Here is a 72,089-nt window from a genome sequence, read left to right on the forward strand (position 1 = left end):
TTCTGCGTTGAAAAACTAAAAGAGTGCTCCTTCCCTTCCGAGCTCTCCCGTGCACCCAAACAGGGATTTAACCCAACATGTGGGATATCAGCGTACTCAGGACAAATTGGAAAACAGTTTTTGTGGTCCAATTTCTTTTGTTACCCTTGGGAAAATAAAAATTTGGGGGGCTAAAAAACCATTTTTGTGGAAAAAATGATTTTTTATTTTCACGGCTCTGCGTTATTAACTGTAGTGAAACACTTGGGGGTTCAAAGTTCTCACAACACATCAAGATAAGTTCCCTGGGGGGTCTAGTTTCCAATATAGGGTCACTTGTGGGGGGTTTCTACTGTTTAGTTACATCAGGGGCTCTGCAAATGCAATGTGACGCCTGCAGACCAATCCATCTAAGTCTGCATTCCAAATGGCGCTCCTTCCCTTCCGAGCTTTGCTATGCGCCTAAACTGTGGTTCCCCCCACATAAAGGGTATCAGCGTACTCAGGACAAATTGGACAACAACTTTTGGGGTACAATTTCTCCTGTTACCCTTGGGAAAATACAAAACTGGGGGCTAAAAAATAATTTTTGTGTAAAAAAAATGATTTTTTATTTTCACGACTCTGCATTATAAACTGTAGTGAAACACTTGGGGGTTCACAGTTCTCACAACACATCTAGATAAGTTCCTTCGGGGGACTAGTTTCCAAAATGGCGTCACTTGTGCGGGTTACTACTGTTTAGGTACATCAGTGGCTCTCCAAACCCAACATGGTGTCCCATCTCAATTCCAGTCAATTTTGCATTGAAAAGTCAAATGGCACTCCTTCCTTTCCGAGCTCTGCCATGCACCCAAACAGTGGTTTACCCCCACATTTGGGGTATCAGCGTACTCACAACAAATTGCACAACAACTTTTGGAGTCCAATTTCCTCTCTTACCCTTGGGAAAATAAAAAATTGGGTACAAAAAATCATTTTTGTGAAAAAATATGATTTTTTATTTTTAGGGCTCTGCATTATAAACTTCTGTGAAGCACTTGGTGGGTCAAAGTGCTCACCACACATCTAGATAAGTTCCTTAGGGGGTCTACTTTCCAAAATAGTGTCACTTGTGGGGTGTTTCAATGTTTAGACACATCAGTGACTCTCCAAACGCAACATGGTGTCCCATCTTAATTCCTGACAATTTTGCATTGAAAAGTCAAATAGCGCTCTTTCCCTTCCGAGCTCTGCCATGCACCTAAACAGTGGTTTACCCCCACATATGGGGTATCGGCGTACTCAGGACAAATTGTACAACAACATTTGGGGTCCATTTTCTCCTGTTACCCTTGGTAAAATAAAACAAATTGGAGCTGAAATAAATTTTGTGAGAAAAAAAGTTAAATGTTCATTTTTATTTAAACATTCCAAAAATTCCTGTGAAATACCTGAAGGGTTAATAAACTTCTTGAATGTGATTTTGAGCACCTTGAGGGGTGCAGTTTTTATAATGGTGTCAAACTTGGCTATTTTCTATCATATAGACTCCTCAAAATGACTTCAAATGAGATGTAGTCCCTAAAAAAATGGTGGTGTAAAAATGAGAAATTGCTGGTCAAATTTTAACCCTTATAACTCCCTAACAAAAAAAAATTTGGTTCCAAAATTGTGCTGATGTAAAGTAGATGTGTGGTAAATGTTACTTATTAAATAGCTGCCCTGCCATTAACGTGTAAACCACCCTTGGGGCTTAAGGAGTTAAACTGTTAACTGGCATAGCCAAAGACCTCTGTATCTTTGCAAGTCGATAACCAGAGGGGCGCAAACAGCGGAAGTGAGCACACAAATTCCTTGCTCTCGGCAACAGCTCACCCAGTCCATGATAGTGGCAAAGAAAACGCTGTACCACCAGGTTGAGAATGTGAGCCATGCAAGGTATGTGTGTGCACTCACCGTTGTTTCGCCACCAGATTCGTACCTTTATTAGACATGGGCTTCCCTGGATGCATTTTCAGTGGAGACAGCAATTGTTCGAACTCAGCCTGGAGAGTAGGGTTGAGCGAAATGGATCGGACAAATTAAAAAATCGCCGACTTTCGGCAAAGTTGGGTTTCATGAAACCCGACCCGATCCTAGTGTGGGATCGGCCATGAGGTCGCCAATCTGCGTGCAAAAGACGCATTTCATATGATGCTTTCAGAGCCATTTTTCAGCCAATGAAGGAGGACGCAGAGTGTGGGCAGCGTGATGACATAGGTCTCGGTCCCCACCATCTTAGAGAAGGGCATGACAGTGATTGGCTTGCTTTCTGCGGCATCACAGGGGCTATAAAGGGTCATGCACGCCGACCGCCATCTTACTTCTGCTGATCTTAGCATAGGGAGAGGTTGCTGCAGCTTCATCAGAAGAAGGGATATAGTTAGGGAGGGAAGATTAACCCCCAAACTGCTTGTGCTGTAGCGATTTCCACTGTCCAAAACCACCTTTTTTTTGCAGAGACAGTGGAGGCTATATCTTTATGCTTCAGCTCTGTAGCTTATTAGGCTGCCTTATAAGGCTCCCTGATAGCTGCATTGCTGTTTGCACACTGCTGTGCAAACCAACTGCTTTTTTAAAAGCAAAATTCCTGTTGCTCCTTTCTTCACAGTTATCTTGTTTATTTGTCCACACTTTTGTGTGCAGCAGTCCTTTTTTTTATTGCTGCCATACTTGTCCTGAGATCATTGTAGGGAGATTAAAATTGTACTACAGTCCTTGTATTTTTTCATATATCTTCCGTACACTTTCTGCCACTTACATTGTGTTGTTTTATACACTGGGCCTGAGTTTTGGTTCAGTCTCCAAAAAAAAAAATGTGAGATTCAAATTCTCACAAAGTGGATATACTTCAGTCCTGTTAGTTTGTCGCATGTCAGCCAGCCACTTTCTGCCACTTAGATTGCGTTGTTATATACACTGGGCCTGAGTTTTGGTTCAGTCTCCCAAAAAAAAAGTGAGACTCAAATTCTCACAAAGTGGATATACTTCAGTCCTGTTAGTTTGTCGTATATCAGCCAGCCACTTTCTGCCACTTACATTGTGTTGTTTTATGCACAGGGCCTGAGTTTTGTTTCAGTCTCCCAAAAAAAAGGGAGATTTAAATTCTCAACAAGTTTATATACACCTTCTACCTTGTTTTACAGTGTCATATAATGGTTGTTATTTTGGTTAGATTTTCCAAAAAATGAGGAAGTCTGGTGGAAGAGCCCGTGGGCGGTGGCTGCCAGCTGGTACTGATGGTGGTGGTGCACAACCAATGTCAGACACACCGTTGTAATATGAGGGGCCCTGTGCCAGTACCGCCGCCCACGAGAGAGTGTTCCCCCCCAGCTCGAACAGTGCTCTACCACTTGAAATTCTTACCTCCCCCTGCTTCAACACTGTGTAGTCTGTGCTGTTAAATCCTTCAATAGCACTGCCAATACAAATTTGTTGAAATGATAGATGATAATTAAAATATACAGGGACCCCGGCCTCCATTTAGACTAGTTAATACTTTGCGCCTACTACCACTGTCTGCTATTCAGCAGAGGAGCCCACCCCTGTACCTAGCTATGCCACCTGTTTATTTATGAACAATTTTTGGCAGACATTTAGCCCACTTTATTATTTGGGCCTACTAACTTAGTCTGCTACTCATTACAGTTTTCCTCCACTGAACAAAGCAATGCCGCCTGTTTAGTCTTGTTCCCACATTTGAACTGCATTTAGCCTACTTTATTATTTGGGCCTACTAACTGTGTCTGCCACTCATTACAGTTTTCCTCCACTGAACAAAGCAATGCCGCCTGTTTAGTCCTGTTACCAATTTTGAACTGCATTTAGCCCACTTTATTATTTGGGCCTACTAACTGTGTTTCCTCCTCATCCTGCCCATTGCCCAGCCACTGCTAGATGAGTCTGCTGGTACATTGACCCAGACCACTACATTCCCCTTGCACTCTACACAGCCAGAATCTGAGCCTGCTGAAAGTCAGGTTCCCCTTCCCGCATACTATACCACCTTACACGGGGACAAAGAGGAAGATGCAGATGAAAGTGCAGGTTCCTTCATCAGGTGGAGGGGCATACTCGTTGGCGACGTCACTGGCACAGGGTCCCTCATAGTACGCAAAAGTGTCTCTGCCAGTGGGAGGCGCCACCCGCCGTCAAACACACCACCGTACTATGAGGGGCCCTGCGCCAGTGCCAACGAGTGCCCCCCCCGCTTGCTCAGGATCACAGCACTTGCAAAGTTGAAATACTTACCTCTCCCTGCTCCACCGCCGTGATGTATTCTGCGTTTCCTGGGCGCACGAAAATCTTAAGCCAGCCCTACCCCCCACAACTTTAGCCAAATGACCCCCAGTTTAATGCCTAACTATTATTATAAAGTAAATTAAGATTGACAAGCTTAAGTAATAAGAATTGATGTCTTTGGCATTAAAATGGGCACTGTAGGTGTTTTCCTGTCCTCCACTCACTGCCGACTTTGATTCTCCACTGACTTGCATTGGGTTTCGTGTTTCAGTCGGCCCTCGACTTTTCACAATAATCGGCCGATTTCACCCGACCCAACTTTTGACAAAGTCGGGTTTCGCAAAACCCGACTCGATCCAAAAAAAGTAAAAGTCGCTCAACTCTACTGGAGAGCTGTCCACACCTTTTTAGCTGTATGACTGCAATCTCCAAGGCATATAAATTTTAACACTGCCTGATTGAGGTGAGCCCTGGCTGTGCAGTACAGAGGTGGTCGGGATTCGCTCTGCACTGCTGGAACTCATGTCTCATTAAGGCAAAGGTTGATGATACATGTGGAGGCCCTAGAAGAGATAGAGGAGGAGACAAGCAGTGGAGGAAGTGTACAATATATAGGTTTGTCCTGCAAACCTTGGGGATTCCACAACTTATGGAGCAGCACCCTCCCCACTTGCCCCCCACAGCCACCAGAGTCAACCAGTGCCCAGTCAGCGAGATGTAATGCACTTGTCCTTGCTTACTCGTCCAAGTGTCTATGGTGAAATGCACCCTGGCAGACATATATTTAGTCAAGGAATGGGTGATGTCTGCAACGTGCTGACATAGCGCAGACACTGCTTTCTTAGAAAACTAATGGCGACTGGGAAACTGATACTGGGGGACTGCGATGGCCATCAGCTTTTGGAAACCGTCTTTATCTATCAGGCAGAAAGGCAGCATTTCCATGGCCAACAGATTGGAGATGGTGGAGTTCAGCCTCTTAGCTTTGCCATGTGTAGGAGGAAACAATCTTTCACATGTCCACAACTTCGGGACCATGGGCTGGCTGCAGTGCTGAAAGAAGGCGGAGTACAGTGAACCAGACAAACTGCTGGACCATGAGGGTGTGCAGGCTGTAATGTTATGGTGGATTGAGAAAGCTGTGGTGTGCTTGTTCTCTCAGTTCGTTCACAAATGGCAGGCATGTCATCTTCCACTACAGCTGATGGGCAATTACTCAGCCTGACTGGAGCATATAAATAACTTGAGGCTCTGTGGTCGGAGACCTGTGTCACAATAATTGGCACGGGAACAGAGGAGGAAGAAGCTGCAGATGTGATTGACAGGGCAGCTGATGGTTGTTGAGGTTCGCATTTTAGCACAGTGGGATTCCCAGAGTAATGCATGTTGATTGCGCATGTGAAGGTTCATGCATGTAGTAATCAAATTATTGCACTTTTTCCCTCTACTCAGTTTTTTTTTCAAAGTTGGCTCATACATTGCGGTGTCAAAAAAGTACAGGCTAGGCAACCCTTGCCTTCCTTGCAAGCTGCAGACCCGCGAATGCTGATTTCCACAGCCACTGTTGTGTCTAAGATGCATTGCTCATCAAGGCTGCATCAGTACGTGTCTGCGCTGTACTGCACAATATAACCTCATTTTCCTCCTCCTTCTCCATCACCTCAGATGACCTACTCAGCTGTGTGCCTCTGTGTTTGCACCAACTGGGATCTACCACTTCATCATCATCTTCTGTGTTATCACATTCTTCACCCTGAGAGTCACCCTCATCTTCTTCCTGCCCTGATAGCACAGTACAGTAAGTGTGAGCCTCAGATATGTGAGTCTCACCGGGATCACCTCCCACCCTCGAGGTTAACGTTTGGTGATGAATGTCAGGATGCTATTCGGACCAAATTTCATCCTGCCCTGGATCCAAGATAAATTTTGGGCATCGCTGCAGATATTTTCCTGCTGTTGACTTTATGAAGGTTTTGAGTACACTTCTGATGCCCATATGTCATGGGTATGTCAGAAGCTGCAGACAGTCACACTGCATCTAGCTACAGAAGGTTTCTGTGTTTGGCTTTGCAGATACTTCCTTTACCCTTCTAACTCTTTGACCCAGCAGCAACCTTTCTCTGGCTCTAATTGACACACCTGGACTGAGGTGTTTATAGACTCCCAGCCTGTTGCTGGGAGTTGCCAGTGATATTTCCCTTTCCCCTGTTGAGGCTTGGAGGTCTAGCAAGCTTTTTCCCTCTTTGGTGTTGCTGGAGGACATCTGTGTTACATCTCTGAGCCTTCTTAAGATACATGTTTCCCTTGTTTGTCTACCCCAGCTGTGATTAGTGGTAGTAGAGATTGACTAGTGCTTATCCCGTCCTTCCATAAGCAGAGCTTATCACCAGGGTAAGGCAGGGATTAGGTTCCTGATTGGCAATCAGGGCAGAACCTATTTAGGGACATTAAGGGCAGACAGCGTGACTTTAGATCTGCCTAGTGGCCTCCACTCCCCCATTCCCTAGTGTTGGGCTCCCTTTCCCTCATCCCTTCGTGTTGCACTTAGTCTTTCCTATACTGTGTGAGACACCATGGCAAAGAATGTGTGAACAGCTCTTAAGACTCACTCATCTGTGGTTCCCTACAGTCTGTTGGGCAGTTGGAGAGTTGTGACATGGGTGGAAGCAAGGGTAATTGGGGTGACACATCTGTGGACTGTTCTTGGTGTAATGTTGAGGTGGAAGTAGAGGAGGTGAGGCCACTTGAAGCTGCACTTACCATCCACTTAGCCACCTACCCCACGTCCTCCTTGAACACCAAGCCTTCCACATGACCTCACTTTTTTCCCAGTCTTGTTGCTCAGGTATTGTGGCAGGAGTACTGTATTAGCAACCAAAAATTAGATTTTTTGCTCTGCATCAGCTCTGCCAACAGCTTAATTTCAGCAGCACTAAATGACATATAGAATGCTGAATTGTGTTAGTCACACAACAAAGAAATGTTTGAATGTGCATGACAAAGAAAATATGATGGCTCCAAACAATATCAAAATGAAATCTCCCTTACTGTATGATGTTAGTAACAGAGAAATATTTTTGGGCCTGTGGATGAGGCCTCTATAACATTGGCTAGATGCTTCAAACAATTTCAAAGTGAGATGTCCCCTACTGTATGACATTAGTAACAGAAGAAATATTTTTTGGGAGTGTGGATGAGCACTGTATAACATAGACTAGATGCTCCAAACAATTTCAAAGTGAGATCTCCCCTCCTGTATGACATTAGTAACAGAAGAAATATTTTTGGGCCTGTGGATGAGGCCTCTATAACATTGACTAGATGCTCCAAACAATTTCAAAGTGAGATGTCCCCTACTGTATGACGTAATAACAGAAGAAATATTTTTTGGGCCCGTGGATGAGCACTGTATAACACAGACTGGATGCTCCAAAAATTGCTCCAAAAGTGAGATCTCCCCTACTATATGACGTTCATAAATGAAGACATATTTTTGGAATAAAATAGACTAGATGCGGCAAACAATTTCAAAGTGAAATCTTGCCTACTGTATGACATTAGTAACAGAATAAATATTTTTGGACCTGTGGTTGAGGCTTGTATATCATAAACAAGATGCTACTAACAATTTCAGAATATGGCGGCAAAAAATAGTTTTTATAAAAAAGCATTTTTACTGGGTGATAACTGCAAAACTTAGAAAAAACATATTTTGTAAATCTGGTATTGCTGTAATCGTACAGACCCAAAGAATACATTTGTCTTATCACTTATACTACACAGTTATTGCGCAAAAATAAAAATTATTCTTGTACTGCTGCCTATTTGTCCATTCTACCTCCCAAAAATCTGAATAAGGCTCTGCTCACATTCATCCTGCACATCGAACTTGCGTCAGAGTTTCCGTGTAAATTCCCCAAAACTATGTTTCAGACAAAACCCAGGATGGAACCACTCCCTTATGAGGTTGATGGAGTCACTTTGGATTCTTAAATCAAAAGAGAAAAGTTGAATGGCACTAAGAAACAGTCTACTTACTGGTGGAGTAGGTGGACTCTGAGTCAGCGACACCTTACTGGGTGAGATCACGGTGATGAAGGTGCTTGCTTGATAAAACACACATGTAGTAATCCAAGAATGAAGAAAAAAGCAGAAACACTTTTTGGGGCAAAAAGTATATTTTTTGTGGGTAAATTGTGATTTTTTATTCTCACAGCTCTACGTTATAACCTTCTGTGAAGCACCTGGGGGTTCAAGGTGCTCAACACATCTAGATCCATTCCTTGTGGGGTTTAGTTTCCAAAGTGGGGTCACTTTAGGGAGGTTTCCACTGTTTAGGCATATCAAAGGCTCTCCAAAAGTGACATGGCTTTCACTCTCGATTGCAGCCATTTTTTAGTTCAAAAAGTCAAATAGCGGTCTTCCCCCATATATGATGTCAGAGTGCAGCTCATCAGTTAGGCTGTACTGCCTATGTCTACTTTGCATACAATATGCTCATTATTCCATTGGCATGTTATGGCTATCTAAGGCTGGTTTCACACTTGCGTTTTGATCTGCAGCGTTTTAGTGCTAAAAAAGTATGCGTTTTTTTTCTATACTTAACAAAACGCATGCGTTTTTTAGCATGCGTTTTGACGCGTTTTCGGCAATGCATGCGCTTTTTGACGCGTGCGTTTAGTTGCAGAAATGCAACATGTAGTAATTTCTAGCGGCGTTTTTTTGCTGCAAAAAAACGCATGCGTTTATTTGCGGCAAAAAAATTTATTGCTGTCTATGTAAACGCATGCGTTTTTAAGCACATGCGTTTGCTTGCGTTAAAAACGCATGCGTTTTTATAGAAAAACACAAGAAAACACAAAAAAAAAACAAGAAAACCCTAACCCTAACCCTACCCCTTGGGTTACTAGGGATCCTAACCCTAACCCTAACCCTAACGTTAGGATCCCTAGTAACCCTATGGATCCTAACCCTAACCCTAGGGATCCTAACCCTAACCCTTAGGGTTAGGGTTAGGATCCTAAGGGTTAGGGTTAGGATCCCTAGGGTTATGGTTAGGGTTAGGGGTAGGGTTAGGGTTAGGGGTAGGGTTAGGGTTAGGATCACAAGGGTTATGGTTAGGGTTAGGGGTAGGGTTAGGGTTAGGGGTAGGGTTAGGGTTTGGATCCCTAGGGTTATGATTAGGGTTAGGGTTAGGGGTAGGGTTAGGGTTAGGGTTTTGATCCCTAGGGTTATGGTTAGGGTTATGGTTAGGGGTAGGGTTAGGGTTAGGGTTAGGGTTTGGATCCCTTTATCACCTTGATGGTGGGGGGTGGCTTATCAGTGACCTGGTGACCAGGACATTCTTCTAATAAAAAGCTACCCCTAACCCTAACCCTAGGGATCCTAACCCTAACCCTAACCCTAGCTAATTCTATTAATAGTGGGTTTTCTAGTTGATTTTGATGATTGGCAGCTGTCACACACTTCTCAGCAGGCGTTTCAAAAACGCAAACGCAGGAAAAAATGCATGTAAACGCGTCAAAACGCCGCGTTTTTTTTCTGCATGCAAAAACGCATGCATCTAAAAAACGCAGCGTTTGCATGCGTTTACATGCGTTTTTTCACCACCTGCGTTTTTTTTTAAAACGCTGCAGATCAAAACGCAAGTGTGAAACCAGCCAAAGTTTGTAAGATGTTACAGTATGCTGGAAAGTTCAGGATCGGAGCATTTAAAGTCAGCAGATGAGTGACTGGGACAGGTGACGCCCAGACATTGTGGCCTGTATTGCACAACCATTCCTAGTCGCGTTCTGCATTGTGATGCTGTACCATGTTTACAGCACCAAATGAAACAGGTTTTCTTATTTTATATTATTAAAGAAGTCCCATCTTATTAAATGTGTAAAATTGCAAAGTGCTGTAAAAACAAACAACTTTGCAAATTATTTATTAGAAATTCCATTTTTTTAGCTGGCTACTTGTTTACTGAATTTGCACAAAGCAAAAAAAAAATAAACGGATTTGGTAGTATCCATTCGTCCATTCCATTCTAAAGAAAGCTAAATTATGATTTTGGTCTAGTATTATTATTATACATTTTTATAGCGCCATTTATTCCATGGCGCTTTACATGTGAAAAGGGGGCAAATATAGACAAATACAATTAAACATGAGCAAAAAACAAGGCATACAGGTACATAAGGAGGGAGGACCCTGCCCGCGAGGGCTCAGAGTCTGCAGGGGATGGGCGAGGATACACTACGAGAGGGAAGAGCTGGTTGTGAAGCAGTTCAGTAGGTTGAGGATCACTGCAGGCTGTAGGCTTGTCGGAAGAGGTGAGTCTTCAGGTTCTTTTTGAAGGTTTCTATGGTAGGAGAGAGTCTGATGTGTTGTGGTAGAAAGTTCCAGACTGTGGGGGAACCACGGGAGAAGTCTTGGATGCAGTTGTGGGAAGAAGAGATGAGAGGGGAGCAGAGGAGGAGATCTTGAGAGGATTGGAGTTTGTGTGTAGGTAAGTACCGGGAGACCATGTCACAGATGTATGGAGGAGACAGGTTGTGGATGGCTTTGTATGTCATTGTAAGGGTTTGAACTGGAGTCTCTGGGTGATAGGAAGCCAGTAAAGGGCTTGGAATAGGGGAGAGGCTGGAGAATAGCGGGAAGACAGGTAGATTAGTCAGGCAGCAGAGTGTAGGATGGATTGGAGTGGTGCCAGAGTACTCGAGGGGAGGCCAGAGAGTAGGAGGTTGCAGTAGTCAAGGCAGGAGATGATTAGGGCATGCACTCGTGTTTTTGTGGTGTCGCGGTCAAGGAATGTGCAGATCCGGGAGATATTTTTAAGTTTGAGATGGCAGGAGGAGGCAAGGGCTTGGATATGTGGCTTGAAAGAGAGGGCAGATTCAAGGATCACCCTGAGGCACCGGGCGTGTGGGACTGTGGAAAGTGAGCAGCCATTGACATTGATAGACAGGTCTGGTGGAGGGGTAGAGTGAGATGGGGGAAAGATGATGAATCCATATTCAGTTTTAGAAAGCGAGCAGAAAAGAAGGCCGAGATAGCAGACAGACAGTGTGGGATTTTGGTGAGTAAGGAGGTGAGGTCAGGTCTGGATAGGCAGATCTGCGTGTCATCAGCGTAGAGATGATACTGCATACTGTGGGATTCTATGAGCTGTGCAAGGCCGAAGTGGTAGATGGAGAAGAGTAGGGTCCTAGAACAGAGCTTGAGGAACACCGACAGACAAGGGGCGGAGTGAGGAGGTGGTGTGGGGCAGGGAGACACTGAATGTACGGTCTGTCAGATATGATGAGATCCAGGATAGGGCCAAGTCTGTGATGCCGAGAGATGAGAGGATCTACAGCAGAAGGGAGTGGTCTACAGTGTCAAAGGCAGAAGACAGGTCCAGGAGAAGGAGGACCAAGTACTGTCACTTGCTTTTGGCAGTTAGTAGGTCATTGGTAACTTTACTTAGGGCAGTTTCAGTTGAGTGATGGGATCGGAAGCCAGATTGTAACCGGTCAAAGAAGGAGCAGGAGGAGAGGTGAGAGGACAGTTCAAGATGGACATGTTGTTCCAGTAATTTTGAGGCATAAAGGAGAAGAGATATCGGGTGATAGCTAGATACAGAGGATGGGTCAAGGGAGGGCTTTTTGAGCATGGGTATGATCTTGGCATGTTTGAAGGATGAGGGGAAGACATCTGTTGTGCGTGATAGATTGAAGATATGTGCTAGGGTTGGGATGAAGAGTGTGGTGAGGTTAGGGATGAGGTGGGACGGGAGTGGGTCAAGCGTGCAAGTGGTGAGGTGTGATCTTGACAGGAGGTATGTTATTGTTTAAATTTAGGTAGGGGTCTATTCTGAATCTGATGAATTTAGTGGCCTGTTTTGGGTTCTGTACAAATGTAATAGTGTGGTCTAAGGTCTAATTACCCTAATGAAGGGACTGATTTGGGGTTTGACTTTTTCGGGGGGAATTTAGTGATGGGCAAAAGGAGTTTAAATCAGTGATGTTTAGTGTTGAGCGATACCATCCGATACTTGAAAGTATCGGTATCGGATAGTATCGGCCGATACCCGAAAAGTATCGGATATCGCCGATACCGATACCCGATACCAATACAAGTCAATGGGACACCAAGTATTGGAAGGTATCCTGCTGGTTCCCAGGGTCTGAAGGAGAGGAAACTCTCCTTCAGGCCCTGGGATCCATATTACTGTGTAAAATAAAGAATTAAAATAAAAAATATTGATATACTCACCTCTCCGGAGGCCCCTGGACATCACCGCTGGTAACCAGCAGCCTTCTTTGCTTAAAATGAGCGCGTTTAGGGCCTTCCATGATGTCACGGCTTCTGATTGGCCGCGTTCCGCTCATGTGACCGCCACGCGACCAATCACAAGCCGCGACGTCATTCTCAGGTCCTAAATTCCTAGAATGAGGAGTTTAGGGCCTGAGAATGACGTCACGGCTTGTGATTGGTCGCGTGGCGGTCACATGAGCGGCACGTGACCAATCAGAAGCCGTGACGTCATGGAAGGCCCTAAACGCGCTCATTTTAAGCAAAGAAGGCTGCCGGTTACCAGCGGTGATGTCCAGGGGCCTCCAGAGAGGTGAGTATATCAATATTTTTTATTTTAATTCTTAATTTTACACAGTAATATGGATCCGATACCGATTCCCGATACCACAAAAGTATCGGAATTCCGATACCGCAAGTATCGGCCGATACCCGATACTCGCGGTATCGGAATGCTCAACACTAGTGATGTTCATTCAATGATTTTTACTTTTTAAGATATGTAATGGGTCTTTCTGTGACTTTTAAATGTTTTAGAAATTGTGAAAGAAATTCTTATTTGCATTAATACTACAATAATTTAATAAATATATAAAACATGACATGGTAATATAGTAACACATATTCTCAAAAGTCTTATGCAAGATTCTTATAACTAATGCTAGAATTTTAATAATGTTTTCAATGCTCTAAAATTGTCTAGTATATTCTACTAAGGAAAACAAAAAATGTTCAGCTGACATTTTTCTTTTCTTAATAAACCACATACTGGGACCCTTGGGACTTTATTTTTCTACCATCTTTAAGCCATGTTTTGTAATAAGGTTTGAAATATAGAAGGTTATATGAGGACAAACTGTATGGTTTGACATTGCATTTCAGTATCTTTATAGATAAGCTAAATCTCCCATGATTTAGCTATTTTTGAATTTTCTTGTGTTTTGTTTTTGCTACTCCTGTGCATTGAACAAAATGTATGCTGATTTACAGTTAAATGAACATCCTATTAAAATAACTTTTGTTAAATTAGTTTCAAAGGGGACAAATTTGCTACATTTCTGTTTTCTGTATGTTATTTGTCTAAACCAAACAATGATTATTAAAGCTTTTAGTATTATCAAAGACTCTTGAATTATAGTCCACATTTATTTATTTTTTTACTATGGTAGCATTTAAATTTTTACTTTCATTAGATTTAATTTAGACCCCATCAATCTTCGCTACTGACCAGTGGTGCTGGAGAAAAGTTGGCAGATATCCAGACTCACTTTCACAACTTATATTGTTCAGTTCCTCTGAAGGTCTAATAGCTTTTCAGGGAGATTATTAGCTCTCCAGGGTTTTTAACTGACCTTGGCGTGCAACCATCAGCATTATTTCTAATGGAGAATTACTGTGTCCTGAACACAGAGATCACAGGTCATCAGCTAATTCACTCCAGTCATTCTTTGAAATGCACAAATAAAGTAATCTCCAAGTTGGGGCATAGACAGGTCACATTCTAAATGTCTCTATACCTTTTATAACCTAAAAGAATACCCAAGAGTTTTCCTTTATTGATTTATATATTGCGTTAATAGGGAAGCTTCATACTTATGGCATACAACTTTAATATAAAATCAACTTATACTTATTGTGTCAGTTCAGCCATTTGGGAGGCATTTTACTGATACTATTTATCTAAAGTCTCAAAGGTTAGATGGAAAGCTGCAAGTATGATATATCTATTTAATGCAATGAAGAATAAATCCAGAGACTGACATTGATAAATAAGCCTCTAATTAAAAAATATTTTTTTTTTCTATTTTTTACATTTTGAATGTGATAAATTAATTGAACTAAAGTCCTCCTTATGTTTGATTCATGCCTTTAAAGAAGTCCTTCCACTAAGTTTTTTATTCATTAAATATGTTTGTATTGGCATGTAAGGCCAGTTTAACACGTCAGTGTCTCCGGTACGTGTGGTGACAATTTTTTCACGTACTGGAGACACTAACACACGTAGACCCATTCAAATGAATGGCTCTATGCACATATCAGTGTGTTTTCACGGACCGTGTGTCCGTGTGCAAAACACGCTGACATGTTCATTTTTGAGTGACAGCATGGATCACACAGACCCATACAAGTCTGTGGGTCCGTGTAAACACATACTGCACACAGATGGCATCCGTGTGCTGTCCGTGTGCCATCCGTGCATTTTTAAAGTCATAGGGTTAAAATTGAAACAAATTATTTCAACACACAGACACAGACATACGGACAGCACACGGACAGCACATGGATGCCACACGGATGGTACACACGGACACACAGATAACACACAGATGCCACATGGATGTGACAAACGGACACATGGACACGGATATCTACGGTACCGTTTTTTCCGGTACCAGAAATATCAGGACGTATGAAATGGGCCTTACAATGTAAGCTTATGGATCATCAGAACGAGACACCGTATGCTTTCATTGTAAAAGAAACTTCTGCCTCCCGCATAGAGTGAGCCGGCTAGTTTTAATTGCAGCAGTTGGACCAGTAGTGTTTATATTATATGTGGCATGATGGACTAGTTGCTGTGCAAGTTAATTCACTATAGCAGATATGCACCGCTTGAAAAGCCAGGTTCAGTCTTACTAGGTCTGTTATTTCTCAAGCAGACACCCTGAGCCAATATTTCATGGACTTAACCCCTTAACCCCAGAACTTTTTTCGGTTTTGTGTTTTCGTTTTTCTCTACCATCCTTCCCAAAGCGATAACTTTTTTATTTTTCTATCAATATGGCCATATGAGGGCTTGTTTTCGCGGGATGAGTTGTACTTTTGAACAACACTCTTGGTTTTACCATGTCGTGTACTATAAAAAGGGAAAAAATTCCAAGTGCGATGAAATTGCAAAAAAAAGTGCAATCCCACACTTGTTTTTTGTTTGGCCTTTTAGCTAGCTTCACTAAATGTTAGAACTGACCTGCTATTATGATTCTTCAGGACATTATGCCTTCATAGACACCAAACATGTTTAGGTTCTTTTTTATCTAAGTGGTGAAAAAAATTCCAAACTTTGCTAAAAAAAAAAATAAAATTGTGCAATTTTCCAATACCCATAGCCTCTGCATTTTTCGTGATCTCTGGTTGGGTGAGGGCTTATTTTTTGCATGCCGAGCTGATGTTTCTAATAATACCATTTTGGTGCATATATGTTCTTTTGATCGCCATTATTGCATGTTAGTGCAATGTTGCACCAAACACGCACTAAAAAAATTTGAATTTTTTTCTGTTGATGAATGTGGTACAGCCTGCTGTATCCCACATTGTCATGTTGTGGTGGTGATATGGACCTGTCTGCAGACCTAAAACGCATTAAAAAAATTATAATTTTTTTCTGTTGCTGAACGTGATACAGCTTACCGTATTTCACATTGTCATGTTGTGGCGGTGATATGAACCTGTCTGCCGACCTAACGCGCATTTTAAAAAAAATCATAATTTTTTCTATTGCTGAATGTGATACAGCCCGCAGCATCACACATTGTCATGTTGTGGTGGTGATGTGAAGCTGCCTGCAGACCTAACATGCATTAAAAAATATATAATTTTTTCTGTTGCTGAATGTGATACAGCCTGCCATATTCCACAATGTAATGCTGTGGCAGTGATGTGAACCTGTCTGCAGACCAAACACGCACTAAAAAAAATAGATTATTTTCTGTTGATGAATGTGGCACAGCCCGCTGTATCCCACATTGTCATGTTGTGGTTGTGATATGGACCTGTCTGCAGACCTAAAACACATTAAAAAAATTATATTTTTTTCTGTTGCTGAATGTGATACAGCCCACCGTATTTCACATTGTCATGTTGTGGCAGTCATGTGAACATGTCTGCAGACTTGTGGTGAGCGAATATACTCATTACTCGAGATTTCTCAAGCATGCTCGGGGGTCCTCGGGGGTCATTCAGCTTTGGCACTAAAAACTAAAACTCCGAGCACTAAAAAAATACTCGGAGGACCCCCGAGTATGCTCAAGAAATCTCGAGTAACGAGTATATTTGCTCATCACTACTGCAGACCTAATGTGCATTAAAAAAATTATAATTTTTTCTATTGCTGAATGTGATACAGTCCGCCATATTCCACATTATCATGTTGTGGTGATGGTGTGAACCTGTCTGCAGCCCTAATGCGCATTAAAATAATTTATAATTTTTTCTGTTGCTTAAAATGATACAGCTCACCATATCCCCATTGTCATGTTGTGGTGGCAATATGAATCAGTGTGCAGTCTTAGTGTGCATTAAAAAAATTATAATATTTTCTGTTGCTGAATGTGATACAGCCCGCCATATCCCACATTGTCATGTTGTGGTGGTGATATGAACTTGTCTGCAGACCTAAAAGGCTTTAAAAAAATCATATTTTTTTCTGTTGCTGAATATGTTACAACCCACTGTATCCCACGTTGTCATGCTGTGGTGGTGATATGTACTTGTGTGCAGACCTAACACGCAATAAGAAAAAAATATCATATTTTCTGTTGCTGAATGTGATAGAGCCCGCCGTATCCCACATTGTCATGTTGTGGCGATGATATGAACCTGTCTGCAGACCTAACGTGCATTTAAAAAATTATAATTTTCCTGTTGCTGAAAGTGATACAGCCTACCATTTCCCCTATTGTTATGTTGTGACAGGGATATGAATCTGTGTTCAGACCTAATTTGCATTAAAAAATTATAATATTTACTTTTGCTGAATGTGATATAGCCTGCCTTATCCCAAATTGTTATGCTATGGCCATGATATGAACCTGTCTGTAGACATAACATACATTTAAAAAATCTTATTTTTTTCTGTTGCTGAATGTAATACAGTTTGCCGTATCGCACATTGTCATGCTATGGCGGTGATATGAACCTGTCTGCAGACCTAATGTGCATTTAAAAATTCTTGATTTTTTTCTGTTGCAGAATGTGATACAGCCCAATGTATCCCACATTGTCATGTTGTGGTGGTGATATGGACCTGTCTGCAGACCTAAAATGCATTAAAAAAATTATAATTATTTCTGTTGCTGAATGTGTTACAGCCCACTGTATTCCACATTGTCATATTGTGGCAGCGATGTGAACCTGTCTGCAGACCTAACATGCATAAAAATTATATTTTTTTCTGTAGCTGAATGTGATACAGCCCTCTGTATCCCACATTGTCATGTTGTGGCTGTGATATGTACCAGTGTGCAGACCTAACACGCCACAATAAAAAAATTATAATATTTTCTTTTACTGAATGTGATACAGGCCGCTTGATCCCACATGTCATGTTGTGGTGGTGATATGGACCTGTCTGCAGACCTAAAACTCATTAAAAAATTATATTTTTTTCTGTTGCTGAATGTGATACAGCCCGTCGTATCCCACATTGTCATGTTACGGTGGTGATATGAACCTGTCTGAATACCTAACGTGCATTTAAAAATTCATATTTTTTTCTGTTGCTGAATGTGATGCAGCCCGCCATATCCCACATTGTCATGTTGCGGTAGTGATATGGACCTTTCTGCAGACCTAAAATGCATTAAAAAATTATCATTTTCTGTTGCCGAATGTGATACAGCCCACCGTATTCCAGATTGTCATGTTGTGGCTGTGATATGGACCTCTATTCAGACCTAACGTGCAATAAGAAAAAATATAATATTTTCTGTTGCTGAATGTGATACAGTCCACCGTATCCCACATTGTCATTTTGTGGCAGTGATGTGAACCTGTCTGCAGACCTAACATTCATTAAAAATTATGACTTTTTTCTGTAGCTGAATGTGATACAGCCCGCCGTATCCCACATTATCATGTTATTACAGTGATATGAACCTGTCTGCAGACCCAACATGCATTAAAAATTAAGAATTTTTTCTGTTGCTGAATGTGATTCAGCTCGCAGTGTCCCAGATTGTCATTTTGTGTTGGTGATATTGACCTTTCTGCAGACCTAAAATGCATTAAAAATATATTTTTTTTTCTGTTGCTGAATGTGATACAGCCCATCGTATTCCACATTGTCCTGTTGTGGTAGTGATGTGAACCTGTCTGCAGACCTAACACGCGTAAAAAAAATATGATTTTTTCTATAGCTGAATGTGATACCGCCCGTCGCATCTGACAAAGTCATGTTGTGGCTGTGATATGGACCTCTGTGCAGACCTAATGTGCAATAAGAAAAAAATATATTTTCTGTTGCTGAATGTGATACAGTCCGCCATATCCCACATTGTCATTTTGTGGCGGCGATATGAACCTGTCTGCAGACCAAATGCGCATTTAAAAAAAATTATAATTTTTTCTGTTACTGAAAGTGATACAGTCCGCCGTAACCCATATTGTCATGTTGTGGCTGTGATATGAATCTGTATGCAGGCCTAATGCCCATTAAAAACAATTATAATATTTTCTTTTGCTGAATGTGATACAGCCCACCTTATCCCAAATTGTCATGTTATGGCTGTGATATGAACCTGTCTACAGATGTAAAGTGCATTTAAAAAAATCATATTTTGTCTGTTGCTGAATTGGAAACAGCCTGCTGTATCCCTCATTGTCATGCTGTGGTGGTGATATGGACCTGTCTACAGACCAAAAACGCTTTAAAAAAATATGATTTTTCTCTGTTGCTGAATGTGAGACCGCTCATCATATTCCACATTGTCATGTTGTAACAGTTATGTGAACCTGTCTGCAGACTTAACATGCATTTAAAAATTCATATTTTTTTTCTGTTGCTGAATGTGATACAGCCCACCATATCCCACATTGTCATGCTCTGGCAGTGATATGAACCTGTTTTCAGACCTAACATGCATTAAAAAAACATTATTTTTTCTGTTGCTGAATGTGATACAGCCCGCTGTATTCCACATTATGATTTTGTGGTGGTGATGTGAACCTGTCTGCAGCCCAAACACGCATTACAAAAATAATTATGTTTCTGTTGCTGAATGTGATGCAGCCCGCCATATCCCACATTGTCATGTTGTGGTAGTGATGTGAACCTTTCTGCAGACCTAACACACATTAAAAACATTATCATTTTTCTGTTGATGAATATGACACAGCCTGTTGTATCCCACACCCTCATCTTGTGGCAGTGATATCTAACTGTCTGCAGACCTCAAGCACATTAAAATATAACTTTTTTTCTGTTGGTAAACATGATACAGCCTGCTGTATCAAAACTTTTCATTTAGTGGCATTGAAATTGTTCTGTGTGCATAGCTGTTGCACATTAAAATAAGTTTATTTTATTTTTTTACAAACGTGATACAGCAGCTGAGTTCTGAGTTTGAATTTGTTTGGTGCCTATCTTCTAGATTATGTGCATCTTTGGCATCCAATTTATCAGGGCTTCTTTTATACCTAGCTTGAGACACACATCTGTTACACCTATCTTTTGATGAGCATCAAGTGCTCTCTGGCAATTGGTGTTGGGTAAATGAGTAATTGTTGTAGGCTGGATCCTGGATCTCGTACTTCCCATAGCCGCCCTGTCATTGGTCTTTTTGTACGTTCCCATTCCCGCTGTCATTATGGCCCTTTTCCTGATCAGTTCACGTAACAACTAGTGTTGAGCGATACCTTCCAATTTTCAAAAATATTGGTATCGGAATGGATCGGCCGATATCCAAAAAATATCGGATATCGCCGATACCGATACCCGATACCAATGCAAGTCAATGGGACAAAAACATCAGAATTAAAATAAAGCAACTAACTACTAATGAAGGAAAGCAACTAAGAATAATGTAGGATGTATTGGGGGAGGTGAAGGAGACATTAAAGGCATAGAGGTTTAGCCCAATCAAATGGAATAGCAGGAATTATTTTTTTTTAAGACGTTCGGAGTTACAGCGATATTGACTATGTTAAGCTTTTTTATGTTTAGTCATATTTATGTTTTACTACTTCCATGCTGTTCACCTTCTTTTTTACTTCTCCCACACTTTCTTCTTCATCATCCTCAGCAGCAGCATCTTTTTCATCAACTTCTCCTTCACCTTATTCATCTTCTTCTTCTTCACCTTCTTCCTATTATTCTTTTTTTTCACATTCTTTATATTCTTTATATTCAACTATTATTTTTTCTTCATATTCTACTTCTTCATCTTCTTCATATTCTTCTTCTTCATCATATTCTTATTTGTAACAGGCATTCCTGTAGTTGTTATCTATAAAAGTTTCAAGATTACACCTTGCGTTCTGCCTGTCACAAAAGATTTACAACAGGATTTGTCTGCGTTCAGTTTGGCCTGCAACAGCAGGTTTTTTCCAGGGGCACCACGAGGAGGAACGGACTAGCCCCTATACACTGCTTAGTCTTTTTATGCTTACAATTTAGATACTATCTTTTGCTCTGATTTTTAGTCTTATGCTTAATGTTCTGCTTTTTGTTCTGCAGCTTCTTGTTCTTCTGCTTCTCGGTCTCCAGGGTCGTCATCTCCAGGGTCGTCGTCTCAGGGGTCGTTGTCTTCTCCGGGGTGGTCTTCAGGGTCGTCGTCTTTAGGGTCTTGAACTTGGAAATGTAGCAGAAGGTACAAGAAGGCTGAGGAACTGCCGAGAACCAGCTGACGTTACTGGAACCCTGATGGCTACCCGAAGGTACAAGAGCCAATGGAACTACCGAGGACCAGCTGACGGTACTGGAACCCAGTTAATAAGCGGTAGGTACCCATGCCAGAAAGCCCTAAAAAGGACCACCAGACGTTAGTGGAACTCGGATGCCCAGAAGGAGGCACTTAAGCTAAAGGCTCTGCCTGGAAACAGCTGATGGTACTGGAACTAGGATGGGGAGCAGAAGGTACAACAGCAAAAGACACTTCCGAAAACCAGCTGACAGTACTGGAACCCGGATGGGTAGCAGAAGGTACAAGAGCCAATGGAACTACCGAGGACCAGCTGACGGTACTGGAACCCAGTTACTAAGCAGGAGGTACCTGTGCCAGAAAGCACTACCAAGGACCACCAGACGTTGGTGGAACTCGGATGCCCAGAAGGAGGCACCTAAGCCAAAGGCTCTGCCTGGAACCAGCTGACGGTACAGAACAAGGATGGGGAGCAGAAGGTAAACGAGCCAATGGAACTTCCGAGGACCAGCTGACGGTACTGGAACCCGGTTACTAAGCAGGAGGTACCCGTGCCAGAAAGCACTACCAAGGACCACCAGACATTGGTGGAACTCAGATGCCCAGAAAAAGGCACCTAAGCAAAAGGCTCTGCCTGGAACCAGCTGATGGTACAGAACAAGGATGAGGAGCAGAAGGTAAACGAGCCAATGGAACTACCAAAGACCAGCTGACGGTACTGGAACCCGGTTAATAAGCAGGAGGTACCCGTGCCAGAAAGCACTACCAAGGACCACCAGATGTTGGTGGCACTCGGATACCCAGAAGCAGGCACCTAAGCCAAAGGCTCTGCCTGGAACCAGCTGACGGTGCTGGAACCAGGATGGGGAGCAGAAGGTACAAGAGCAAAAGACACTGCTGAGAACCAGCTGACGGTACTGGAACCCGGATGGGTAGCCGAAGGTACAAGAGCCAATGGAACTACTGAGGACCAGCTGATGTACTGGAACCCGGTTACTAAGCAGGAGGTACCCATGCCAGAAAGCACTACCAATGACCACCAGATGTTGGTGGATCTCCGATACCCAGAAGGAGGCACATAAGCCAAAGGCTCTGCCTGAAACCAGCTGACGGTACTGGAACCTCCAAAAGGTGAATGCACAAACTACAAAGTAACAAAAACTCAGAACTTAGCCTGTGCATGCCTCTGCAGACTCCACAACACAGATAGTACAGCAACTGAACTCCAAACACCAGACTTGGCTGACACCAGGGAGCTGCTACTGCAAGGTTGGTCTCCTGAAAGGACCTGTATAACCAACAATCAGCTGATGCACCAGCAGCAATGCAATAACACCAGCGGCCACCGGGGGAGGAACTGCATTAACCCCCGATGACCAAAAAGGAAAAATGGTTTAAATCAGAGGGAAACCACATCTGCCACAGATCCAACCATGGATCGTGACACATGCGCTGTGCATATCTTCACCTCTCACTCATCTCCTTCCGCCTTCTTCAGACTGTGCTGCATCAGCTGATCCCTAAACACCGTGGCATGCACTTAGGGAAGACACTGCGGGTGGGATCTCAGGAAGCGCGGCCGCACAGGCGCAGTCAGCCTGACATCAAATGATGTCAGAAGACAGGCAGCACTAACTGTGCATGCCCAAGGGATAACATAACAGCGCAGGCTCCGGGACAGATTCAAACAATGCTCAGGAGGGGGCGCAAGGCGCCAAGGGGGTATGAATGACAGCTGTGCCGCATCTGATTAGGAAGGAAAGTCCCGCCTCTGGGACTTTCAGGGTATGAGGGGACACATTTTATAAGTGTTTAGTTCAGCATGTGCAAGGAGCATAACTAAAAGAGCCACCTTTTCCTTGTGCAGCATTAGTGCTGCACAAGGTGGCTCTTTTAGTTACAAATGCCTGGGGGGGACAGGTTCCATTTCATTTCTGTAGTAGTGTTAGTGTGGAGGGAGCAGGAGAAATTGCTGCACACACAATAGGCGAGCAGCTGGCATTACTGAACCCCAATAACACGGGAGCAGGTGTTGACTGTGCAGACAGCTCTTCCGAGCAGCAACTTGTGGTGTTGGAGCCCAAGGTCAATGCTAGAAACTGAGTGGAGAAATTGCTGCACATACAGCAGAGGAGCAGCTGGCATTACTGAACCCCAATAACAGAGGAGCAACTGTTGACTGTTCAGACAGCACTTCCATGCAGCAACTGGCAGTGTTGGAGCCCAGGGTCAATCAGGGTGTAGGCCGAGGTCTAATTGGAGCAAGTTTAATATCTGCTGTAATGTGAATGTGGAGGGAGCAGGAGACATTGCCGGACACACAGCAGGGGATCAGCTGACATTACTGAACCCCAATAACATGGCAGCAAGTGTTGAATGTGCAGATGGCACTTCCGAGCAGCAACTGGTGGTGTTGGAGCCCAGGGAATGCAGGAGGAGTAGAGTGGAGGTATTGTCGGATACACAGCAGGGGAGCAGCTGACGTTACTGAACCCCAATAACAGAGGAGCAACTGTTGACTGTTCAGACAGCACTTCCGGGCAGCAACTGGCAGTGTTGGAGCCCAGGGTAAATCAGGGTGTAGGCCGAGGTCTAATTGGAGCAAGTTTAATATCTGATGTAATGTGAATGTGGAGGGAGCAGGAGACATTGCCGGACACACAGCAGGGGATCAGCTGACATTACTGAACCCCAATAACACGGCAGCAAGTGTTGACTGTGCAGATGGCACTTCTGAGCAGAAACTGGCGGTGTTGGAGCCCAGGGTCAATCAGGGTTTAGGTCGAGGCCTAATTGGAGCAAGTTTAATATCTGTTGTAGTGTGAGTGTGGAATGAGCAGGAGAAATTGCCGGATTCACAGCAGGGCATCAGCTAACGTTACTGAAACTCAATAACACTGGGTCATGTGTTGACTGTGCAGATGGCACTTCTGATCAGCAACTGGTGGTGTTGGAGCCCAGGGAATGCAGGAGGAGTAGAGTGGAGGTATTGCCGGATACACAGCAGGGGAGCAGCTGACGTTACTGAACCCCAATAACAGGAGCAACTGTTGACTGTGCAGACAGCACTTACGGGCTGCAACTGGCGGTGTTGGAGCCCAGGGAATGCAGGAGGAGCAGAGTGGAGGCATTGCCGGATACACAGCAGGGGATCAGCTGACGTTACTGAAACCCAATAACAGAGGAGCTAGTGTTTTTCTCTGTGCAGACTGTACTTCTGAGCAGCAACTGGCGGTGTTTGAGCCCAGGGTCAATCAGGGTTTAGGTCGAGGCCTAATTGGAGCAATTTTAATATCTGAAGTAGTGTGAGTGTGGAGGTAGCAGGAGGAATTGCAGGATACACAGCAGGGGAGCAGCTGACGTTGCTGAACCCCACTAACACAGGAGCTAGTGTTTTTCTCTGTGCAGACGGCACTTCTGAGCAGAAACTGGCAGTGTTGGAGCCCAGGGTCAATCAGGGTTTAGGTCGAGGCCTAATTGGAGCAAGTTTAATATCTGTTGTAGTGTGAGTGTGGACGGAGCAGGAGAAATTGCCGGATTCACAGCAGGGCATCAGCTAACGTTACTGAAACTCAATAACACTGGGTCATGTGTTGACTGTGCAGATGGCACTTCTGATCAGCAACTGGCGGTGTTGGAGCCCAGGGATTACAGTTCAGGTGGTAGAAACATGAACACAACAGGAGACCTGGATACTGTTGCCAACCAATTACTTAATCTGGAAGAGGAATGGCAAATTCCTGCGAGATCCAGGCCTTGTTCATTTTCAGAAAAGTAAGCCGGTCAAAGTTATCGGAGGATAGTCGTATGCGACGGTCTGTTAGTACACCACCTGCGGCACTAAAGAAGCATTCCAATAATACACTAGCAGCAGGGCAAGCCAGCACCTCCAATGCATACTGGCTAAGCTCTGGCCATGTATCCAGCTTAGAGACCCAAAACTTGAAGGAGGATGAGCCATCTGGGAGTACACTGAGAGGGCAAGACATGTAGTCTGTCACCATCTGACGGAAACATTGCGTCCTGCTGACTGGAGCCATCTGTGATGGTGTAGACATTTGAGGCGGGCACACAAAACTTTGCCACAGTTGGGCCACACAGGTCTTGCCTTGTGCTGAGGCACTGCTTCTGCTCCCTCTTTGTGCAGAGCTTCCTCCACTGCCTCGACGCACTGAGCTGCATTGTAAAGCACTAGCAGCACTGCTCTCGATTGGACTGGAGAAGATGATGGACTGCACCAGTGTGTCTTGTTACTTCTGCATTTTACGCTCCTGGTTCAATGATGTTATGAGGCTTTGTAAGTTGTCCCGGTTAGCGAGGATCTAGGAGGGTGTACACCCAATAATCAGCCGTGTTGAGAATGTGGGCGATGTGGCGGTCGTTTCTCAGGCACTGCAGCATGAAATCAACCATTTGCTGCAGACTGCCAACCGACCAAGAAACGCTGTCCCCTGCTTGAGGCGTGATCTCTGCCTGCTCTGCATCACCCCACCCTCACTTTACATACTGACTACTGGAGAATTGTGTAACTCCCTCCTCTGGACAGATGTCTTCCTCCTCCATTGACTTCTCCTCATCCTCCTCACAAAGTGTCCCCTGCCTAGGCCTTTGTGAGGAACCACGTTGTGCAGACTGTCGAGAAGCAGATGGCATTTGTGACTCCTCATCCTCTACCTCTTCCACAATCTCATCCCTTAGCGCTTGCAGTGTTTGTTGAAGCAGGCAGATAAGGGGGACAGTCATGCTGACTAGTGCATCATCTGCACTCGCCATCCACGTGGAATCATCGAAGGCACGCAAAACCTGGCAGATGTCCTTCATAGTGGCCCACTCAGTGGTTGTGAAGTCTGAACAGCGCACAGTGTGACTTCTTTGCTCCTGATGTAGCTGGTACTCCATTACTGCTAGCTGCTGCTCACACAACCGCTCCAACGTATGTAACGTTGAATTCCACCTGGTGGGTAGGTCACATATAATGCGATGTTCCGGAAGGCGGAATCGTCGCTGCAGTGCTGCAATGCGTGATCTTGCCATGCTGGAACGCCACAAGTGAGCACACTCTAGGCAGACCTTGTGCAGCAGTGCATCAAGATCCGGATAGTCCCTCAAAAAACTCTGCATGACCAAGTTGAGCACATGTGCCAGACATGGGATGTGAGTGAGGTTGCCTAGGCCCAGAGCTGCCACCAGATTTTGGCCATTGTCACACACTACCATTCCTGGCTGGAGATTCGCTGGCACAAACCACACGTCGCTCTCCTGCTGGATGGCATTCCAGAGCTCCTGCGCTGTGTGGCTTCAATTCCCCAAAGAAATTAATTTCTGTACGGCCTGTTGATGTTTGGCCATGGCTGTGCTCATATCGGTCGTAACAGGTAAGCGTTCACGGGTCCATGTGGAGGTGGACTGTGATGGCTCCAGCAGTGCTGATTCAGAGGAACTGGAGCATGAGGAGGAATCAATGTGTACAGACTAGATTCCTGCAATCCTTGGAGTTGGCAGAACACTCTCAAGATCTGTACCTGGCTCCACAACATTTACCCAATGGGCAGTGAGGGAAAGGTATCGTCCCTGTCCATGGTGACTGGTCCACGCATCGGTGGCGAGGTGGACCTTGCTACTGACGGCGTTTAGTAGCACATGTTTAATGTTTCCCTCCACATGCTTTTGCAGGGCAGGGACAGCTTGCTTGCTGAAATAAAAGCGACTGGGCATGTTGTATTGTGGGACTGCCAATGCCATCAAGTTACGGAAGGTGTCAGTCTCCCCCAGCCTGAATGATAGCATTTCAAGGGACAGTAGTTTTGCAATGCCAGCATTCAGAGCCTGTGCTCGGGGGTGGTTTGCCGAGAATGGCCGCCTTTTCTCCCATGCCTGTACTACCGATGGCTGTAGACTGGGCTGGGAGTGTGAGGATGACTGGGAATGTGGTGCTGTGGGTGGAATTACACTGGGTCTCTGGACAACTGTGCCAGAGGTTCTTCCATGGCGATCCTGTGAGGAAGCCGAACAAGCTGTGTGAGCTGGAGGAAGAGGCTACAACACGAGCTGAAAAGGTGGTAGGTGCCGCTGCAGGTTGGCCTAGGTCTTCAGTGTGTTTTTGTAACTCCACCGTGTTCTTGGTCCGCATATGTTTCCACATATTTGTGGTATTGAGGTTGCTGAGACTTTTCCCTCTTTTGACTTTCTGATGACACAGCTTGCATTTGACAAAGCAAATATCATCTGCAACTGTGTCAAAAAAGGACCAGGCACTGCAAGTCTTGGGAGTGCCCATTTTGGCTTTTGGAAGAGGCATGCTCCTCCTAATGGGTGCCGAAGTGGAGGCTACATGCAACCCAGTCTTCCCCCTCCCTCTCCCTCTTTGGGCCGTTCTGGGAATCTCTTCCTCAGAGCTGCTCCCACCACCTTCCTGTACCTCACGCCATGATGGGTCAAGGATCTCATCATCTACACTACCCTCTTTCTACAACTGCTTCTCCTGGGTAGTCTCGGCAGCACAGTACACACCAGAGACTGGCACCTGAATCTCATCATTATATGCTTACTGAGGTGTGCTGACCGGAGGCACTGGCCCACCCACCTCTTCAGATTCAGAGAGAGAGAAAGCTGTTGGGCATCACTGCATACTGCCTCTTCTTCCATTTCTCAAATGCTGCTTGGCTGGCCCCCTCTTTCCAAGCCAAGAGATTCAGAGAACAGAAGTAGAGATGGCTCCTGTCCTCGGCTCTCTGACTGCCTGGGCAATTTGGCAGGTGGTGAAGAGACAAATGGGTGCTCTTCAGTGCTCTGTGCCTGAGAGGATGTGGCACTAATTGAAGTCAATGTGTTAGCTGCCATCCATCCAACAATGGCTTTAATTTGTTTGTCCCGCAGCAGCGGGGTACAGCGAGCTCCTACAAAGCTGCGCATGAAGGACTGTTCCCTGCTAAAACTGGGGGATGATGAGTCACCAGTGCCCGCAGCAGGCACAGAATCCCCACATCCTCTCCCTGCTCCACCTCCATGCCCACGACCACGTGCCTTACTCCCTGCCTTCTTCATCTTGGTAGACTGATAAAGATAGGCAGAAAAGTACTAAGGGCTTAGTGTGCTTACTCCTGAACAGTTTTTTTTCACAGAACAGACTACAGAGTGAGCTGCACTCACACAGAGACCTTGCAGACAGTCGTGAACTGTGCCTAAAAAAGCTCCTCTATGTACTCCTCTATACAGTAATGTTTTTCCACAATCTAGCAGGATACGGATGGAAACCCACTAATAGGATAAATCAGAAAAAATGTGCAACAGGCAGCACTAATTCAAAAAAGGACAATGGAACGGTATGAGGCAGTGACGCACGCTGAGCTGACTACAACCAGCTGTGGCGGCAGAACAGGCTACAGCGTTAGCTGCACTCACACAGAGACCTTGCAGACAGCCGTGAATTGCGCTGCAAGGCCTAAAGAAGCTCCTCTATATAATCCTATATAGTGTTTTTCCACAATCTAGCAGGATACGGATGGAAACCCACTAATAGGATAAATCTGGACAAAATGTGCAGCAGGCAGCACTAATTGAAAAAAAGGACAATGGAACAGTATGAGGCAGTGACGCACACTGAGCTGTCTACAACCGGCTGTGGCTGCAGAACAGACTACAGAGTGAGCTGCACTCACAAACACAGAGACGTTGCAGACAGCAGTGAACACCGCTGCAAGGCAAAAACAAGGTTCTCACACAGCAGTTGCTAAATTAGCCTGGGTAAAGCACAATGAAGCAAATCGCTATCTCAAACTGGCCCTCTCAGTCAGAGCACAGCGCCCTGTCCCTAACTGAATTCACAGCAGAGTGAACCCAAAATGGCGGCGGCGACTTTTACAGTGCATCATGACATCATTTCAGCAGCCAATCAAAGCCATGCCAGTAGTCACATGCCTAACATGCAGAACAGGATGTGCCCACACTTCTAATGATTCCTCATTGGCTGAATTAAATGAAACTGGCTATTTGCATTATGGGAACTTCCGATTCCGGTATCCGATATGCTGAAAGTATCGGAACTCAGTATCGGAATTCCAATACCGTGAATATCGGCCGATACCCGATAGAGGTATCACTTCTTTGTACCTTCTTGGGTCGCAGTTTTCACCAGCTGCCACTTGTGTGAGTAGGGATTTGGTAGGCCACCTAGTTATGCCCCCTCCAGACTTTCAGAGGAATACAGAACAGTGATTCCACCACCTTGCCCATTACAGTCTCCATCTGCTGGGTTGGCTGTAGTGGAAGAAGTGTTGGTCCCCACAATACTCATTCTACTTTATTGCAATTGATGCCACTTTGTTGGTGTCTGCCACTAATTTTTGTAAATGTGTAAACTCCTGGTTGGGTCTCCTTCATTCGTGTTGTCTGTAGCAGTAGGACTCCAAGACCGTCAGGCCTCCACGTCCTTGACTCCATGTTACTATCCTTAGATTTTTCTGACAATAGTAGTCTAAGAAATGTATATGATAGTTTGCCACCTGAGTATGAAAGCAGGTTGAGCTGTTGCATGTGGTATCAGGGCTCCCAGCACAGGACACCTACATCAATCCCTCACTCTCCTCTTCTTACTGTGATGTTCAATTGAAAGCTGTAAATGCTGTCCCAGACCCCGATACGTTATGCCTGGCTGATTGCTGCAGTGCCATGCTACAATTAGTACTGTGGGTTAACTGAGGCCACATTCCTGATGTCTGCTTCTCAATTAATGTGTTTTAACAGCAATTGGGGCCATTGTAAGGTGTTGTGCATGCGTTTATTTTTGCCTCCCATTGATCTGAATGACCTTTAGTTATGTTCGGTGAATATTCGACAAATTAATTGGCGAAAATTGCAAATTCGGCAATCGTAATCTGAACCGAACAATTAAATATTCGCTCATCTCCAGTGGTCAGTACCTGGACCATCATAATCAGTGATTTCCAATGGAGCACAGTTTGCATGTTTGTATATGTATGGTAGAGTCATTTTCTACCTCCAGAATCACTGGGTAAGTCTCTCTTCTCTTTATTGCAATCACTTATAAGCACCGGGGTCTCCTCTACTGTGGCGTGAAAGCTTTTATGACCAACGGTGTCATCTCTCTCTTTCACCTGTAAAGTATACATTTTTATGATCAGTGAGGTCCTCTCTCATGTAGAGTGTAAGCTCTTATGGTCAATGGAGGTCATCACTATGTCTCGCCTGTACAGTGTAACCGCTTATGGTTAATGGGATTCTCCCTCTCCCTCCCTTTTGACTCTAAATTGTAGACTCTTATGGTTAGCGAGGTCATCTCTTTTTGCCTATAATGTGTAAGCTCTTATGGTAAGCAAGGTGCTCTCTCTCCTCTCCCCCAATGTATTTTCCAAGTAATTACAAGCTTTCTAGTATTGAAATTCCCACAAGTTCATTTGCCACAAATTAAATTTTGGAGGAAAATTAGGTGAAGTCAATGAATTTGAAATTCAAAAGATTGGCTCATTACTATTGTTGATGATATAAAAATAGAATAAGTTTGGCATGGAATGTTAAGAAAACATTGCCTCTTCACTTTAAAATCTGCAAACTTACTGATATAAAAAACACACTACCTATGGCCCCAAATTACTGCTCCCATTTGCTTCCAAACTCCTCGAACAGCATGTCCATGCTGAACTTTCCTCTCATATTATTATTATTATTATTATATTATTTATATAGCACCATTGATTCCATGGTACTGTACATGAGAAGGGGTTACATACAAATTACAGATATCACTTACAGTAAGCAAACTAACAATTACAAACTGATACAGAGGGGCGAGGACCCTGCCCTTGCGGGCTTACATTCTACAGGATGGTGGGGAAGGAGACAATAAGTTGAGGGTTTGAGGAGCTCTGGTGTTGATGAGGTGGTAGCTTTGGTAGTGGTGAGCAGGTAGCAGGGTCAGTGTTGGCTATAAGCTTTCCTGAAGAGGTGGGTTTTCAGGTTCCGTCTGAAGGATCCGAATGTGGTTGATAGTCGGACGTGTTGGGGCAAAGAATTCCAAAAGATGGGGTATATTCGGGAGAAGCTTTGGAGGCGGTTGGTTGAGGAGCAAATAAGTGTGGAGAAGAGAAGGAGGTCTTGGGAGGACCAGAAATTACGTGAGGGAAGATATCGGGAGATTAGTTCAGAGATATATGGAGGAGACAGGTTATGGATGGCTTTGTAGGTTAGTATAAGTAATTTGAACTGTATACTCATATCTCATTTAACTGACTCATTGACGACCTACAATCTAGCTTCCATCCGACCATTCCACGGAAACTGCCCTGACTAACATTACTAACGACTTCCTGACAAACCTAACAGACAATGCTCTATACTCTTCCTTCTAGACGTAGTCTAAAAGTAAAAAAACTGAAAATCAGATTATATGATTTTTAAATAACTAAATTACATTTTATTGCGTGAAATACGTTTTTGAAACAATAGAGAAACAGAGCTTAACATTTAGTAACATTATTTGAAATTACTGAAGTCAGACATTTTCTGTAGTTCTTGACCAGTTTGCACACACCGCAGCAGTTATTTTGGCCAACTCCTCCATACTGATCTTTTCCATATCTTTCAGGTTTCAGTAGTGTTGCTGAGTGTCAGCTCCCTCCAAAGATTTTCTATTGGATTCAGGTCTGGATACTGGTTGAGCTACTCCACAACCTGGAAATGCTTCTTACGGAGCCACTCCTTAGTTGCCCAGGCTGGGTAATTCGGGTCATTGTCATGCTGGAAGACCAAGCCAAGACCCATCTTCAATGCTCTTACTGAGGGAAGGAGGTTGTTGGGCAAAATCTCACGATACATAACCCCATCCAGCCTCCCTTCAGTACATGGCAGTTGTCCTGCCCCATTGCAGAAAAGTATCCCCAAAGTATGATGTCTTTCCCACCATGCTTCACAGTTGGGATGGTGTTCTTGGGGTGGTATTAATCCTTCTTCTTCTTCCAAACATGGTGAGTGGAGTTGAAGCCAAAAAGTTCTATTTTGGTCTCATCTGACCATATGACATTCTCTCATGTCTTCTCTTGAACATACAGATGATATTGGTGAACTTCAATTGGGCCCTGACATGTTCAGGCATGAGTAGGGGGACCTTGCATGCCCTGCAGGATTTTAATCCATGACTGTGTAGTGTGATACTAATGGTAATGTTTGAGACTGTGGTCCCAGGTCTCCTCAGGTCATTGACCAGGTCCTCTCATGTAATTCTGGACTGATTCCTTTGTCAGAATCATCCTTACCACACGAGGAGACTGACAGTCATCTTGTGTTTTTTTCCATTCTCTAATAATTTTTCCAACAGTTGTTGTTTTCTCACCAAGCTGCTTGCCTATAGTACTGTAGCCCATCCCACGCTTGTGCAGATCTACAATTTTGTCCCTGGTGTTGTTAGACAGCTTTTGGTCTTGGCCATGGTGGAGAGGTTGGAGTTTGATTGACTGAGTGTGTGGACGGGTGTAACAAGTTTAAATAGGTGCAATTAATACAGGCAATGAGTAAGAGGGCTTCTTAAAGAAAAACAAATAGGTCTATGAGAGCCAGAATTCTTGCTGGTTGGTAAGTTATGAAATACTTATTTCATGTAATAAAATACAGTGTAATTATTTTAAACTCAAGTGCCTTGCGAAAGTATTCGGCTCCCTGGAACTTTTCAACCTTCTCCCACATATCATGCTTCAAACATAAAGATACCAAATGTAAATTTTTGGTGAAGAATCAACAGCAAGTGGAACACAATTGTGAATTTGAACAAAATGTATTGGTTATTTTAAATTTTTGTGGAAATTCAAAAACTGAAAAGTGGGGAGTGCAATATTATTCGGCTCCTTTAACTTAATACTTTGTTACACCACCTTTTGCTGCGATTACAGCTGCAAGTCACTTGTGGTAAGTCTCCATCAGTTTTATACATCGAGAGACTGAAATTCTTGCCAATTCTTCCTGGAGATCGTTTGTGAACAGCAGTTTTCAGCTCTTTCCGCAGATTCTCGATTGGATTGAGGTCTGGACTTTGACTTGGCCGTTCTAACACCTGGATACATTTATTTGAGAACCAATCCATTGTAGATTTTGCTTTATGTTTGGGATCATTGTCTTGTTGGAAGACAAATCTCCATCCCAGTCTCAGGTGTTTTGCAGACTCCAACAGTAGGGTTGAGCGAAACGGATTGGACAAATTAAAAAATCGCCGACTTTCAGCAATGTCGGGTTTCACGAAACCCGACCCAATCCTTGTGTGGGATCGGCCATGAGGTCGGCGATCTGCGCGCAAAAGTCACGTTTCGTATGACGCTTTCAGCGCCATTTTTCAGCCAATGAAGGAGGACGCAGAGTGTGGGCAGCGTGATGACATAGGTCTTGGTCCCCACCATCTTAGAGAAGGGCATGACAGTGATTGACTTGCTTTCTGCGACGTCACAGGGGCTATAAAGGGGCGTGCACGCCGACCGCCATCTTACTTCTGCCGATCTTAGCATAGGGAGAGGTTGCTGCAGCTTCATCAGAAGAAGGGATATAGTTAGGGAGGGAAGATTAACCCCCCAAACTGCTTGTGCTGTAGCGATTTCCACTGTCCAACATCACCTTTTTTTTGCAGGGACAGTGGAGGCTATATTTTTGTGCATCAGCTCTGTAGCATATTAGGCTGCCTTATAAGGCTCCCTGATAGCTGCATTGCTGTTTGCACTCTGCTGTGCAAACCAACTGCTTTTTTAAAACCAAAAATCCTGTTGCTCCTTTCTGCACAGTTAGGGTAAGTTCACACAGGACTTTTTTGCTGCGTATTTTTGCTGCGTTTTTTTATGCTAATTTAGGTGCGTTTTTTTGGTGCGTATTTGGTGCGTTTTTTGGGTAAGTTCACACAGGACTTTTTTGCTGCGTATTTTTGTTGCGTATTTTTGCTGCGTTTTTTATGCCAATTTTCAGCTGCTTATAATAGATGCGTTTTTTGTGCGGTTTTGCTGCGTTTTTTTGTCTATTTGTGCATGATAATAAAGTTGAGTGACCCCAGTGGAGCTTAGCATCGCCTTCATCCCAGCGGGGGAACAATTTACGGCGAATTACAGGCCATGCATCGGCCTTTTTTTGACGATCACTGTAGTTTGGGCAAGCTACATCCCAAATTACAGGCATTGCTTCCACCTTGGAAAAATAAATGAAAAAGTAATTACCAAATGCAAGATGAAATGAAGCCAACATTCATGACAAGGAAGATACAAACATACACATGCAGTACACATGAACATGTACATAACAGCACATGAGCATCGCAAAGTGTACCATATCAGATAGATAGATATATCACAAATTAAAAAAAATATTACCTCCATGATTAATTGGGAAACATTAATGCTCATCCTCCTATACCAAGACATGGCTAACACCTCACTACCAGAAACTCCCTCACAATAGATCACAATCAGGACACCTCACAATGGCTCTTCACACCTCACAATGGCTCACAATGGCTCTTCACACCTCACTACCAGGAACTCCCTCACAATAGATCACAATCAGGACACCTCACAATGGCTCTTCACACCTTACAATGGCTCACAATGGCTCTTCACATCTCACTACCAGGAACTCCCTCACAATAGATCACAATCAGGACACCTCACAATGGCTCTTCACACCTCACAATGGCTCACAATGGCTCTTCACACCTCACTAACCACAAACCCTAAGCTCATGGCTGTGAGATCACTTCCTGCTGGCCATGATTTTTCTGCACAAAAAAGCAGCAAATAATGCTACATGCATTTTTGCTGCGTTTTTGCAGCGTTTTTTCCATCACCCATTCAAGTCAATGGGTGAAAAAACGCTGCAAAAACGCAGCAAAAACGCTGAAAGAAGTGACATGCCCTATGTTAAAAAAACGCAGCAAATCAGAAAATACTGATCAAACAAAAACCCAATGTGTGTGCATGAGATTTCTGAAATCTCATAGGCTTTGCTGGTACTGTAAAAAGCAGCTGAAAATTAGCATAAAAAAAGCAGCAAAAATACGCAGCAAAAAAGTCCTGTGTGAACGTACCCTTATCTTGTTTATTTGTCCACACTTTTGTGTGCAGCGGTCCTTTTTATTGCTGCCATACTTGTCCTGAGATCATTGTAGGGAGATTGAAATTGTACTACAGTCCTTGTATTTTTTCATATATCTTCCAGCCACTTTCTGCCACTTACATTGTGTTGTTTTATACACTGGGCCTGAGTTTTGGTTCAGTCTCCCCCAAAAAAAGTGAGATTCAAATTCTCACAAAGTGGATATACTTCAGTCCTGTTAGTTTGTCGTATATCAGCCAGCCACTTTCTGCCACTTACATTGTGCTGTTTTATGCACAGGGCCTGCGTTTTGGTTCAATCTCCCACAAAAAAAAGGGAGATTTAAATTCACAACAAGTTTATATACACCTTCTACCTTGTTTTACAGTACCATATAACGGTTGTTATTTTGGTTAGATTTTCCAAAAAATGAGGAAGTCTGGTGGAAGAGCCCGTGTCTTGCTTTTGGCCTCCTCTTGCTGAGGTCTCCAATTCCTCCATTTGCAGCTACTGAATGTCCACCATAGGCCATTTTTATACCTCCTTATATGGGGTGACTCCCCCAACAGGGCCGTGGTCACCACCTGGCGCAAGCACCCGTGCGAGTGCCGGTTGACTGGACAGGTGGGTGGGCCCACTCTTGGGCGACGGCACTGGCACAGGGTCCCTCATAGTACAATGAAGTGTCTCTGACGTGGTGGTGCATAACCAATGTCAGACACACCATCATAATATGAGGGGCCCTGTGCCAGTACCACCGCCCACGAGAGAGTGTTCCCCCCAGCTCAAACAGTGCTCTACCACTTGCAATATTTACCTCTCCCTGCTCCGCCACTGTGTAGTCTGTGCTGTTAAACCTTTCAATGGCACTGCCAATACAAATTTGTTGAAATGATAGATGATAGTTAAAATATACATGGGCCCTGGCCTCCATTTAGACCAGTTAATACTTTGCACCTACTACCACTGTCTGCTACTGAGCAGAGGTACTGAGCAGAGGAGCCCACCCCTGTACCTAGCTATGCCACCTGTTTATTTATGAACAATTTTTTGGCAAACATTTAGCCCACTTTATTATTTGGGCCTACTAACTGTGTCTGCCACTCATTACAGTTTTCCTCCACTGAACAAAGCAATGCCGCCTGTTTAGTCCTGTTACCACATTTGAACTGCATTTAGCCCACTTTATTATTTGGGCCTACTAACTGTGTCTGCCACTCATTACAGTTTTCCTCCACTGAACAAAGCAATGCCGCCTGTTTAGTCCTGTTACCACATTTGAACTGCATTTAGCCCACTTTATTATTTGGGCCTACTAACTGTGTTTCCTCCTCATCCTGCCAATTGCCCAGCCACTGCTAGATGAGTCTGCTGGTACATTGACCCAGACCACTACATTCCCCTTGCACTCTACACAGCCAGAATCTGACCCTGCTGAAAATCAGATTTCCCTTCCCGCATACTATACCACCTTACACGGGGACAAAGAGGAAGGTGCAGATGAAAGTGCAGGTTCCTTCATCAGGTGGGGGGCATACTCATTGGTGACGTCACTGGCACATGGCCCTTCATAGTACGCAAAAGTGTCTCTGCCACTGGGAGGCGCCACCCGCCGTCAAACACACCGCCGTACTATGAGGGGCCCTGTGCCAGTGACATCGCCAACGAGTATGCCCCCCACCTGATGAAGGAACCTTCACTTTTATCTGCACCTTCCTACGAATGAGTGGGCCCCCTCGGCTTGCTCAGGATCACAGCACTTGCAAAGTTGAAATACTTACCTCTCCCTGCTCCACCGCCGTGACGTATTCCACGTTTCCTGGGCCCACAAAAATCTTGAGCCAGCCCTACCCCCCACAACTTTAGCCAAAAGACCCCCAGTTTTCAGTGCCTAACTATTATTATAAAGTAAATTAAGATTGACAAGCTTAAGTAATACGAATTGATGTTTTTGGCTTTAAAATGGGCACTGTAGGTGTTTCCCTGTCCTCCACTCACTGCCGACTTTAATTCCCCATTGACTTGCATTGGGTTTTGTGTTTTAGTCGGCCCCCGACTTTTTGCAGTAATCGGCTGATTTCACCAGACCCGACTTTTGACAAAGTCAGATTTCGCGAAACCCGACTTGATCCGAAAAAGTAAAAGTCGCTAAACTCTGTCCAAAAGGTTTTCTTCAAAAATGGTCATGTATTCGGCTCCATCCATCTTCCCATCAATTTTAACCATCTTCTCTTCCCCTGCTGAAGAAAAGCAGGCCCAAACCATGATGCTGCCACCACCATGTTTCACAGTGGGGATGGTGTGTTCAGGGTGATGAGCGGTGTTGCCTTTACGCCAAACATATCGTTTTGCCAAAAAGTTCAATTTTGGATTCATCTGACCAGAGCACCTTCTTCCACTTGTTTGGTGTGTATCCCAGGCGGCTTGTTGCAAACTTTAAATTACACTTTTTATGGATATCTTTGAGAAATGGCTTTCTTCTTGCCACTCTTCCATAAAGGCCAGATTTGTGCAGTGTACGACTGATTGTTGTCCTATGGACAGACTGTCCCACCTCAGTTGTAGGTCTCTGCAGTTCATCCAGAGTGATCATGGGCCTCTTGGCTGCATCTCTGATCAGTCTTCTCCTTATTAGGATGAAAGTTTAGAGGGACGGCCGGGTCTTGGTAGATTTGCTGTGATATGATACTCTTTCCTTTTCAATATGATCACTTGCACAGTGCTCCTTGGGATATTTAAAGTTTTGAAAATCATTTTGTATCCAAATCCGGCTTTAAACTTCTCCACAACAGTATCACGGACCTGCCTGTTGTGTTCCTTGGTCTTCATGCTTCAAACAGAACTCTGAGACTATCATGGAGCAGGTGCATTTATACAGAGACTTGATTACACACAGATGGATTATATTTATCATCATTAGGCATTTAGGACAACATTAGATCATTCAGAGATCCACAATGAACTTCTGGAATGAGTTTACTGCACTGAAAGTAAAGAGGCCAAATAATATTGCAAGCCCCACTTTTCAGTTTTTGAATTTCCACAAAAATTTAAAATAACCAATAAATTTTGTTCAAATTCACAATTGTGTTCCACTTGTTGTTGATTCTTCACCAAAAATTTACATTTGGTATCTTTATGTTTGAAGCATGATATGTGGGAAAAGGTTGAAAAGTTCCAGGGAGCTGAATACTTTCACTAGGCACTGTACAATGTGATTTTCTGTTTTTAATTTTTAGAGTCTGCCTCTCACAGTTGAAGTGTACCTAGTACCTACGATAAAAATTACAGACCTCTCCATTCTTTGTAGGTGGGAAAACTTGCAAAATTGTCAGTGTATCAAATACTTATTTTACCCACTGTAGCTGCCACCTCACCACCAACAAAAGTGCTGCAAACCACTAGACTGTCATTGTTATTTTGCTCTCTGTAATTTATATTTGTATTTTGTATGTAACCCCTTCTCATGTACAGCGCCATGAAATCATTGATGCGCTATAAAAAATATAATTAATAATAGTACAGGAGAACACATTTGCTGATTCTGTATGAAATTTAGTTAGTTTGAATTAGACTAGATGAGCAAAATGTATAACAGTAGCTCATGGTGGATGCTAAAGATTGGCAAATCTTTAGACTGCATTGTCTAACTTTATACTACTTCTTCATTGGTTAATTTTCAGCAGCTTTTTTTGGTGCATTGATTTAAAGTAATATCTCTTACATCACACCATTTCTGCTAAGCCACAAACCTCAAAAAGCAGCTAAAACACTAAATAATTGTGAACCACAGAATGTGCAGCAGAATTCTGGCTCTATTTGCAACAGAATTCTGATGCATTTTGAATAATGTGTCTAGCCCAGAGGACATTTTTAGGTCAATGGCATTTCCATTTAGTTTTATGGTGTCTTTCTCATAGGTTTCTTTATAGGATTATACAAATTCCAAAAAATGCTTGTTATAAATGCAGCAAAATTAAAAAAAATCCATTAAAATTGCTTAGAAAAAAATGTTTTTAAATTTGCTTAAAATTGATTGTGTTTTTCCAAGTGTTTAATAACGCTGAAATGAAGTATGTGAGAGAGAGCCCAACATTTTTATTTTTTTCTTATGATTTCCTTTATCATATTACTATTAGAGTAATTTCTAACGTTGCAGAACACCATAATTTATTTTTGGTCTACAACTAAAATTGGTGCAAGAAACTCTAAGGTTGATGTCTTACTAAATTTATAAAAAGACAAATATGCCATGTGTGGCAGAGATTTATGAATACTTCAGCATTGCTGACCTTAAAGCTCCTGCTTAATTACAGCTGCAAAGAACACTCTCTGATCAAGTCTTGATCTTTTATACTGCTGATTTTACAAAACAGAAATCTCCCCCTTTTTCTTAATATGTGATTCAATTGCATAGTTTTATTTTCTGCAAAGAAATTTCACTAAGCAATAATTTACAGCTTGATAGTCTATTGACTTATAATATTGTTTCTGCTATTTGTTTATGCCAATAACAACCTAGTGTCATAAAAGATAGAATTTATATGACAAATACTATACAAAAGTGAGAATTAGCATTAAAAGGTTTCTATAATTAGAAAAAAACAAAAAAAAATGGAGAATAGCTAGCATCAATTTAAATAACTCATGTAATGAGAGATGTTTTCGTCAAGTTTAATACACAATAGATAGCCTCATAAATCACTAGGTATTGTTTATGTCTAGTATGATTTGGGCTTTATTTCACCAGAGCAAAATACATAAAGCAATGCAGTTTTACATAGTGTAATATATGAGCTTGAGTAAATAACTGAACAGGGAAATAAAATATGCTGTGTAAACAAGTAAAAAAAAATAGGCTTCTCTGAAGATGATGTGAAGACCCCAATAGGTTATATATAACACTTATAATTAGTGTTGAGCATTCCGATACTGCAAATATCGGGTATCGGCTGATATTCGCTGTATCGGAATTCCGATACCGAGTTCCGATATTTTTGTGATATCGGAAATCGGAATCGGAAGTTCCTATAAGTTCCCAGGCGTGTGCGGTGCGTATGGTTCCCAGGGTCTGGAGGAGAGGAGACTCTCCTTCAGGCCCTGGGATCCATATTTATGTAAAAAATAAAGAATAAAAATAAAAAATATGGATATACTCACCTCTCCGACAGACCCTGGACCTCAGCGGTGCAACCGGCAGCCTCCATTCCTAAGAATGCAGTGAGTGTAGGACCTGCGATGACGTCGTGGCTTGTGATTGGTCGCGTGAGCGGTCACATGAGCGGTCACGCGACCAATCACAAGCCGCGACGTCATCAAAGGTCCTTCACTCTGCATTCTTAGGAACGGAGGCTGCCGGTTGCAGCGGTGACAGCCAGGGCTCGTCCGAGGGTGAGTATATCCAGATTTTTTCTTTTTATTCTTTATTTTTTACATGAATATGGATCCCAGGGCCTGAAGGAGAGTTTCCTCTCCTTCAGACCCTGGGAACCATCCAGGATCACTTCCGATATTTGTGTCCCATTGACTTGTATTGGTATCGGGTATCGGTATCGGCGATATCTGATATTTTTTGGATATCGGCCGATCCAATCCGATACCGATACTTTCAAATATCGGAAGGTAACGCTCAACACTACTTATAATACTTATGGTATACATACAGCAAATGTATTAGGGTATGTGTCCACGTTCAGGATTGCATCAGGATTTGGTCAGGATTTTTCATCAGTATTTGTAAGCCAAAACCAGGAGTGGGTGATAAATGCAGAAGTGGTGCATATGTTTCTATTATACTTTTTCTCTAATTGTCCCACTCCTGGTTTTGGCTTACAAATACTGATGAAAAATCCTGACCAAATCCTGATGCAATCCTGAACGTGGACACATACCCTTAGACTATCTTTATTGGTTAAAGGGGTATTGTTATGCTATTAAATTACTTTACTTTGTCAGACAGCAAGAATATATGAATATTTGAAAGTGACTTGCTTTCTCCATCTGCTTTTCTAGTTGTGAGAGCTTTTATCTTGCATAATTTACATCTTGTTTCCAAGGAGATCACTCACAATATAAGTAAAAACATGAATTTACTGATGAGTACTGTCATTCAAGGAGGAAGGCCTGCCTACCCCACAGAAACAATGATTTGAGGAAGCTGTGAAACAGCATGCTGTTGAGCATAAGGGTATGTGCACATGTCCGGATTTCTTGCAGAAATTTCCTGAAGAAAACCGGAAATTTTCTGCAAGAAATCCGCATTTTTTTTGCGTTTTTTTTCCGTTTTTTTCGCGGTTTTTTTAGCATTCTGCAAGCGTAATTAGCTTGCAGAATGCTAAAGTTTTCCAAGCGATCTGTAGCATCGCTTGGAAAACTGACTGACAAGTTGGTCACACTTGTCAAACATACTGTTTGACAAGTGTGACCAAACTTGTTACTATAGATGCTGCTTATGCAGCATCTATAGTAAAAGATAGAATGTTTAAAAATAATTAAAAAAATAAAAAAATGGTTATACTCACCCAGACGATCTCCTCAGCGGCGTCCGTTCCTATAGATGCCGGTGTGGTTCAGGACCTGTGATGACGTCGCGGCTTGTGATTGGTTGCGTGAGTCACATGAGCGGTCACGCGACCAATCACAAGACAGCGACGTCATCACAGGTCCTGAACCACACCATCTATAGGAACCGAAGAGAGAGCATGCACCGGAGAGGCGGGAACACTTCGGCGGCCATCAGAGGGTGAGTATAGGACTATTTTTTATTTTAATTCTTTTTTTTTGACCAATTATATGGTGCCCAGTCCGTGGAGGAGAGTCTCCTCTCCTCCACCCTGGGTACCAACCGCACATAATCTGCTTACTTCCCGCATGGTGTGCACAGCCCCGTGCGGGAAGTAAGCAGATCAATGGACTCCTAGGTGTGCGGAATCCCCGCAATCTGCATTTTTTAATGAACATGTTGCTTTTTTTTCCATGATGCGATTTTTTTCGCGGAAAAAATCGCAACATTTGCACAAAAAATGCAGAATACCCTCTAAATAATAGGAGGCATATGTAAGCATTTTTTTCGTGTTTTTATCACGTTTTTATAGCGAAAAAACGCGAAAAAAACGCGAAAAATCCTGAACGTGTGCACATGGCCTAAAGCTTAGAATAACCTTTTAACGTAAAGTAGTATCTAGCGCTCATAGGATTCCTATCTGTTTTTTCTACATTGAAATCACAATTATATGTCATAATTTTTAATTGGTTGCTGTTCGAAGAATGAAAATTCTAGTGATCACTAAAACATAGAAAGGGGTACGGAGAGTGAAAATTATCAAGACTGACATTTTATACTTCCACCTTATAGGGAAGCTGTCACGATGAAAATGCTGTCCAATCTGCATGCACCATATTATAAAGCAGTGGGCGTTGAGCAGATTGATGTAAAGCTTTGTGAGAAAAGATTCAGTATTACCTGTGTTGTACTAATTTGAACCTCAACTTTTTCTGACAGCTTTCTTTTTATAAGTGAGCATAAATGGAAAGCTGTCACTCACTAATAGGATCGCTCATTCAACCGAAAAGCCCAGAAATGATTGAAACTTTTCTCAAAGATATATCAATGTCCTCGGCTCCCTCTGCTCTATAACATGTTGCCTTCAGATTGGATGGCACTTTCTTCTTGACTGGCTCCTTTTAATTGAAAATTGCATGTCTCTTTATACATTTTGCACAACTTTAGGCTGTCCTTGCACCAGAAAGTTAGATCTACATTATGGACTGCTGAAGAGTTGTGATATAACTTATTATAGCTTTTTTGCATACATTATATTAAATTTGTTATTAGTTCATTGGTCATGCATCTATTTGCTAAGCCCAAGCTGCTTTTTAGTAACATGCAAAGTTGGTGCAAAAGGTCAAGAAGTTGCAACATTATTGCTCAATTATGCCTTGCGCCAAATCTTGTAACTGTTCAACATTAGAATACTGGTGTAGAGCAGGGACTTCAAAAGCTTGAAATATCAATGGTTCTGTCCCTTAATTTTTTGCCCAAGGGGCCTAGATCTTATTGAACTGTTTAATTGTAAACATGATACCTACACATTTCAATTTCACAATATAGCATGGAGCCAAAAATCCTTTCTCTATCACTTTGAGTCTCAGAAGCCACAGACCAAAATAAACCTGCATCTTAAGAGACATCAGCGTACACATGTAGGATGGTGCAATGATGTCATTGCATTGCAAGCCCGAGGCTTTCATACTGCATATAAGGGAGGCTGTAAAGAACTCTCACACTACATATAATGGATGCTGTTGGGGCTCTCATACTGCGTAAAAAGAAGATTGTGGGTGTCTTTCATACTGAATATAAGGGAGGCTGCAGGTGTTTCTTTTACTGCATATAAGGGATGCTGGGGGCTTTCATACTGCTTATGAGGGAGACTGATGAGGGTTCTCAAACTGACTATAAAGGAGGCTTTAGGGGCCTTTCTTACTACATATAAGTGAAGCTAAGTGTCACAGGTGCTTAAGATGCAACAGACACTCACTCTGCATCTGGCTGCAGACGATCTCTGCATTTGGCATTGCAGATGCCTTCTTAATCCTTTTACTTTTGGACCCAGTGGCAACCTCCCTCTGGCTCTAAATGACACACTTGGATGTGGGTATTTATAGACTCTCAGCCTGCATCAGGAAGCCACTGGTGATATTCACATTTCCCTTGTGAAGGCTTGGAGCTATAGCTGATAGCTGATGGCTTACTTCCTTTCTGAAACTCTTGGAGGACAATTGATGTTACCTCTATGGAGTCTGCTCAAGTTAAAGGGAACCTGTCACCCCCAAAATCGAGGGTGAGGTAAGCCCACCGGCATCAGGGGCTTACTGTAATGCTGTAGATAAGCCCCGATGTATCCTAATAGATGAGAAAAAGAGGTTATATTATACTCACCCAGGGGCGTTCCCGCTGCTGGTCTGGTCCGGCACCTCCTATCTTCATCAGATGACGTCCTCTTCAGGTCTTCACACTGTGGCTCTGGCGCAGGTGTACTTTGTCTGCCCTGTTGAGGGCAGAACAAAATACTGCAGTGCACAGGCGCAGGACCTCTCTGACCTTTGCCGGCGCCTGCGCACTGCAATACTGTGCTCTGCCCTCAACAGTGCAGACAAAGTAGGCCTGTGCCGGAGCCGCAGTGTGAAGACCAGAAGAGGACATCATCATAAGAAGATGGGAGGCCCCGGACCGGACAGCAATGCCCATCGGATCGGACGGCCCACACAGGTGAGTATAATCTAACCTTTTTTCTCATCTTTTAGGATACATCGGGGGCTTATCTACAGCATAACAGAATGCTGTAGATAAGCCCCTGATGCTGGTGGGCTTACCTCACCATTGATTTTTGGGGCGACAGATTACATTTAAGTTTCTACCTCCTTGTTTGTCTCTCTTCTTGTACAGTGGGGACTGACCAGTGTTCATCCCTCTCCTCTTCCTTATTCAGGGCCTAGATCTAGGGATATACAGGGCTTAGGTTTCCTGCTCAACGATTGATGTGGAACCAATATAGGAATGGTAGGGTAGGCAGGGTGCTCTTAGATCAGCCTAGTGGTCTCCATTCCCTCTTTCCCTAGCATTTGGGCTTCCTTCCCCTCATCACTCTGTGTTGCACTTAGTCTTCCCACACTGTGCATTACACTGAGGGAACCATTAGACTACATAAAAAGGAGTCTGTGGGGAATTTCAAACTACATAAACAGTGGCATGTAAAAGTTTGGGCACACCTGGCCAAAATTACAGTTAAGCAAATTGAAGATGAAATGATCTCTAAAATGTCTAAATTAAAAGATTTCCTTTGCATTTTATGAAAAAATAATACAATATATTTTCATCTTTTAATTTTGAAAAATAGAAATAGGAAAATGGGCAAATGCAAAAGTTTGGATACCCTTAGGGTACCGTCACACAGTGCCATTTTTATCGCTACGACGGCACGATTCGTGACGTTGCAGCGTCGTATGATTATCGCTCCAGCGTCGTAGACTGCGGTCACACGTTGCAGTACACGGCGCTGGAGCAATAATTTCATGACGTATTTGCGATGTAGAAGCCATAGGTTACTGTGCGCACATCGTATACAACCTGTGTCACACGATGCAATCATGCCGCCACAGCGGGACACTAGACGACGAAAGAAAGTTTCAAACGATCTGCTACGACGTACGATTCTCAGCGGGGATCCGGATCGCAGTAGCGTGTCAGACACAACGATATCGTAACGATATCGCTAGAACGTCACGAATCGTGCCGTCGTAGCGATCAAAATTGCACTGTGTGACGGTACCCTTAGAGATTTGTGTGCTCAGATAACTTTGACCAAGGTTTCAGATCTTAATTAGCCTGTTAGTGATATGGCTTGTTCACTATCATCATTAGTAAAGTCCAGGTGCTGCAAATTTCAATGCTTTAAAAAAAACAACCTCCTCTAAGCTTGTACCAAAAAATAGCAGGCATGGGTGTTAGGTGTCGAGTTCCCACCTCTGCACAGGGGGAATCTCGAACCATCTCCGCTGCGGTCTCCGATTCTTCTCCAGCCGCAGTGAAGTCTGCTCAGCGGAGACGTCGGTCCCAGCATCTAGATCAGGCTGATACTGGACGACTGGTTACTACTGCCCTTCCAAGCTCTGTCCTTGTAGCCAGCAATGTTCAGCAGCAAGCAGGTCTTTCTGGGACTAAGTCCTGCTTTTCACATACTGAGCATGCCCACGGGACAACCTCCCATTGGAGGTCGGAGGTCACATGCTCAGGTCCTATTGCGGCTCCTATTGGTCCATCTGGAAGGTCTTGTTGTACTGCCGCTATAAAAGGTTCACATGGCCGCTCAGCCATGCACTAGTGTATACTTGAAAACGTGTGTGTGTTGATGTGTGAAAGTCGCTCATTAATAATCCCCTCCCTTGTGTATGACTGCTCGTGTAAGGTGGATGTTTGCTATCTAGCGCCCGACAGAGCCATCAGTACTAAACACACGTTACAGCGTCTATTGCTGTGACCGCCAGTGTGGCGCCGTGTGCTATTAGAGCACTTTCCTGACCCAAGGCTGGGTGATTAGTGGCGTCCGCCAGTGCAGCACTGCTCGCACTCTTGTGCTTAAAAATACTATTTTAGTTATACTCTGACACCCAGTAGCGGTGTCGAGCGCAAGTGGTCTAGTCGAACTCTGATCCCGAGTCTTGGGATTGAGTTCTGTGACTCCTTGCTTGCGCTCTTTGTCCGGTACCGCGGCCCTGTGATGCAACAGGGTTCGCTTCTTTCATACAAGGTGAAGCTAACCCATGTGTGTATCCTCTTTGTACCGCCATATAGTCCGTCATTACTAAGCAGTATGTTCCATCTCTGCACGGTGGACCCCGGGCTGCGAACGCACCTTATACCATCTCTCTAATTATTTTGTGTATTCCGCTAGCCCTAATATTGGGTAATTCTTTGCAGCTGTCTAGCACTCTGAAAATGAAATTGGCGGAAGCCTACAAAGCAGGAGAAGGCTATAAGAAGATAATGAAGCAGGAATAAAGGATTCAATGAAATTTCAATAAATTCATGATGCAAACATAACACCATATGTAAAAAAGATGAAGTTGAAAATAGGATGGTTCTACAAATGGATAATGATTAGTGTTGAGTGATACCTTCCGATATGCAAAAGTATCGGTATCGGATTGGATCGGCCGATATCCAAAAAATATTGGATATCGCCGATACCGATACCCGATACCAATGCATATCAATGGGACACAAAATATCGGAATGGTTCCCAGGGTCTGAAGGAGAGGAAACTCTCCTTCAGGCCCTGGGATCCATATTCATGTATAAGATAAAGAATAAAAATAAAAAATATTGATATACTCACCCCTCCGACGGCCCCGGTTCTCACCGGTCCAAGCGTCTGCCTCCGTTCCTAAGAATGCAGAGTGAAGGACCTTCGATGACGTCGTGGCTTGTGATTGGTCACGTGACCGCTCATGTGACCACTCACGCGACCAATCACAAGCCGCGATGTCATCGAAGGTCCTTCACTCCCTGCATTCTTAGGAACGGAGGCACCGCTAAGAGCCAGGGTCCGCCGGAGGGGTGAGTATATCAATATTTTTTATTTTTATTATTTATTTTTTACATGAATATGGATCCCAGGGCCTGAAGGAGAGTCTCCTCTCCTCCAGACCCTGGGAACCATACGCACCGCACACTTCCGATTCCGATTTCCGATATCGCAAAAATATCAGAACTCGGTATCGGAATTCCGATACAGCAAATATCGTCCGATACCCGATATTTGCAGTATCGGAATGCTCAACACTAATAATGATCCTAAACACACATCAAAATTCACAATCAACAACCTCAAAAGGCTAAAGCTGGAGGTTTTGCAATGACCCTCACAGTCCCCTGATCTGAACATCATTGAAAATCTGTGATTAGAACTCAAAAGAGCAGTGTATGCAAAACAACTCAGGAATGTCACAGAACTGTAAGAATTTTCCAAGGAAGAATGAATGAAAATCCCTCAAACAATAATTGAAAGACTTTTGGCTGGCTACAAAGAGCATTTACAAGCTGTGATACTTGCAAAATGAGGTGCTACTTGGTACAAACCATGCAGAGTGCCCAAACTTTTGCAACGACCCATTTTCTTTTTTCTCATTTTTAAAAAGTAAAAGATGAAAACATTTATTTTTTTTGGCCTAAAATACAAATGAAATGTGTTATCTTTAACTTTAGACTTTAGAGATTGTTTTATGTTCAACTTGCGTAACTATTCACAATAACTGTAATTTTGACCAGAAGTGCCCAAACGTTTACATGCTACTGTAAGAGAAACTATAGGGTACCTTATAATGGAGATACTAAACTACATATAAGGGAGCTTATGAGGACATTATACCAAATATTAAGGAGGCTGTGGAGACATTATACTTCATATAAGGGAGAATGTGTGGACATTATACTACATATTAGAGCGGCTGAGGAGACGTTATACTACATATAGGGATGCTGTAAAAACATCATACTATATATAGGGGACTATAGGGACCATTATATTGTATATAGGATTTCTGGGGGCCTCATTATATAGAGTATGGTGTACAGTACATACCATCATACTATATATTGGTAGCTGTTGGGGTGTCAAAATATATATTGGGAGCTGTTAGAACATCATATTGTATTTTAAGGGCTCTAGAGGACTCATAATGTGTATAAGGGACTGTGGGGGACCACCATACTGTGAATAGGGAGCTGTGAGGACATCATACTATATATGAGGTGCTGTGAGGCCTCAATAAGTGTGTACGAGTTGTAGGATCCATCATATTGTATATATAGGAAGCCATGGAGGCCATCATATTGTATAAAGGGAGCTATGTTATTTACTTTGCCCCCCACAGGGAGCTGATGAGAAACAAAAGCAGCATAGATTTAGCTGAGTGCTTCTGACAATTTGTTCTAGCAATCAAGCACCCCAACTTCCATAGATTAAAAAAAACTGGCATGTCACTAAAATCAGTCACTATACTTATTTATTTACCCATTTTTTTGTTTGAACCTTTCTCTCTTGAAACTATAACTAAAATAGACTAGATGAACAAAAAGTATTACAATTGCTTATGATGGATGCTAAACTTTGGCACATCTTTAGACAACTTTGTCTAACTGTATAACTCCTCTTGTTCCCCTTGATCAGCTTTTAGAACAAGAATTTTGCTTTATCGTCACCATCAATTCTTCAGCTATTCTGGTTTGCACCTTTTATTCTTGAGATATTTATTTACCTACCAGTACAAGCCCATCTTTTTTGCATGCCACATTTCCACATTTCCTGTAGAAGCAGTCTCTGGCTCTCTTTTTCTATACCCACCAAAAGGCCTAGCCAGGGCTGGGCTGGCCATCTGGAAATTCTGTCTGGTTGTGGGCCACCTTGTCTGCTATGTTGTTAACAGAATCAGTGTCCTCGAGACAGCCATACTGCTAATAGTTGTGATGGAGCACAAAGTTGCTGACTCTGTCACTTACCCCAGGAAGCTGGGGGTATCCCTTCTGACTGCGGCCTGTTGGATGCCAGCACAAAGCAGGGGACCTCGGCGGCGCAATGATGTCAGTGCATTGTGCCGCCAGCATCCACTGCGAGAATGCATAGAAGAGGAGACAGATGTTGCAGAGGATGAAGAGGCTGTATTAAGTGAGTATAAGGATTTTTTCTTTCATTTTTGGGGGCCGTGGGATAAATTATATAGGGCTCTGTGAGTTAGACCATCATAGTATGTAAGGTGCTGTGGAGTGTACTACCATAATATATAGTGTACTGTTGGGGGCCAGCATACTAAATAAGTGGCTGTTGTGAGGACAATCAGACTATATGGGGTGGACCGTCATATTATATAGGGGGATATGAGCTGAACCATCATACAATATCGGGAGTTGTAGTGGGTACTATCATACTATATAGGAACTGTGAGGTGTACCATCATAATACCTAAGGAGCTGTGTGGTGTACCATCATACTAAATGAGGGTGTTGGGGGAACCATAATACAATATATGGGGCTGTTGGAGGCACCATCACACTATATTGGGAGATGTTATGTGAAACATCATTCTATATAGGTGGCTGTGGGAGGAACGTCATACAGTATTGGGGTTATGGGGAACTTCATAGTGTATGGGGAATCTATGATACTGTGAGGGATGTCTGTGGAGGGATCATCTTACTGCTTAGGGTGGTTGTGTGAGGTGGCTGTGGTGGACATTATACTGTGTGGAGATCTATGGTATACATTATACTACAGGGAGGGCCATTTATTTGGATACACCTAAATAAAATGGGAATGGTTGGTGATATCAACTTCCTGTTTGTGGCACATTAGTATATGGGAGGGGGAAAACTGTTCAAGATGGGTGGGGACCATGGCAGCCATTTTGAAGTCGGTCATTTTGGATCCAACTTTACTTTCCAATGGGAAGAGGGTCATGTGACACATCAAACTTATTGAGAACTTCGCAAGAAAAACAAATGTGTGCTTGGCTTTAACATAACTTTATTCTTTCATGAGTTATTTACAAGTTTATGACCACTTATAAAATGTGTTCAAAGTGCTGCTCATTGTGTTGGATTGTCAATGTAACCCTCTTCTCCCACTCTTGACACACTGATAGCAACACCGCAGAAGAAATGCTAGCACAGGCTTCCAATATCTGTTGATTCAGATGCCGCCGATCACGTATCTTCACAGCATAAACAATTGCCTTCAGATGACCCCAGCGTATGAAGCCTGTGCTAGCATTTCTTCTGTGATGTTGCTGGACGGCCCGTTATGTGAGCTTATCCTCGAGTTGCTGGAGTTCGTTCTGACGCATAATTTTTTTACTTTTAAAGATTGTTTTTACCAACAAAAGCGCGGTGCAGCCATGGGAGCGGCCTGTGCGCCCGCTTATGCCAACCTCTTCTTGGGTTATTGGGAGAGGTTGGTGTTTGGAGGTGCAGGGGTGGGGGCCGCCGACCATGTGCTGTGCTGGTTACGCTACATAGATGATGTATTGTTTCTTTGGCGTGGAACGGAACAGCAGCTCGGGGATTTTATGCCTGTGCTCAATACAAATACATTTAACATCAAATTAACTTATAAATGTGATCCTCATAAAATTGATTTTTTGGATATATGTTTGAAGGTAGGAGTGAATCAATCTATAGAAACAGATGTATTCAGAAAAACTACGGCAGTTAATTCTTTGGTTCATGAAACCTCTGGGCACAGCCAAGCCACGATTAGGACCGTCCCGGTTGGACAGTTCCTCCGGGTTAGGCGGATCGGCTCGATGGACCAGATTTTTGAACAGCAGGCAGGTGATCTTAGGGAACATTTCGAACAGCGAGGATACAGTAAACGGTGTGTGAGATACGGGTATAATAGGGCCAAAAATATCCCACAGAATCAATTGTTGTATTCCAAAAAGGATAGAAAGAAGATGGATGAATCTATCCAATTCATATCCGAATTCAATCATGAATGGGACAACATCCCAGCCATCTTAAGTAAACATTGGCGGATTTTGAGTACCGAACCCTCCCTGAGTCCCTTTTTGTCCGACCGTCCCCTGATGACCCCAAGGAAGGCTAAAAATGTGAAAGATCTCCTGGTCAGAAGTCATTACACAGTGCCAACTGTTACCCTTTTTGGTTCAACACGCCCCATTACGGGTTGTTATACGTGCGGCCACTGTCTTGCCTGCGCCAATGTCCTGCACAGTACCTCTTTCTCCTCCGCAGATGGTAAAAGGGAGTTTCAAATAAGACACTATATTTCATGCAGTAGTAAAAATGTTATATACTATGCTACTTGCAGTTGCCATCTGATATATATAGGTGTAACATTGAGAGAACTAAGAGTGAGGGTAAGGGAACATGTGCGGGACATTGGTGCGGCCAGGACAGTGGAGGATGTTTCTCAACTAAAAACTATCCCAAAACACTTTAGAAAATACCATGATTGTGACCCAAGAGAGTTTATGGTGAGGGGGATAGATTTGATCCATATGGGCATACGAGGAGGTAACGTGAAACAACTCCTTGCCCAGCGTGAACTTAAATGGATCGTAACCTTGGGCACCATGAGACCAAGTGGCCTCAATGGGTCTCTGAACTTTGCCCCATTCCTGTAGAAAGAGTTGGTTTTGTTTTGTTACCAATTATATGTTTGGTTGTTTCCCCTCCATATGGTGTTTATTGTTGTGAATTCTGCTCTTGGGCTCCCTCCGGTGGTTATAAGTGGTAGTGCTGCTGTCTCTGGATCACAGCATTCATCAGGTGTGTCCACTTTTTGCAATCCTGACTGGGCTATTTAGTCTTGCTTGACCCTTTAGTCAGTGCCAGTTGTCCATTGTTCCTGGAGGATTCACATCCCTGCCTGGTCTCTCCTGCTTTTCTGTTCATTTCAACAAAGATAAGTTCTGGCCTTGATTTTTGCAGTCCACATGCTGTGGGCCTTATTGTTCAGTTCTTTTCCATGTTTTGTCTTGTCCAGCTTGGTCTGTATAAGGATTTGTTTAGCCAAGCTGGTATCTCTGGAGATGCAGATATACCCTCCATATCTTTAGTTAGATGTGGAGATTTTGTATTTTCTGTGGTGGATATTTTCTAGTGTTTTAATACTGACCGCATAGTACTCTGTCCTATCCTTTCTATTTAGCTAGAAGTGGCCTCCTTTGCTAAATTCTGATTTCAGTCTGCATATGTTATTTCCCTCTCCTCTCACAGTCAATATTTGTGGGGGGCTGTCTATCCTTTGGGGATTTTCTCTGAGGCAAGATAGTTTTCCCTTTTCTATCTCTAGGGGTAATTAGTCCTCCAGCTATGTCGAGATGTCCAGGGAGTGTTAGGTACATTCCACGGCTACTTCTAGTTGCGGTGTTAAGTTCAGGGTCTGCGGTCAGTACAGGTACCACCTTCTCCAGAGTACGTCCCATGCTGCTCCTAGTCCACCAGATCATAACAGTACAACTGGCCTACAATGAGTTAACCGCATCTCAGAAGAAGGGAAGGAAAGTGCTGAGCCATTTTTTTTTCTGTAGTCTGTTGTGTTTTTTTTCCCCTCTTTACCTCTGGGTGGCTCAGGAGTTTGGCACTGGCATGGATGTTCAGGGATTGGCTTCTCGTGTGGATCCACTTGCTGCTAGAGTACAGGGTATTTCCGATTATATCGTTCAGACTCCGGCCTTAGAGCCTAGAATTCCAACTCCTGATTTGTTTTTTGGGGACAGGTCCAAATTTTTGAGCTTTAAAAATAACTGTAAACTGTTTTTTGCTCTGAAAACCCGCTCCTCTGGTGATCTTATCCAGCAGATTAAAATTGTTATATCTCTGCTGCGTGGTGACCCCCAGGATTGGGCATTTGCCCTGGAACCTGGGAATCTGGCTTTGCTTAATGTAGACACCTTTTTCCAGGCGCTTGGGTTATTGTATGATGAATAGTGTTGAGCATTCCGATACCGCAAGTTTCGGATATCGGCCGATACTTGCGGGTATCGGAATTCCCATACCGAGATCCGATACTTTTGTGGTATCGGGAATCGGTATCGGGATTAATATCAATGTGTAAAAGAAAGAATTAAAATAAAAAATAGGGATATACTCACCTCTCCGACGCAGCCTCGACTTTACCGCCGTAACCGGGAGCCGTTGTACCTAAAAATGCGCGCTTGAAGGGCCTTAGATGACGTCACGGCGCTCTGATTGGTCCGTAGCGGTCGCGTGACCGCTACGCGACCAATCACAAAGCAGTGACGTCACCTAAAGTCTTTCAAGCGCTTGAAAGACCTTAGGTGACGTCACTGCTTTGTGATTGGTCGCGTAGCGGTCACGCGACCGCTACGCGACCAATCAGAAGCTGCGGACGTCTTCTAAGGTATTTCAAGCGCTTGAAAGACCTTAGGTGACGTCACTGCTTTGTGATTGGTCGCGTAGCGGTCACGCGACCGCTACGGACCAATCAGAGCGCTGTGACCTCATCTAAGGCCCTTCAAGCGCGCATTCTTAGGTACAACGGCTCCCGGTTACGGCGGTAAAGTCCAGGCTGCGTTGGAGGGTGAGTATATCCCTATTTTTTATTTTAATTCTTTCTTTTACACATTGATATGGATCCCAGGGCCTGAAGGAGAGTTTCCTCTCCTTCAGACCCTGGGAACCATACAGGATACCGTCCGATACTTGGTGTCCCATTGACTTGTATTGGTATCGGGTATCGGTATCGGATTAGATCCGATACTTTGCCGGTTTCGGCCGATACTTTCCGATACCGATACTTTCAAGTATCGGACGGTATCGCTCAACACTAATTATGAAACTAATTCAGTGGATCATGCTGAGAAGACCTTGTTGGCCCTGTGTCAGGGTCAAGAAGCGGCAGAATCATATTGCCAGAAATTTAGAAAATGGTCTGTGCTGACTAAATGGAATGAGGATGCCTTGGCGGCAATTTTCAGAAAGGGTCTTTCTGAATCCGTTAAAGATGTTATGGTGGGGTTCCCCACGCCTGCTGGTCTGAGTGATTCTATGTCTCTGGCCATTCAGATTGATCGGCGCTTGCGCGAGCGCAGAGTTGTGCACACTATGGCATTGTCTTCCGAGCGGAGTCCTGAGCCTATGCAGTGTGAAAAGGATTGTGTCTAGAGCTGAACGACAAGGATTCAGACGTCAGAATAGGTTGTGTTTTTACTGCGGCGATTCTGCTCATGTTATTTCTGATTGCCCTAAGCGTACCAAGAGAATCGCTAGTTCCGTTACCATCAGTACTGTACAACCTAAATTTCTGTTATCTGTGACCCTGATCTGCTCATTATCGTTATTTTCTGTCATGGCATTTGTGGATTCAGGCGCCGCTCTAAACTTAATGGACTTAGAATTTGCCAGACGTTGTGGTTTCCCCTTGCAGCCTTTGCAGAGTCCTATTCCTTTGGGGGGCATTGATGCTACACCGTTGGCTAAAAATAAACCCCAGTTTTGGACACAGGTGACCAAGTGCATGGCGCCAGCCCATCAGGAAGATTGTCGTTTTCTGGTGTTACATAATTTGCATGATGCTATTGTGCTGGGTTTCCAATGGTTACAGGTGCATAATCCGGTATTAGATTGGAAATCTATGTCTGTGACTAGTTGGGGTTGTCAGGGGGTTCATGGTGACGTTCCTTTGATGTCAATTGGCTCCTCCCCCTCTTCTGAAATTCCTGAGTTTTTGTCAGATTTCCAGGATGTATTCAATGAGCCCAAGTCCAGTTCCCTTCCACCGCATAGGGACTGTGATTGTGCTATTGACTTGATTCCAGGCTGTAAGTTCCCTAAGGGCCGACTTTTCAACCTGTCTGTGCCAGAACATACCGCCATGCGGAGCTATGTTAAGGAGTCTTTGGAGAAGGGGCATATTCAGCCATCTTCTTCACCATTGGGAGCAGGTTTTTTTTTGTTGCCAAGAAGGATGGCTCCTTGAGACCCTGTATTGATTATCGCCTCTTGAATAAGATCACGGTCAAATTCCAATACCCTTTGTTTTGGCTTTCTGATCTGTTTGCTAGGATTAAGGGGGCTAGTTGGTTTACTAAGATTGACCTTCGAGGGGCATATAATCTTGTTCGTATTAAGCAGGGTGACGAATGGAAAACTGTGTTTAATACGCCCGAAGGCCATTTTGAATATCTTGTGATGCCATTCGGACTCTCTAACGCTCCATCTGTGTTTCAGTCCTTCATGCATGATATATTTCGGAATTATCTGGACAAATTCATGATTGTATATTTGGATGATATTTTGATTTTTTCAGATGATTGGGAGTCTCATGTGAAACAAGTCAGGATGGTATTTCAGATCCTTCGTGATAATGCCTTGTTTGTGAAGGGGTCTAAGTGTCTCTTTGGAGTACAGAAGGTTTCTTTTTTGGGCTTCATTTTTTCTCCCTCATCTATAGAAATGGATCCGGTTAAGGTTCAGGCCATTCATGATTGGATCCAGCCCACATCCGTGAAGAGTAGGGTTGAGCGACTTTCATTTTTTTAAGATCGAGTCGGGTTTTGCGAAACCCGACTTTGTCCAGAGTCGAGTTGAGTGCAGTCGGCCGATTATCGCTAAAAGTCGGGGATCGACCGAAAAACGAAACCCAATGCAAGTCAATGGGGAAGCATAGTCGACAGTGAGTGGAGGCCAGGAAAACACCTACAGTGCCCATTATAATGCCAAAAACATCCATTCTTGTTTCTGAAGCTTGTCAATCTTAATTAACTTTATAATAATAGTTGGGCATTGGAAATTGGGGGTCATTTGGCAAAAGTTGTGGGGGGTAGGGCTGGTTCAAGGTTTTAGTGGGCCCAGGAAACGTGGACTACGTCACGGCGGTGGAGCAGTGAGAGGTAAGTATGTCAAGTTTGCAAGTGCTGTGATCCTAAGCAAGCAGGGGGGGCCCACTCGTTGGCATTGGCACTGGCACAGGGCCCCTCAAAGTACAGCGGTGTGTTTGCACGGCGGGGGCGCCTCCCACTAGCAGCGACACTTTTGCGTACTCTGAGGGGCCCTGTGCCAGTGACGTCGCCGAGTATGCCCCCCCACCTGATGAAGGAACCTGCACTTTCATCTGCACCTTCCTCTTTGTCCCTGTGTAAGGTGGTATAACATGCGGGAAGGGGAACCTTACTTTCAGCAGGCTCAGATTCTGGCTGTGTAGAGTGCAAGGGGAATGTAGTGGTCTTGGTCAATGTACCAGCAGACTCATCTAGCAGTGGCTGGGCAATGGGCAGGATGAGGAGGAAACACAGATATAGGGCCAAAGAATAAAGTAGGCTAAATGCAGTTCAAAATTGGTAACAGGACTAAACAGGCGGCATTGCTTTGTTCAGTGGAGTAGCAAACCCAGGAGCAGCAGACACTGTTTTAAGGGCCCAACCGCACTAGTAGGCCAAATGCAGTTTAATATCTGCTACTATAGGCCAAAAGTCTAAAGACTGAAGCTCAGCTTTATACAGTGGAGGACAACACCATGGAGCCGCAGACACCGTTAGTAGGCCCTAACCACCAATTTTTTGTTAAAAAAGCACTTAATGAGAGCCAGAAGGTTGAAGCTCAGACAAGGCAACCTGGAGGAGAACACCAAGGAGGAGGAGAACAATCAGGAGGAGGACAACACCAGGGAGCGGCAGACACCGTTAGTAGGCCCTAACCACCAATTTTTTAAAAAACAGCACTTAATGAGAGCCAGAAGGTTGAAGCTCAGCTTTATACAGTTGAGGACAAACACCAGGGAGCGGCAGACACCGTTAGTAGGCCCTAACCACCAATTTTTAGAAAAACAGCACTTAATGAGAGCCAGAAGGTTGAAGCTCAGCTTTATACGGTTGAGGACAAACACCAGAGAGCGGCAGACACCGTTAGTAGGCCCTAACCACCAATTTTTTAAAAAACAGCACTTAATGAGAGCCAGAAGGTTGAAGCTCAGCTTTATACAGTTGAGGACAAACACCAGGGAGCGGCAGACACCGTTAGTAGGCCCTAACCACCAATTTTTAGAAAAACAGCACTTAATGAGAGCCAGAAGGTTGAAGCTCAGCTTTATACGGTTGAGGACAAACACCAGAGAGCGGCAGACACCGTTAGTAGGCCCTAACCACCAATTTTTTAAAAAACAGCACTTAATGAGAGCCAGAAGGTTGAAGCTCAGCTTTATACAGTTGAGGACAAACACGAGGGAGCGGCAGACACCGTTAGTAGGCCCTAACCACCAATTTTAAAACCCCTTCCCGACCCATGACGTCATGGAATGATCGCATCCCTGCAGATCGGGTGAAAGGGTTAATTCCTATTTTACCCGATCTGCAGGGAGAGGGGGAGTTGTACTTCAGCCTAGGGGGGGTGGCTTTGCCCCCACGTGGCTACGATCGCTCTGATTGGCTGTTGAAAGTGCAACAGCCAATCAGAGCAATTTGCAATATTTCACCTATGAAAATGGTGAAATATTGCAATCCAGCCATGGCCGATGCTGCAATAGCATCTGCCATGGCTGGAAATCATGTTCTGGCCCCCCCACCGCCCCCGATCTCCTCCCCAGTCATCCGTTATGTGGCCCGGTCCTCTCCGTCCTCCTGTCCGCTTCCCCGTCCTCCTGCCCGCTCCCCCGTGCTCCTGTCCGCTCCCCCCGTCCTCCGATCCCCCCCCCTGTGCTCCGATCCACCCCCCCACCACCCCCTCATACTTACCGATCCTCCCGAAGTCGGTCCGTCTTCTCCCTGGGCGCCGCCATCTTCCAAGATGGCGGGCGCATGCTCAGTGCGCCCGCCGAATCTGCAGGCTGGCAGATTCGTTACAGGTACATTTTGATCGCTGTGGTAGGTTCTACCACAGCGATCAAAATAAAAAAATAATAAATAAACCCCCCCCTTTATCACCCCCATAGGTAGGGACAATAATAAAATAAAGAAAATATATATTTTTTTCTTTTTCCACTAGGGTTAGGGTTAGAACTAGGGTTAGAACTAGGGGTAGGGTTAGGGGTAGGGTTAGGGTTACGGGTAGGGTTAGGGTTAGGGGTAGGGTTATGGCATGTGCACACAGAGCGGATCGGCCGCGGATCCGCAGCGGATTGGCCGCGGATCTGCAGCGGATTGGCAGCGGATCGGCCGCGGATCCGCAGCGGATCGGCAGCGGATCCGCAGCGGATCGGCCGCGGATCGGCCGCGGATCCGCAGCGGAAAGGCAGCGGATCCGCAGCGGATCGGCCGCGGATCTGCAGCGGATCGGCAGCGGATGGGCCGCGGATCCGCAGCGGATCCGCAGCGGATCCGCAGCGGATTGGCCGCGGATCTGCAGCGGATCGGCAGCGGATCGGCCGCGGATCCGCAGCGGATCGGCAGCGGATCCGCAGCGGATTGGCCGCGGATCCGCAGCGGATTGGCAGCGGATTGGCCGCGGATCCGCAGCGGATTGGCAGCGGATTGGCCGCGGATCTGCAGCGGATTGGCCGCTGCGAATTCGAAGCAGTTTTCCATCAGGTTTACAGTACCATGTACACCTAAGGAAAACAAAATCCGCTGTGCCCATGGTGCGGAAAATTCCGTGCAGAAACGCTGCATTGTATTTTCCGCAGCATGTCAATTCTTTGTGCGGATTCCGCAGCGTTTTACACCTGTTCCTCAATAGGAATCCGCAGGTGAAATCCGCACAAAAAAACACTGGAAATCTGCTGTAAATCCGCAGGCAAAACGCAGTGCCTTTTACCTGCAGATTTTTCAAAAATCGTGCGGAAAAATCTCACACGAATCCGCAACGTGGGCACATAGCCTTAGGGTTAGGGTTGGAATTAGAGTTAGGGTTGGAATTAGGGCTAGGGTTTGAAATAGGGTTAAGATTAGGCTTGTGGTTAGGGTTACGGATAGGGTTAGGGGTGTGTTGGGGTTACAGTTGTGGTTAGGGTTGGGATTAGGGTTACGGTTGGGATTAGGTTTAGGATTAGGGTTGGAATTAGGGTTACGGTTGTGTTGCGGTTAGGGTTGTGGTTAGGGGTGTGTTGGGGTTAGGGTTGTGATTAGGGTTATGGCTACAGTTGGGATTAGGATTAGGGGTGTGTTGGGGTTAGTGTTGAAGTTAGAATTGAGGAGTTTCCACTGTTTAGGCACATCAGGGGTCTCCAAACGCAACATGGCGCCACCATTGATTCCAGCCAATCTTGCGTTCAAAAAGTCAAATGGTGCTCCCGCCCTTCCAAGCCCCGAAGTGCGCCCAAACAGTGGTTTACCCCCACATTTGGGGTACCAGCGTACTCAGGACAAACTGGGCAACAACTGTTGGGGTCCAATTTCTCCTGTTACCCTTGCAAAAATAAAAAATTACTTGCTAAAACATAATTTTTGAGGAAAGAACAATTATTTTTTATTTTCACGGCTCTGCGTTATAAACTTCTGTGAAGCACTTGGGGGTTGAAAGTGCTCACCACACATCTAGATAAGTTCCTTTGGGGGTCTAGTTTCCAAAATGGGGTCACTTGTGGGGTGTTTCTACTGTTTAGGCACATCAGGGGCTCTGCAAATGCAATGTGACGCCCGCAGACCATTCCATCAAAGTCTGCATTTCAAATGTCACTACTTCCCTTCCGAGCCCTGACGTGTGCCCAAACAGTGGTTTACCCCCACATATGGGGTATCAGCGTACTCACAACAAACTGGGCAACAAATATTGGGGTCCAAATTCTCCTGTTACCCTTGTGAAAATAAAAAATTGCTTGCTAAAACATCTTTTTTGAGGAAAGAAAAATGATTTTTTATTTTCACGGCTCTGCGTTGTAAACTTCTGTGAAGCACTTGGGGGTTGAAAGTGCTCACCACACATCTAGATAAGTTCCTTGGGGGGTCTAGTTTCCAAAATGGGGTCACTTGTGGGGTGTTTCTACTGTTTAGGCACATCAGGGGCTCTGCAAATGCAATGTGATGCCCGCAGACCATTCCATCAAAGTCTGCATTTCAAATGTCACTACTTCCCTTCCGAGCCCTGACGTGTGCCCAAACAGTGGTTTACCCCCACATATGGGGTATCAGCGTACTCACAACAAACTGGGCAACAAATATTGGGGTCCAAATTCTCCTGTTACCCTTGTGAAAATAAAAAATTGCTTGCTAAAACATCTTTTTTGAGGAAAGAAAAATGATTTTTTATTTTCACGGCTCTGCGTTGTAAACTTCTGTGAAGCACTTGGGGGTTGAACGTGCTCACCACACATCTAGATAAGTTCCTTGGGGGGTCTAGTTTCCAAAATGGGGTCACTTGTGGGGTGTTTCTACTGTTTAGGCACATCAGGGGCTCTGCAAATGCAATGTGATGCCCGCAGACCATTCCATCAAAGTCTGCATTTCAAATGTCACTACTTCCCTTCCGAGCCCTGACGTGTGCCCAAACAGTGGTTTACCCCCACATATGGGGTATCAGCGTACTCACAACAAACTGGGCAACAAATATTGGGGTCCAAATTCTCCTGTTACCCTTGTGAAAATAAAAAATTGCTTGCTAAAACATCTTTTTTGAGGAAAGAAAAATGATTTTTTATTTTCATGGCTCTGCGTTGTAAACTTCTGTGAAGCACTTGGGGGTTGAACGTGCTCACCACACATCTACATAAGTTCCTTGGGGGTCTAGTTTCCAAAATGGGGTCAGTTGTGGGGGGTTTCTACTGTTTAGGCATATCAGGGGCTCTGCAAACGTAACATGATGCCCGCAGACCATTCCATCAAAGTCTGCATTCCAAAACGTCACTACTTCCCTTCCGAGCCCCGGCATGTACCCAAACAGTGGTTTACCCCCACATATGGGGTATCCGCGTACTCAGGAGAAACTGGACAACAACTTTTGGGGTCCAATTTCTCCTGTTACTCTTGCAAAAATAAAAAATTCTGGGCTAAAAAAATATTTTTGAGGAAAGGAAACACATTTATTATTTTCACGGCTCTGCGTTATAAACTTCTGTGAAGCACTTGGGGGTTCAAAGTGCTCACCACACATCTAGATAAGTTCCCTTGGGGGTCTAGTTTCCAAAATGGAGTCACTTGTGGGGAGTTCCTACTGTTTAGGCACATCAGGGGCTCTGCAAACGCAACCTGATGCCCGCAGAGCATTCCATCAAAGTCTGCATTTCAAAACGTCACTACTTCCCTTCCGAACCCCGACGTGTGCCAAAACAGTGGTTTACCCCCACATATGGGGTATCATCGTACTCAGGAGAAACTGGAAAACAACTTTTGGGGTCCAATTTCTTCTATTACCCTTGGGAAAATAAAAAATTGTGGGCTAAAAAATCATTTTTGAGAAAAGAAAAATTATTTTTTATTTTCATGGCTCTGCGTTATAAACTTCTGTGAAGCACTTGGGGGTTCAAAGTGCTCACCACACATCTAGATTAGTTCCTTGGGAGGTCTAGTTTCCAAAATGGGGTCACTTGTGCGGGAGCTCCAATGTTTAGGCACACAGGGGCTCTCCAAACGCGACATGGTGTCCGCTAATGATTGGAGCTAATTTTCCATTCAAAAAGCCAAATGGCGTGCCTTCCCTTCCGAGCCCTGCCGTGCGCCCAAACAGTGGTTTACCCCCACATATGGGGTATCATCGTACTCAGGACAAACTGGACAACAACATTTGGGGTCCAATTTCTCCTATTACCCTTGGGAAAATAAAAAATTCTGGGCTAAAAATCATTTTTGAGGAAAGAAAAATTATTTTTTTATTTTCACGGCTCTGCGTTATAAACTTCTGTGAAGCACCTGGGGGTTATAAGTGCTCACTATGCATCTAGATAAGTTCCTTGGGGGGTCTAGTTTCCAAAATGGGGTCATTTGTAGGGGAGCTCCAATGTTTAGGCACACAGGGGCTCTCCAAACGCGACATGGTGTCCGCTAACGATTGGAGCTAATTTTCCATTCAAAAAGTCAAATGGCACGCCTCCCCTTCCGAGCCTTGCCGTGCACCCAAACAGTGGTTTACCCCCACATATGAGGTATCGGCATACTCAGGAGAAATTGCCCAACAAATTTTAGGATCCATTTTATCCTGTTGCCCATGTGAAAATGAAAGAATTGAGGCTAAAAGAAATTTTGTGTGAAAAAAAAGTACTTTTTCATCTTTGCGGATCAATTTGTGAAGCACCTGGGGGTTTAAAGTGCTCACTATGCCTCTAGATGAGTTCCTTGGGGGGTCTAGTTTCCAAAATGGGGTCACTTGTGGAGGAGCTCCAATGTTTAGGCACACAGGGGCTTTCCAAACGTGACATGGTGTCCGCTAACGATGGAGATAATTTTTCATTCAAAAAGTCAAATGGCGCTCCTTCCCTTCCGAGCCTTACCATGTGCCCAAACAGTGGTTTACCCCCACATGTGAGGTATTGGTGTACTCAGGAGAAATTGCCCAACAAAATTTAGGATCCATTTTATCCTGTTGCCCATGTGAAAATGAAAAAATTGAGGCTAAAATAATTTTTTTGTGAAAAAAAAGTACTTTTTCATTTTTACGGATCAATTTGTGAAGCACTTTGGGGTTTAAAGTGCTCACTATTCTTCTAGATAAGTTCCTTGGGGGGTCTAGTTTCCAAAATGGGGTCACTTGTGGGGGAGCTCCAATGTTTAGGCACACGGGGGCTCTCCAAACGCGACATGGTGTCCGCTAAAGATTGGAGCCAATTTTTCATTGAAAAAGTCAAATGGCGCTCCTTCCCTTCCGAGCCCTGCCGTGCGCCCAAACAGTGGTTTACCACCACATATGAGGTATCAGCATACTCAGGACAAATTGGACAACAACGTCCGTGGTCCAGTTTCTCCTTTTACCCTTGGGAAAATAAAAAAATTTTCACTAAAATATCATTTTTGTGACTAAAAAGTTAAATGTTCATTTTTTACTTCCATGTTGCTTCTGCTGCTGTGAAACGCCTGAAGGGTTAATAAACTTCGTGAATGTGGTTTTGAGCACCTTGAGGGGTGCAGTTTTTAGAATGGTGTCACTTTTGGGTATTTTCAGCCATATAGAACCCTCAAACTGACTTCAAATGTGAGGTGGTCCCTAAAAAAAATGGTTTTGTAAATTTTGTTGTAAAAATGAGAAATCACTGGTCAAATTTTAACCCTTATAACTTCCTAGCAAAAAAAAAAAATTGTTTCCAAAATTGTGCTAATGTAAAGTAGACATGTGGGAAATGTTATTTATTAACTATTTTGTGTCACATAACTCTCTGGTTTAACAGAATAAAAATTCAAAATGTGAAAATTGCGAAATTTTCAAAATTTTTGCCAAATTTCCGTTTTTTTCACAAATAAACTCAGAAATTATCGACCTAAATTTACCACTAACATGAAGCCCAATATGTCACGAAAAAACAATCTCAGAATCGCTAGGATCCGTTGAAGCGCTCCTGAGTTATTACCTCATAAAGGGACACTGGTCAGAATTGCAAAAAACGGCAAGGTCATGAAGGGGTTAAAAAAACAGCACTTAATGAGAGCCAGAAGGTTGAAGCTCAGCTTTATACAGTTGAGGACAAACACCAGGGAGCGGCAGACACCGTTAGTAGGCCGTAACCAAAGTTGAAGGCCAAATGCAGTTTAATATCTGATACTATAGGCCGAAAGCCAGAAGGTTGAAGCTCAGCTTCATACAGTTGAGGACAAACACCAGGGAGCGGCAGACAGAGTTATTAGGCCCCAACCACCAATTTTTTTTTAAAAAGCACTTAAGGAGAGCCAGAAGGTTGAAGCTCAGCTTTATACAGTTGAGTAGTGTTGAGCATTCCGATACCGCAAGTATCGGGTATCGGCCGATACTTGCGGGTATCAGAATTCCGATACCGAGATCCGATACTTTAGTGGTATCGGGAATCGGTATCGGGATTAATATCAATGTGTAAAATAAAGAATTAAAATAAAAAATAGGGATATACTCACCTCTCCGGCGGCTCCTGGACTTTACCGCCGTAACCTGGAGCCGTTTTACCTAAGAATGCGCGCTTGAAGGGCCTTAGATGAGGTCACTGCGCTCTGATTGGTCCGTAGCGGTCGCGTGACCGCTACGCGACCAATCACAAAGCAGTGACGTCACCTAAGGTCTTTCAAGCTCTTGAAATACCTTAGAAGACATCACTGCTTTGTGATTGGTCGCGTAGCGGTCACGCGACCGCTACGCGACCAATCAGAAGCTGCGGACGTCTTCTAAGGTATTTCAAGCGCTTGAAAGACCTTAGGTGACGTCACTGCTTTGTGATTGGTCGCGTAGCGGTCACGCGACCGCTATGGACCAATCAGAGCGCAGTGACCTCATCTAAGGCCCTTCAAGCGCGCATTCTTAGGTACAACGGCTCCCGGTTACGGCGGTAAAGTCCAGGCTGCGTCGGAGGGTGAGTATATCCCTATTTTTTATTTTAATTCTTTCTTTTACACATTGATATGGATCCCAGGGCCTGGAGGAGAGTTTCCTCTCCTTCAGACCCTGGGAACCTTACAGGATACCGTCCGATACTTGGTGTCCCATTGACTTGTATTGGTATTGGGTATCGGTATCGGATTAGATCCGATACTTTGCCGGTATCGGCTGATACTTTCCGATACCGATACTTTCAAGTATCGGACGGTATCGCTCAACACTACAGTTGAGGACAAACACCAGGGAGCGGCAGACACCATTAGTAGGCCGCAACCAAAGTTGAAGGCCAAATGCTGTTTAATATCTGATACTGTAGGCCGAAAGCCAGAAGGTTGAAGCTCAGCTTTATACAGTTGAGGACAAACACCAGGGAGCGGCAGACACCGTTAGTAGGCCGTAACCAAAGTTGAAGGCCAAATGCTGTTTAATATCTGATACTATAGGCCGAAAGCCAGAAGGTTGAAGCTCAGCTTTATACAGTTGAGGACAAACAACAGGGAGCGGCAAACAGAGGTATTAGGCCCCAAACACCAATTTTTCAAAAAAAAAAAAAATGAGAGCCAGAAGGTTGAAGCTCAGGTTTATTCAGTTGAGGAGAACACCAGTGAGCGGCAAACAGAGGTATTAGGCCCCAAACACCATTTTTTTTAAAAAAAAGCACTTAATGAGAGCCAGAAGGTTAAAGCTCAGATTTATTCAGTTGAGGAGAACACCAGGGAGCGGCAGACAGAGTTATTAGGCCCCAACCACCAATTTTTTTTAATAAAGCACTTAAAGAGAGCCAGAAGGTTGAAGCTCAGCTTTATACAGTTGAGGACAAACACCAGGGAGCGGCAGACACCGTTAGTAGGCCGCAACCAAAGTTGAAGGCCAAATGCTGTTTAATATCTGATACTATAGGCCGAAAGCCAGAAGGTTGAAGCTCAGCTTTATACAGTTGAGGACAAACACCAGGGAGCGGCAGACAGAATTATTAGGCCCCAACCACCAATTTTTTTTTAAAAAAGCACTTAAGGAGAGCCAGAAGGTTGAAGCTCAGCTTTATACAGTTGAGGACAAACACCAGGGAGCGGCAGACACCGTTAGTAGGCCGCAACCAAAGTTGAAGGCCAAATGCTGTTTAATATCTGATACTATAGGCCGAAAGCCAGAAGGTTGAAGCTCAGCTTTATACAGTTGAGGACAAACACCAGGGAGCGGCAGACACCATTAGTAGGCCGCAACCAAAGTTGAAGGCCAAATGCTGTTTAATATCTGATACTATAGGCCGAAAGCCAGAAGGTTGAAGCACAGCTTTATACAGTTGAGGACAAACACCAGGGAGCGGCAGACAGAGTTATTAGGCCCCAACCACCAATTTTTTTTAAAAAAGCACTTAAGGAGAGCCAGAAGGTTGAAGCTCAGATTTAGACAGTGGAGGACAATTTGAATTAGGGACTGCAGACAGACTTAGTTGGCTGTCCCCTGTGGACCATGAATCCACCACATTAACCCATTGCGCCGTAATGGACACGTAACCTTCCGTGGCCATGCCTACAGGTCCATGCGTCTGTTGTCAGGTGCACCTTTGTACTCACAGATTGCCAGAGTGCATGGACAATGCGGTCTTTTACATGCTGGTGGAGGGTTGGGATGGCTTTTCTCGCAAAAGAATTGTCGACTGGTTAGCTTGTAGCGTGGTACAGCGTAGTCCATCATGGCTTTATTAATATTAAATAAAATATATAAATAGGCTCTATGAACTTTTAAATAGGTTCCAGGGGTACACGGGCAGCATTGGTGTGGTCAGCGGAGGAGGATTGCAAGGAGGGCCTGTAGACAGGCTAACGAAGGCCTAAAATAACAAAAAATAGGCTCAAGGCAGTTTAAAATCGGTTACATGGATACACAGGCAGCATTGTAATCAGTGGAGGAGTATTGCAAGTAGGGACCGCAGACAGGCTAACGAAGGCCTAAGATAAATAAAAATAGGCTCAAGGCAGTTTAAAATCGGTTACATGGATACACAGGCAGCATTGTGGTCAGTGGAGGAGTATTGCAAGGAGGGACCGCAGACAGGCTAACGAAGGCCTAAAATAACAAAAAATAGGCTCAAGGCAGTTTAAAATCAGTTACATGGATACACAGGCAGCATTGTGGTCAGTGGAGGAGTATTGCAAGTAGGGACCGCAGACAGACTACCGAAGGCCTAAAATAAATAAAAATAGGCTCAAGGCAGCTTAAAATTGGTTACATGGATACACAGGCAGCATTGTGGTCAGTGGAGGAGTATTGCAAGGAGGGACCGCAGACAGGCTAACGAAGGCCTAAAATAACAAAAAATAGGCTCAAGGCAGTTTAAAATCGGTTACATGGATACACAGGCAGCATTGTGGTCAGTGGAGGAGTATTGCAAGGAGGGACCGCAGACAGGCTAACGAAGGCCTAAAATAAATAAAAATAGGCTCAAGGCAGTTTAAAATCGGTTACATGGATACACAGGTAGCATTGTGGTCAGTGGAGGAGTATTGCAATTAGGGACCGCAGACAGGCTAACGAAGGCCTAAAATAACTTAAAATAGGCTCAAGGCAGTTTTAAATCGGTTACATGGATACACAGGCAGCATTGTGGTCAGTGGAGGAGTATTGCAAGGAGCGACCGCAGACAGGCTAACGAAGGCCTAAAATAACAAAAAATAGGCTCAAGGCAGTTTAAAATCGGTTACATGGATACACAGGCAGCATTGTGGTCAGTGGAGGAGTATTGAAAGGAGGGACCGCAGACAGGCTAACGAAGGCCTAAAATAACTTAAAATAGGCTCAAGGCAGTTTTAAATCGGTTACATGGATACACAGGCAGCATTGTGGTCAGTGGAGGAGTATTTTAAGTAGGGACCGCAGACAGGCTAACGAAGGCCTAAAATAAATAAAAATAGGTTCAAGGCAGTTTAAAATCGGTTACATGGATACACAGGCAGCATTGTGGTCAGTGGAGGAGTATTGCAAGGAGGGACCGCAGACAGGCTAACGAAGGCCTAAAATAACAAAAAATAGGCTCAAGGCAGTTTAAAATTGGTTACATGGATACACAGGCAGCATTGTGGTCAGTGGAGGAGTATTGAAAGGAGGGACCGCAGACAGGCTAACGAAGGCCTAAAATAACTTAAAATAGGCTCAAGGCAGTTTTAAATTGGTTACATGGATACACAGGCAGCATTGTGGTCAGTGGAGGAGTATTGCAAGTAGGGACCGCAGACAGGCTAACGAAGGCCTAAAATAAATAAAAATATGCTCAAGGCAGTTTAAAATCGGTTACATGGATACACAGGCAGCATTGTGGTCAGTGGAGTATTGCAAGGAGGGACCGCAGACAGGCTAACGAAGGCCTAAAATAACTTAACAAAGGCTCAAGGCAGTTTTAAATCGGTTACATGGATACACAGGCAGCATTGTGGTCAGTGGAGGAGTATTGCAAGGAAGGACCGCAGACAGGCTAACGAAGGCCTAAAATAACAACAAATAGGCTCAAGGCAGTTTAAAATCGGTTACATGGATACACAGGCAGCATTGTGGTCAGTGGAGGAGTATTGCAAGGAGGGACCGCAGACAGGCTAACGAAGGCCTAAAATAACTTAAAATAGGCTCAAGGCAGTTTTAAATCGGTTACATGGATACACAGGCAGCATTTTGGTCAGTGGAGGAGTATTGCAAGGAGGGACCGCAGACAGGCGTACTAGGCCTAAAATAGCTTAAAATAGGCTCAAGGCAGTTTAAAATCGGTTACATGGATACACAGGCAGCATTGTGGTCAGTGGAGGAGTATTGCAAGGAGGGACCGCAGACAGGCTAACGAAGGCCTAAAATAAATAAAAATAGGCTCAAGGCAGCTTAAAATCGGTTACATGGATACACAGGCAGCATTGTGGTCAGTGGAGGAGTATTGCAAGGAGGGACCGCAGACAGGCTAACGAAGGCCTAAAATAACAAAAAATAGGCTCAAGGCAGTTTAAAATCGGTTACATGGATACACAGGCAGCATTGTGGTCAGTGGAGGAGTATTGCAAGGAGGGACCGCAGACAGGCTAACGAAGGCCTAAAATAAATAAAAATAGGCTCAAGGCAGTTTAAAATCGGTTACATGGATACACAGGTAGCATTGTGGTCAGTGGAGGAGTATTGCAATTAGGGACCGCAGACAGGCTAACGAAGGCCTAAAATAACTTAAAATAGGCTCAAGGCAGTTTTAAATCGGTTACATGGATACACAGGCAGCATTGTGGTCAGTGGAGGAGTATTGCAAGGAGCGACCGCAGACAGGCTAACGAAGGCCTAAAATAACAAAAAATAGGCTCAAGGCAGTTTAAAATCGGTTACATGGATACACAGGCAGCATTCAGGTCAGTGGAGGAGTATTGAAAGGAGGGACCGCAGACAGGCTAACAAAGGCCTAAAATAACTTAAAATAGGCTCAAGGCAGTTTTAAATCGGTTACATGGATACACAGGCAGCATTGTGGTCAGTGGAGGAGTATTGCAAGGAGGGACCGCAGACAGGCTAACGAAGGCCTAAAATAACTTAAAATAGGCTCAAGGCAGTTTTAAATCGGTTACATGGATACACAGGCAGCATTTTGGTCAGTGGAGGAGTATTGCAAGGAGGGACCGCAGACAGGCGTACTAGGCCTAAAATAGCTTAAAATAGGCTCAAGGCAGTTTAAAATCGGTTACATGGATACACAGGCAGCATTGTGGTCAGTGGAGGAGTATTGCAAGGAGGGACCGCAGACAGGCTAACGAAGGCCTAAAATAAATAAAAATAGGCTCAAGGCAGCTTAAAATCGGTTACATGGATACACAGGCAGCATTGTGGTCAGTGGAGGAGTATTGCAAGGAGGGACCGCAGACAGGCTAACGAAGGCCTAAAATAACAAAAAATAGGCTCAAGGCAGTTTAAAATCGGTTACATGGATACACAGGCAGCATTGTGGTCAGTGGAGGAGTATTGCAAGGAGGGACCGCAGACAGGCTAACGAAGGCCTAAAATAAATAAAAATAGGCTCAAGGCAGTTTAAAATCGGTTACATGGATACACAGGTAGCATTGTGGTCAGTGGAGGAGTATTGCAATTAGGGACCGCAGACAGGCTAACGAAGGCCTAAAATAACTTAAAATAGGCTCAAGGCAGTTTTAAATCGGTTACATGGATACACAGGCAGCATTGTGGTCAGTGGAGGAGTATTGCAAGGAGCGACCGCAGACAGGCTAACGAAGGCCTAAAATAACAAAAAATAGGCTCAAGGCAGTTTAAAATCGGTTACATGGATACACAGGCAGCATTCAGGTCAGTGGAGGAGTATTGAAAGGAGGGACCGCAGACAGGCTAACAAAGGCCTAAAATAACTTAAAATAGGCTCAAGGCAGTTTTAAATCGGTTACATGGATACACAGGCAGCATTGTGGTCAGTGGAGGAGTATTTTAAGTAGGGACCGCAGACAGGCTAACGAAGGCCTAAAATAAATAAAAATAGGTTCAAGGCAGTTTAAAATCGGTTACATGGATACACAGGCAGCATTGTGGTCAGTGGAGGAGTATTGCAAGGAGGGACCGCAGACAGGCTAACGAAGGCCTAAAATGACAAAAAATAGGCTCAAGGCAGTTTAAAATTGGTTACATGGATACACAGGCAGCATTGTGGTCAGTGGAGGAGTATTGAAAGGAGGGACCGCAGACAGGCTAACGAAGGCCTAAAATAACTTAAAATAGGCTCAAGGCAGTTTTAAATCGGTTACATGGATACACAGGCAGCATTGTGGTGAGTGGAGGAGTATTGCAGGGAGGGACCGCAGACAGGCTAACGAAGGCCTAAAATAACAAAAAATAGGCTCAAGGCAGTTTTAAATCGGTTACGTGGATACACAGGCAGCATTGTGGTCAGTGGAGGAGTATTGCAAGGAAGGACCGCAGACAGGCTAACGAAGGCCTAAAATAACAAAAAATAGGCTCAAGGCAGTTTTAAATCGGTTACATAGATACACAGGCAGCATTGTGGTCAGTGGAGGAGTATTGCAAGGAGGCATCGCAGACAGGCTAACGAAGGCCTAAAATAACTTAAAATAGGCTCAAGGCAGTTTTAAATCAGTTACATGAACACACAGGCAGCATTGTGGTCAGTGGAGGAGTATTGCAAGGAGGGACCGCAGACAGGCTAATGAAGGCCTAAAATAAATAAAAATAGGCTCAAGGCAGTTTTAAATCGGTTACATGGATACACAGGCAGCATTGTGGTCAGCGGAGGAGGATTGCAAGGAGTGTCTGACACAGTTAGTACTCACGAAAAATAAATAGATGTTAATGTCTCGCAAAACAACAAAAAAAAAGTGTGGCATACTTAGGTACAGGGGTGGGCTCATCTGCTGAGTTTCTGACAAAGTAATTTGGCAGTAAGTATTTACTGGTGTCAATATAGGACACTGACCCAGACTACTTTAATTAGCATCATAGATGTCAACAAATTGGTATTGTCAGTGCCAGGCACTGAATGATGTCAGCGCATAGACTAAACATTGGTGGAGCTGTGAGAGATAATTTTGCACGTGGTAGAGCACAGTTTGAGCTGGGGGGGTGGACTCTCTTGTGGCCGGCGGTACCGTCCCAGGGCCCCTCATGTTACAACGGTGTGTCTGATGGTGGGTGCGCACCACCACCGCCAGAGACACTTCATTGTACTATGAGGGACCCAGTGGCAGTGCCGTCGACCAGAAGCGGGCACACCCACCTCTTCAGACAAACAGCACTGTAACGGGTGCTTGCGCCAAGTGGCGAGACAAGGGCCCCGTGGGGGGAATTTTCCCATTGAGGGAGGTGTAAACATGTCGTATGCTGGACAAACAGCTGCTGCAAATTAAGAGATTGGAACACTCAGTAAGACCAGTCCACAAGCAAGACCTTTTTATAGGAAAGCTAGGTGTCAGCCGGGAAAGGTGGGGCAAAATAATTTGAAATCCAGGAGTTGTTCATTTTAATGAAGGTGAGATCATCCACATTTTGGGTAGCCAGACGAGTCCTTTTTTAATATTGAACCAGCAGCACTGAATACTCTTTCTGATAGCACACTAGCTGCTGGGCAAGCAAGCTCCTGCAATGCATATTCTGCCAATTCAGGCCAGGTGTCTAATTTGGATGCCCAGTAATCAAATGGGAATGACGGTTGAGGGAGAACATCGATAAGGGATGAAAAATAGTTAGTAACCATACTGGACAAATGTTGTCTCCTGTCACTTTGAATAGATGCTGCAGTACCTGTCCTGTCTGCGGTCATTGCGAAATCACTCCACAACCTGGTCAGAAAACCCCTCTGTCCAACGCCACTTCTGATCTGTGCACCTCTAACACCTCTGCCCTGTAGCCCCCTGCAGCTCGTGTGAGAA

Source organism: Ranitomeya variabilis, chromosome 1, assembly GCF_051348905.1.
Source record: "Ranitomeya variabilis isolate aRanVar5 chromosome 1, aRanVar5.hap1, whole genome shotgun sequence".
Classification (NCBI taxonomy): domain Eukaryota; kingdom Metazoa; phylum Chordata; class Amphibia; order Anura; family Dendrobatidae; genus Ranitomeya; species Ranitomeya variabilis.